Genomic DNA, 67,133 nt, shown 5'->3' on the forward strand with positions numbered 1-67,133 from the left:
AACATTCACTGCATCAGTAATAAACTAATCAAAGCTTATTTTCTCTTCTCATTTTCCTCAGGTTCTGGTCCCCCTCAGAGTTACCTGCAGCAAAACCAGACACCAGACATCTCAAAGAAAAGCCACTGCCAAATGATTGTGTTCTTTATGGGCTTAAACAGAAATAGCGTGGAAGAGAAATGCCACGTCCCTTTTGAAATTGATTACTTCTGTAGCAAAGCAGGAAAAGCAGAAAATCACTGTTTAAATAAAGGTTTATTACCTCAACTGTTCCTACAAATACTTGTAATTTTCCAGAAGGTATTAAATATTTTTATATGTGAGAAAATTACCTAGGGAAAAAACACTTTTACTAATATTTCCTCTGTAAGGTCAGGGAGAGGGAAAGGGAAATACTGCACTGTAAAATTGCAGTATTCCTAAATGTGCTGAACTTTCTCTAATACACACCTAAACACACAAAAAGGTAGTTTGATAAAACTGGTATTTTCCCTTACAGTTATTATTTCAACAAATCCAGTTTCTAGGCAGAAACACTCATTTACCCTGACCATCCCAATTCCTTTAGCCTTCATCATAGATAGGCTGGAGCACCAGCTGATTTTAAGGGAATATTGTGAGTGGATGTTTTGAGATCCATTGCAAGCACTACACCAGTGTTTTATTAGTGAAACTTCCACACAGAATTTGAACTTCGTTGCTCTGATCTTTTCCTTTCCATCTCCAAATATTCTTGCTTTTTCTCAATTCTTCTTTTACATTTGTGCTATGATTGTTTTTAGTGTATAAATCTTTGTTTTAGGTCTCTGAAACTCTTCTTTCTGTGGATTTCAGAGGGAAAATCACCGGAGAAAGAAGGGCAGGAGAGGCAGGGAAGGGAATTTTCTACCTGTGGATCAGGGAAGCCATTAGGCAGCTCTCTGCTCTAGGCTTTGACTAAATCATAGCCAACATCATGGTTTTAGCTCACTTGCAGCCAAACTTTCTCAGTTCCTTTAACTTGTTTCCTTCCGCAGCCTGCAAGAAAACTCTCCAAACAGGCATTAAAAACCAGTCTTGTTTATATTTTAATGGACGAGGAAATTTTCCAATTATCTCAGCTTTTTCCCAACCCCACTGGGGCCAGAATTTGGCAGCATTATGATATGGGGGAAAGGAATAGTGATGTTTTGCATCAGGTGTCAGCAGTGTTGTGTTCTCAGTGAGCAATGGGGACATTGGACACGCACACCACTGGCCTGAAGTGGTTCTTAGGAAACAGTGTGAGAAGTCAAAACTAAATCTTCATTTCTATGTATTTTTCATCCATTGTTTTAAATAATTATTTAGAGCCAGTGCTTCGTTGAAAGAACAAAATATGGGCAATGCCAGATTGGAAAGGGGAAAAAGCAGCACGGGATCTGAAAGAAATCCGTGACACTCTTGGAATGCAGCAAGGGTAATTTCTTAATCCAGGTGATAGTGCAAAAAGAGAGGAAGCATTACTACACCTGTTGCTTACCAGCATAGATAAAATAAATGTTGGGGGCTTTGTTTATATTTAATTATGTTTATATGTTTATATATTTATTTAGTTACATTTATGTTTTTAAATGGTAGAGATGTCAATATTGGCGTGACAACACCCTCGTGGGTTTCACAAGTCTGAGGTATATGGGCCAGGCAAAGAGTCAGAACATTGAATTTTAGAAGAGCAAACTTGCAGTTATTTAAGGAATCAGTGGATGGGACCCCCTGGACAACTTCCTTCAGGGATAAAGGAGCTGTACAGAGCTGTCCACTCTTTAAGAACCTATTTCTGCAAGCAAAGAACACTCAATTCTTCTTTTGGAGCACCTGTCAGAACTGTGCAAGTTAAACACCTAGGGAGGCTGGTGTGACAGTAGCTTCAGATTGAATCACCACGTCGTTGCAATGCATTGCAATAAATTGGACTGGGAACATTAAATATTCATTTGGTTGTCTGCTAAAAAGCATGAAAAAGTATGTTTACCCTTTGTAAAGATGAAGAAAGAGACCCTTAGGAAGTACATGTACGTAGTTGTTGGTAACTACAGTCCACTGGGGTTTGGATAAGGTCCTGTGTCATGTTTTCAGTGATGTCTGAACATTATATTGATACTTGAATGGTTCAGAAGCTGCCACAGCCACCAAGAGCATCATCCTAATACCTGTGACTAAATCACACAGGAAAACATAACAGCACAGAAGTCAACAATAAGTTACAAGACTGCTTTTATTAAGATACCAAAATTCCTATAAATAGACTCAGATGCAAATAGCAGTTTCTACTGAGCATGCAAGGTATCAAATACAAGCAACTGGTTCACATTTAATCCTGAGGAGTAGTGCTCAGCTTTTGTAAATGGCACAGCTCCACCAAAATAAACAGGCAGATCTCTCATCCTGTCACCTCCAAGAAGTTCAGGATTGTAAGTACTAAAAACTAGAAAAATATTTATAGTAAAATAGCTGATCCTGTCACTGAGTGCAGAAGGCAAACACAGGTCACATTTGACAGCAAGCTGAGCAAGAGTTAAGAGACTCCCACATAACAAGAACTAATGGTTTTGTTGTTGCCCAAAGAAGTTGTGGACTCCCCACCCCTGGAAGAGTCCAAGGCCAGGCTGGATGAGGCTCTGAGCAACCTGGGATAGTGGAAGGTGTCCCATGGGATGGTCTTTAAGGCCCCTTCCAACCCAAACCATTCTATGATTCCACGTTCATCAGACTAAGACTGAGAAGATAATTTACAGTTTCACCACTTACAACTAAATGGATTTTTGGTTTTTTAGATCGGGATCTGGTAACTCTTATTTCCACAAGGAAAAGGCAAGTCAGTGTCTTACTCCTTACAGAGTCCCTTGAGTCTAAAGCAGAATGCAAATGATTACTCTGAAATTTATTGATGTATTTAAAAGGTATATATAAAAGCTCTAAAATCAATCACTACAACCTTTTGCAAAATGTGAAAGTCTTTTACCCAGTAATCTTACTACCTAATAGAAATTGGACTAGGAAGATAGAAAAGCCACTTTCTTGTGCTATTCTGTACCAAAAAATCAGCACTTAATGCTATGCCCACTAGAAACATTCATGGCTTCAAGCTAAGGACCAATTCCCACTAAGAGTTAGTTATAATGGTGTCCACTGAGCTTAAGGAGGAATTAGTTTGTCTATAAATTACTGAGTTAGATGTGACCCAGGCACAGCAGATTATCACTGTGTAGGAGGAGTGAGTGCAGCAAACAGAACCAAGGGGTGCTGGGACAGGTTACTGACTCCTCTTCACCCCCCATCTTCCAACACACTCGCTGAGGTGGAGATTTGGGGCAGCAGGGAAGAGCAGCCCAGGAAAGAGCCCTGCAGGAGATGCTGACTGCATGGAAGAGATTTTTGCTCCAGTTTATCCAGCTGAACAGACTGTGGTTGTACCCAATGGACCATGTAAACTGAGCCTGTGCTGCTGCACTGGTGGTCTTGCAGCCAGGAAAAACCCAGGTCAAATTTATAACTCTATGTTTGCAATTGGAGAGCTCTCTCTTAGGTGGGCAGCACTGTGTGGCCTGACTGCACAATCATTAGGGTCTAATTAAGCAGAATACACAGGTACCAATTGATTTATCTGGAAAAACATGAGCTGCCAGCAACAAAAATAGTTTCTTTTTTCTTTTCTTTCTCTTCCACTGAGTCCTTGTCAATTACAGAATGAATAAAATTTAAAAACTCATGCTGAAGGACACCCTGAGTAGGTTAAGCCCCAGATCCACAGTGGCTTTTCCTTACTTGGTGGCAAATCCAATGCTTGTTTCCCATCTTCTGTATACTTAAGGCGTTGCACAATTAGGTCTTCAACGCTGTTGCAGCTCAAAGTTTCAACCTCACCCTAAGTAAATAGTGAGTTACAAACTGAAAAAGAGATCTTTATAGGGGTTTGCTGATTTACTTTCTCTAATATCTATGGAAACATGCAGCTTGTCAATATTAATGGCACAAGTGATGCTAACATGGGCACATAGTGATGTGTCACAGTGAGAAGACAGATCTTGGAACTTGAAGAGAGAACCAGAGGTCTTTGTTTTCTTCCCTTCTATTTTATCCATGGACAAACTACCAAAATTCACTTCAACCTGGAGCTGTTGTCACAAAGAGTTCTTAGGACACCAGGGAAGAACCAGATTGCTAAGAAAAAAGAAGTGGAGGGGGGGAAAGGGGGTATAGGAACCTTTTATATATGACATTAATTTGGAAAAGTCAGTGTTGTGTAGAGCAAGGAGAGCCAAATGTTGAGTGAAGACAAACTTGCAGTTCTCCATGTGATGAGACATGATCCCCACTAGGAAAAAAAATAAAAATCAAATTAATCAGGATTGAGACAGGTGATCAACTACCTTCCAAAGACAGTAAATACAGAGGAAAGAAGAGCTGAGCAGCTCCAGCTCCTAAAAGGAGCCGTTAGCTGAGACTCCAACATGATGTATAAGCGTTATGAGCCTGCTAATTCCTTTATGCTACAATCTCTTTGCACAACTCCAGAATTCCCATTACTATGAGGTATTACTCAGGAGAGCAGAATGATGAATGCAGGAGGAGCCATTCTTGCCTCTGGGGAGAGACTCAGAGGTTTCATGTGTAGGTTTTAATTTAATGAACCTCGATATGCCCTTTATGCTGGGTTTTGGCTCCATGGTGGGATTTGTATCCCTGATGGAACTACAGCTGCTGGAGCTGTACCAAGGAGTCCCAGGTACCTTCCCTTGGGACTCCTGACCCATCCAGCCCTTAGGAAGCCACCAGAGCATCACCCTCACCTGTAGCCATCTCCCAGGAGCTGCCCAGAGATGGATAATAGGGTGGTCTGTGGGATGAAAGACAGGGAAATACAGCTAAATGTGACTATTCAAGATTTACAAGCAGGAAGCTGGGACAGCATTCCCTGCCCTTTCCCTGTGGTGTATATAAAACATTACTGTGCTCGGTGAATTGAAATGAAATATCTGCAAATGCCATCGTGATGAATCCAGGGCATTGTCCTGTGTGAGGCCAGCACCAGGGAAGGGTCACTGACTAACTAATTCTGGCAATAATGGCAAATAAGCCCGGGAGCAGAGTCCGACCCACAGCAAACATCCTTGAGCTGTGAAGTAGCGTTAGGTGTTGTTTTTCAGCCTGCCAGCTTTCTCACTTCTCTCTCCTCCTCTTAAAGACACAAGCATGCAAATGATGGTGAGCTGCCAGAGCACACTAATTTTACAGAAAAAGTGCTGAATCCTGTGGTATCCTGGAAAAGTGTTGAATTCCCAGGTTTCAGAGGCAGAAATGTGGCAGTGGTTAAGTCTCCTCAGAGCCGTCTTTTCAGACTCTCTGCAGGCACACGTAAGCACTGCTTATGCATCATCAATATTTCAAGCTCTCTATATTTAACATCCCACTACTTTCTCAAAAAAATCTCAAAAAATAATAATTAAATCCCAGCTTTTGCAGAAAGGGATAACTTCTGAAGAAAATTTATAAAGAGAGTGGTAAAGTTTCTCTCCTTTATTATACTAATCACTGGTTTAAACCCAAAAATTATATGGGTTTTTTTTTGTGGAAATGCTTATTGGTGTTTTCTAAAGTGATGTGCCATTTACTCAGACTGAGATCAAAGCCATGAAGGAAGATGAAGGACACAGTGCTGTCTTCCTCCTCTTACAGTCTGCAGTATTTGAAAACAGGGAAGAACAGCAGGAATTTCTTTCTTACTTATATGGCCTTTACCCACAGCAAAAAGGACAGCAGGTTCAAACACTCTCAAAATAAGGATGATCATCTACAAGTATTTCACCATCTCAGGAAGAGATAAACAGGTAAGAAATGTAACTGATCATAGTTCAGTACTTACATGTGGTAATCTGTGAATCACTAATCATAGAACACTTGGTAGCTGAAGTTGTCAGACTTGATCCTGAAGTTGTATCTTCCCATCTTTCGCTGGTACTGGAAAATGAGAAGGGTCACAACTCCCAGCACAAAACCAAACACAGCAAGGGCTATGAGGACAATGTACCAAATTCCCATTCCAGCCTTCTTCTCTCTCTTCATACCAGATGCTAAAAAAAATAATAATTAAAAAAAAAAAATTAAAAAAATCAAGAAGTGAAAGAAAAAAGCTTTGAAATTCCTAAATCTTTTACTGGGGAGAGAAACAGTTGCCTACAAATTGGCCAACATGCCAGTACAGAACTGTGCTACAGAAGTGTATCAGCCTTCTGGGGAGGGTGATTCTCTTGGAAAGGGTGTGAGAACAGTCCATGTTCTCTTTTTGCATACAAGTGTAGAGTCCTTGCAGACATGAGTGTGATCTTCAGCTAAAATAAGAATTAAAGAATCAGTGCTGGTGACTTTTTGAAATGCTGCCTTACCTTCAGAAGGACTTTAGAGGTGAAGCATTCTCCTACCTTAGTCCTGCCTCCATCCATCTATGATCATACAAATGACTGCATTTGCTTTTATCATATATGTAACTGCTCTTCAAACACAGAGTATTGGGGGAAGGATTCTCTCTGTGTGCTGGGTCTCTAAGCTCCCAGCTGAGCCAGCAGAGGTGTGTCTGGGGTGGTCACTGGAGTCACCCTGGCTTGGTCACCACGGGTTCCACTCTGCACCTGAGCAGTTATTTAGAGCCAACTGCGCAGCCCAAAGCTGTCTGCAGTGTCTGCACGAGTCTGGCAGACAGGGCACAGGACCTGCAGGAGACCTGTGCTCTGCTGGAATAGCACCCAGACTCCGAGGGGGAGGAAAGAACAAACACCAAGTGCCCCAGTGTGGGCAAGAGTCAAGTCCCACGTTGCCAACTGCCTCCCAAGGCACCACAGACCACAGGCAGAAAGTGTTCTCCTGGTTCACTTTTAGCCACTTCCATATGTTTGTCCAAATCTGCAAGCAGAAACCCCTCTCCCTTTTTCATTGTGCCTCTCTTCATGTTTGTGCAAGTTCTTGTAATTCCTTCTTGCAAAGGCTCGATGCACCTACAAAAACATGCATTTGTTTGCTTACATTTTCAGGACAGCACTTGTTTTGCCATGCACTTGTGTGGTGCCTGAGGTACACAGAAAACAAATACCACTGTACACATGCCTACAATTAGGAACAAGATTTGTGGCCAAAGGGCACTGCTAGCAACCACAGAGGTCAGTAAGAGCAGTGTCCAAGCTACACAACACCCAGGGCATCATTCTAAGACAGGGCAAAGCAGTGCTGTGTAATATATTTAGTCTTATTTCTGAATTTCAGCATAAAACAAAGGAATAAAGCAGAACATGCACAGTGGAAATGGCAGCCTGCAGCCAGACACAGACAGAGCAGGCCCTCCTGAGGATGTGGAACAGTGGCTTTTGCTGTAACATGTGACCAGGTGTTGGCAGAGCAGGTAAAGCTTTTTCATGTTTCACTGCAGCAGTTACACCTGTTTTACCTGACATCATAATTCACGTTGTCTCCTTCAGCACAGAGATGTAGATCACTTAAAATGTGGTGTGAGTATCCAAATTGGACACAGGACACAGCAGCCAGTAGTGCTACCTTTGCCTAGAAATCAACATAGTACAACCCAAATAAAGCTCCCCTCACCAGAGGCCCTTTAGGCAAATGGCCATTTTTCAAAATTAGAAATGCATCAGGATCTCCAGCAAAAATGGGAGTGAGAGCTACTTGTTGTAAGAGCTAAACAAAGAAAGCTGCATTAATTACTTTTTTTTTTTAATAACTAATTCAGAAATGAGCACTGAGGGCCTATTTGAACAGACCGTGTAATGGAAGAAAAATACATTCTTTTAAGTCAGAGTCAGTTCCTAGGTCCAAAAGAACATTATGAACTGTCTACTCATGGTAGCCACATGTTAAGACTCTGATATTGGTGAGCCAAAACACTCTCAGTGAGTGTTTTATGTTAATAAGTTATAAATGTAAAGCTGGAGGGGACCAAATGACTGAAAACATGAGAGACCCCAGGTGCCCTGGAAAGCATCACTCAGATTAAATGCAGAAAAGGCAGGTGCATAACAAATTAGACCGTGCTTGTCCATAGTGCTGCTGTTTGCCCTCAATTAACCTGTGCTGCACCAAATTAACCAAAGGTGCTGTGCATCAGCTGGGCTCTGCCACTTCCCCTCACCGTGGTAATGAAGTCAATACCAGGGAGCCAAAGGAAACACAACAATGAAATCTTTTACATCCTCCGATCTGGGACTTCAGAGCCCAAAATAATCGCAGGCTAACAGCAGTGTAAACACTTGGAAAACCGATTGCAATCTGAAAGATCGATGCTGCTTTCACACTTCACAATTGAAATAATTGTTTCATTTTGTGGTTGTTGCACTTGCTACCCTGTGCAAACAGCTACACAAAGGCACTTAATCTTCCCTTCTACATTCCCTTGACAGCCTGACAGTCCCTGCTCCGAGGAGGGCACGTGCTTCTCCACGCTGCCACATGGCTCCAGCAGGAATGCCTGCTCCCAAGGAATAGAGAGGGGCAGAAAAACCTTGTGTATCACAGGCCTTCAGGTTCCTTTGCCAGTACAAAATAATCTTGGCATGATAGTTATGCTGTGCCCCCCTTTTGAGGCATCTGTTCGCAACTCACCAGCTGATTTACACAGGGGTCCCCAGGATGTTCTGTGCAGGGCGATGGTTTCTCCAGCCTTCAGGAGTCGAGCCCTTGCATGGCATCTCTGCAATGATCAATTCAAACTCCAAAAAGTCATGTGGCTTACTAATTAAAAATACAAAGCCTTCTGATGAGCTTGCGAAAGCCCAGTGCTACTCTCACCATCGGGCTTTTGTTTCTTAATGTTATGCTCTGTTAAACTGAAATTAGCATCAAAAGGAAGTCCAAAAGAAATGGCATCAGGGAAAAATCAGTATAAAATCTGTAATTAGTCACACTGGAACACACTGCTGTGAACAGACATTTCGCACAGACAACCTTTTCATTAACTTTCTGTTTATTTTAGAGAAATCTTATGAGAGAATAAATTTATCACTAATGCCAGGGTTTTGTAAGCACTTTTGCTTGGATGTTTCTCCTGCCCATGGCAGGCACAGCAGATACTGCAACCAGCACCAGCAAAAGCAGCAGCAGCTTTCAGACCCTGACGAGCCACATGTCATTCTGAAGCTACCCACAACTTCAGTGACATGGGAACAACTAATCTGGGAACTGCAAGTCTGGAGTCCCTGTCCTGTGGGATGTTGGGGGTCAGCTGCTTTAGCTCTGTGTGAACAGCACTTGCACATGCATTTTTTGCACACTTCCTTTTTTTGTTTGCTACCTTATCATTTTAAGTTGCAGCCTAAAGGTCTCTGATGGGAACCAAAACCTACTGGCATTATTCAAAAGATACTTTTGAATAATGGATACTGGAAGGGCAAAAAATCCCCAGAGAAACTGCAGCATCATACCACGATCAGCAAAACCAGTGGGTGTCTTACCAGCTTGTGTACTCAAGAATGTCTCACCAGTGTTACCAGTCTGGCACTGGAAAACCTCTACAATCCACTGCCAGCAACAGTGCCTGGGTCAGCCCCCAGAAAAATACCCGTGGGGTTATTTATGACTTTGGCCTGCCCTCAAATAGCTTTCCCAGGTAGGTGGGTCTGTTAGAGAACACATTTATGGAGTTGCTCCCTGATGACAATGATTTTTTGGTTCCACATGGCCATGGAGCAGCCACGTTCCACCAAACATCTGCATGGTGGTGGCACATCCCTCCTCTTCCCATTCAAAGTCATGTTTCTTACTCATTTCTTACAACTCTTCAACTTGTCTATTTTTTTAGCTCTAAACTTTAGAGCACCTTACTCTCTTCCACAGAGAAAACAAAGAATAAATAGACTAAGAGGAAATAATACAAGATGTAAGTCTCAGTTTTGTGGGTAAAGAGCTGCATGAACTAAACCTGCCCTGAATGAAGTCAGTCTTCCCCAGAGTAACAGATAAGAAGGTCAGATGCCAGACTCAGGGCACTTTCCCAGCCATTTTTACATTATTTACAAATATCCTCCGTTCTTGCTCATCTTCCTTGATCTTTGCATCTTCTGCAGCTCCTCTCCCCTTCTTTGGAAAGCCATTGCTCACCCTGTGTAGACGTGCCTGGTGCTTGTCTTTCCCTCATCACAGTTTAACCTCAATCTAAGACACTGAATTCACTGACTTTTCATAGGGGTAAATTTTACATAGGAGAAAGAACAATGCATCATATATATTTATATTCATACTCAGCTGCAAAAACTGGAGCCATCTTACCATTGTCAGTCATGTTTCCTGTCCCTACTTTTTTTGTTTTTTTTTTTTTTTTAATCTGGAGGAAGCCTTATACTTTGAGAAAGGAAACAAGCATCTTCTGGTAGCCTTTTTTAATCTTTTAGGAAGAGATCATTTGCTTTATAATTGGTTTGAACTGTGTAATTTAGAGCTAGAGGAAAGTGTTAAACAATGGGGGAACACCAAACTGCTAATGAAAACATCCTTGATAGAAAAAGAGCCAGGAAGGTTGGCAGAGGAAGAGGAGAATTCTCAAGTGTCTGCTAGTAAGAAAAAAAAGCCACCAGTAAAACATATTTTTTCTTACTTCTATGTTAGCAACACATTTTTAGATAAAGTTGTGTATCACTTACTTGGAAGAGAAAATAAACAAAGCAATGCTTTGTAGCACAGACAATTAAAAACTGCAGTTCTTATCAGGACATGGCTTGGTTTATTGCTTTAAAAAGTACTCAGGCTTTAAAAAGCCATAGTAAACTCTATTAAAGTCACAGCCCTAGAAACTTAAAGACACTGAGCTTCCTTTCCTGGCACCTAAACTCTCAGCTGAAGAAGCAAATCTGCAAAGGGAAAAAATAAAAGACAGAAAAATGTATAAATTTACTCAGACATTCTTCTGACACCGCTACTCTGGGAGTTCCTATTTTATGACACATCCATCTCAGCTGATACTTTTCCAACCAGCCTAATTTCATGGCTTTTTAGTCATCCCTTTGTGCAGAGGTGAAAGGTCCAGTTCTCGGGTTCCCCAGCTCTGTGCAAGCTCCATGCTTTTATCTAGGAGGATGAGGAACGGGAAGAAAGACTGACACTTCCATATGGCTGTAGTGTTTCCCCACTCCTCTCTGCTCTCAGCAGAGAACAAAGGAAACCTCAAGAGTTGTTTTAAACCCTGTTTGGAAACATTACTCCTTCCATTGCTTTGCAGGACTCCATATGGCACTGAGAAAAATATATTTTGGGGGGAAAAACGGTGTGTTAGAGCAAAACACTTACAGTCCTGCAGGCGCTTCCTGGTGTCTCCATACAAATACGAATCCTGCAGTGTAAGTAAACCACAGAATTGTTGACAAAGGAAAAGATTTTCATCTTAAATTGTGCTTTGCTCGAATTCCCATTTTCCAGCAGTGTGGTATAAGTATTGGGGATGGGACAGCTGAAAAGGGAGACAAAAAACACACAGAGCAGTTAAGGCTAGAGAAGGCAGGTTGTGGTTATAGCACAGAACTTGGGTTTCAAGGCTTTCCTTCCTCTAGGAAGTCAGAGCCAGACCCTCCATGAAGCAGTTCTGGCAGTGCAGTGGTGATAAGGGGCTGTCTGCTGCTTTATTCTCACAGTAACCAAGTAGAGATTTGAGAAGTGGTTGGAGAGTTGGAGAAGAAGGGAAAGAGTAACAGAAAGAAGGATTTAAACTTGGCTTCACCAAACACAAATTGAAAGAACATAATATTAAAAGAAATAGGTTTTTTTATTGAGCAAAAGGATTATCCTATATTTTAAGGTGGCAGGTGAGCCCAAGGAATATGACATTGGGGTGAGATCAGAGATCAAGACAGGAACAAACCTCCTCTTTCACCAGAGGCTGTGAAATATCATGTGTGAGGAATCAAATAACCTATTTCTTCATTGACAAGAGGCACATAAGCTCTTGGTAAAGCTGAAACCAGAGGAATCTCTGAACCACAGAGAAGGAGATGAAGCACCCACTTTTCAAATGCTCTTTCACTACTGACTGCCAAAATCACCTTCAAGTGTTTTCCTCAGGTCAGAAGCACAATTCCCTGATAAAACTGTAGGGAAGACAACAAAACTCAAGAAACTTCCACATGGCCCTTCGAAATCCCTTTTCATATCTACCTTTCTTGCTCAAAGAAGGTGTAACCAGGCCAAATGCAAAGGGACCGTGCATGTGAATGATGAGAACACACGCAAAAGGCATTTAAAATACAACATGTACCACTGACATTGCTGTACCTGTTGCTGATAAAAACAAATGACAGGGGATCCACTGAATTATTGGTTGGAGTGGCCCAGCAGTCAGTGAGAACCACCTTGAGCTTGCTGTCTGCCCTCTGCATCCCCACTTCGATCAGCACGTCCTCACTGGCAGAGACGCTGAAATTTTGGGGGATTGGGGAGTTTCCAATAAACAACTGCATTTCTGTTCTGAAGTGTCCTGATCCGTGCAAATCCTCAAAGATGGTGTAAAGTCTGAAAAATCAATGATCCTTCTTTAAAGACCAACAATTTGACTGTAAGTTTCAGCAAGTCATAAATCAGTGCCTGTGACTCCACACATTTAAATAGCGAAGGGTTATCTGCAGTCCAGGGTGTCAGGACACTGTTCAAAAGGAAAGGTGAAAATGCATCGAGTTTTCAGCTGGGAAGGTAGAGAGCATGGAAACACAAGTGGGAAAACCCAAAGGGTAGAATGTCTCAGCAATTCAGATAGGGCAGAGAGAAATGCCTGAGCGGAGCAGAAGGGGAACAAGACTATGACCTCTCTGAAAGCTCAAAATAAGGACAGTAAAAGCTTTGTGCAGAAGAGAAGAGCCAAAAAAATGAGACAGGGCAAATCTGAAGAAAAAGTGAAAGGCATGAGAAAATTATAGAGCTCCAAGAGAAGTGGCCTGACAAAGACTTTGCTGAGGAATAGAAAGGAAAATACAATCTCTGGACAGGGCTAGGAAACAGAAACTGGGTTTGGTGCCAAGAGTTGAAGCACGATGATAGGCAAGAGAGGAGGTGCACTTGTATGAAGGGAGAACACTCCCCACGAGAGCCAAGTTTGTGGTGTCACATTTTTCTATGAGCACGGCTTTGATTTTCTGTGAAGTGTGGCTCTGATTCCATCTTACTTGAAGATGGGGCTTTCCACAAGAAAAAAGTATTTGCATGATGTATCTTCTGGTTTTTCAAGTTGACCAAATAAGGATTTGTGGGGGGTTAAAAATTGCCATTCTCAGAAGCCACACAGCAGTCTGCAGGCCCCCATCAGTGAAAAGATACATGATATGTTCCAAAAGCAGGAAAATGCTGTTATTTCTACAAGGGATTGCCCAGGAAGGCAAAGAGGAGTCAGGAATTCTGACTCCTGAACCAGCAGTTCCCAAAGCTTTATTTTCACCTGTGGTTTAGCCAGGTAAAGGCCAAGCTTGTTGGAACTCCTGGCACATTAGTTGGAGTAGGAGAGAAGCACATAGCAGGGATCTCCTGAGCACAGCACTCTCAGGATGGCAGACTGATCCAAGAACTGTCACTGGATACAGCTACAGTCCCTGGGAGTTTTCCCAATGCAGCAGCATTTCAAACAGAGAGAGTTGTTCCTCACCCTTCTGCAGTGTACCCAGAGGAAGTCAAGACATCATTCTGGAACACACAGTGAATGGGACTGGCAATGTTCAAGTGGTGGGTTATTCCCTGAGCAGAAACCTCATTCCGAAGGGTGGTTTTCACTACTGTAGTAGTCATGTTCTGCAGCACAGAAAGGAGAAAGCACAGCTTGTGAACATCAGTGTTTCCAGGGAGGTAGCAGAGCTTTCCATCTTCAGGTGCTTGGGTGTTCCCCACTCTCCTGATGGCAAAAATCAAACAGATTAAACCTCCAGTATCTTTCTTGCTGCACAGGGAGACAATGAAAATCCACCAGTCTTTCCCCTTTTCCTTTTTACCATATCACAGAATCATACAATCACAGAACAGCTTTGGCTGGAAGGGACTTTAAAAATCATTAAGTTCCAAACCCCCTGCCACGGGCAGGGACACATTCCACTAGACCAGGTTGCTCAGAGCCCCATCTAACTGGGTCTTGAACACTTCCAGGAATGGGGCAATGATCATTGCTTAGCAATGGTCATTGCTCCAGAAGTGAATTTCTGTACCTAGGCATGATCTGAGCATAGCCAGTGGTTTGGGGTCCGAAGGGAGCTAGCACTCTTTGTCCCCACACCTGGTAGCAACTGAAGTATTTGTCAGCATGAGACGATGAAATTGCTTTTAAGAAAAGACAGCTGCAAAGGGAACCCAGAAGAGGCATGGTAAGTGTCTCTCAGTTTGGAAAGGCCCTTGAGTTTTGCTGCCTGACCTCAAAGAGTCCCCTTCTCATTCGTGCTTCTCATCACACACTGAGAGGTAATTTTCCATCACAGGAAGGAGATTTCTTTCTCCAAAGGAATTTCAGCAACTAATAGACTGTACACCCAACTAAGGGTCTGCCACTGCCTCTCCCCTCCTGAAAGAGAAAAAAAAGTGTTCCAGAGCTTGTTGGCATTCCCTTGATCAGAGGACTTACGGTCTCAACTTGGGTGCCACAGTCGCTCCAGCCTGCCTGCAGCACAATGTGGGTGCCATTGCTGGTGCTCACATTGCAGCCAGGCTCCCCCAGGAACAGGGAACTCTCTGGGATAGACTCCTGCTGCAAGAATCTCTTCTGGATGGTGAGGACGATCCTCTCAATTTCACAAAACACACTCACTGCCTCTTTAATGGAAACCTCCTGGGCGGGTTTGACAAGGGGGACTGGAGATGCTCGAGGAGAAACATCAAGAGTTGCCATGGGATCCATGGTGAGAGGAGGCAGCACTGTGCTGGAGAACATGGTGTCCTCCAGAGCTTCATGCTCAGCAGGAGAGAAGTCCAGTGAAGCAGGGGAGGAAACACGAGTTGAGGTTTGCAAAGATGTCACAGGCAGAACTGTGCTGCTCACAGGTTTCTCATCCGTCACTGTTGCCTTCTGGCTGACGGGAAATGCTGAAGAGTGCCAAAAATAAAGGAACTGTTGTGATTTACAAGTTCAGATTGGTCTCATCAGGCAAAAGCAAACTCTTAGGAGGAAACTCACGGTTACTGGCAGGAAACTAGCTTCTTTGGTTCTTTTAACCTGCTCTACTTACTGCCAAAGCTGGGGCTTTTTTAAAAAAGGAGCCCAAGAGACATATAAAGTGCCCATCAGTAAAGCTGAAGTGCTTTATTTCCTGGGCAGCTGCAATAATTAATGTGTAACATATGTACATACAGCTTTTGGAAGATCAGTACTTGCACAATACCCCCCACTGGAAGTTGCTCAACAAGTGCTTGTATGGTTTTGCCTGGAGTTGTAGTAAACTGCCCAGTTCTGGCTGGGGGCATAGAAAGGAGTTTGATAAAAAACCTGGCCTCGTTTGTGACCAGTTACTACCCAAAAGATGGGACCTTGAGTGCTTTGGAAAACCCATTTTGGGAGAAGTGTGGGACAAACCTCCTGTGGCAGCCCCATATTGCACAAGTGTCTCCTCAGACTGATGAACAAATGCAGCAATCAGTAATGGTTCCAGGAAGAAAAAGTGGGCGAAGAGGGAAGCACAGGTTCAGATCAATGTGTGTGTCCAACACCCAACATCCAGCACAGGTCTGGGGTAATTCCCTGGTTACACCCTGAGTATTCACCCATTACTGACTGAGAGAGAATCAAGATAATAAACTCCATTTTCAGGGAAGCATGAACAACGTGTCTCATCGCTCAAAACTTCCCTTAAATAATTTTAGTGGCTTAAACATAAAAATACCATCTCTTTCCCAAACAATATATAAAATCTGTACACATACATAAATCCTTCTGGAACTGCCCAGCTTCTAGAAATGCCCCAAATGAAAAAGTTGCTGATTTGCACAATAGAGGAAAGAAAATAAAGTTGGAGCTCCTGCAGAGCTGGATTTCCCAGAAACTTGCTATCACATTAATATCTTAGTTAAACAAAACTGAACAAAGGCTGGTGTCAATTGACAAATCGCTGTGGCTTCAGTAAAAACGTTCTTTATCGCCGTGGTTACAAAACCAAATATAAATTACTGAAGAAGCCTAAGAGAATTTAGGAGATTAAAGACCCATCATACATCAGCTAACAAATGGCCTGAGGAAAGAGAGAAGCCAGAGGAATCAGCTCATACAAAAAGGTAGTTTGTAATACCAGCATTTCCTCCCTGCTGCCATACAGAGGTCAAGCCACCTATCAAGTACTTTCTGTTACCTTCTCTATTACCTCCTCTGTCCCCTCTGCCTCTGCTAATGAAAATCAGCAATAATCTTGGCAATCCTGTCTATTTTTTGAGGCAAATATGAGAAACAGAACTGTTAATAGAACCTTACAGCATTAAATATTAATATAGTACATTCTCATCCTGAAGTGATCAACAACCCAAGGGGATGCTTCTAACCCCAGGGGCCTCCTCAGTTTTTCCCCATTTCACACTCCTGAGGAGATGCTGAGTAAATGCCCAGCATGAGCGAAGTAGAAAGCTTGTGTGACTGGTCCAGGTTGCAGTCTAGTTGCTGTCTTAATTTTTACCTGGCCAAAATTTTCATTTTTGAGAGGAGAAACATGCTTTTACTTCTCTTTCTCTTTCCAAAGTCTAAAAACCAGAGCAAACCTTACCATAGGCAGGACTCAGAAAGCAGCACCAACCACTGCTCTATGGGGACCTGTCCTTGCAACAAGCCCTTTATTTTAGCCCAGGTTTGAAGGAGGCAAGCACTCTACAAAGCACTACCACAAGATAGTTGTGATCCTACTAATTCCCACGATAGGTAATTTCCAGATTTACAGCTGTGAGTGTAGCAGGCAAAAAGAAATATAGAGCAGAGCATAAACATGTTTCTGAAGTAATTTTGCATGAGATTCTTACTGACAGCTTATAACAACATTCTTTGGAACAACTGGGTCGTGTCAGGGATTTGGTAATTTTTTTGGAGGTGACTTGTGAAACAGAATTCAGCAGAAATCTCTTAGTCAGGAGACTAATGTTTCTTGTTACTTACCTCAATTACATACAAAAGGAAAGAAGTTGTAAAATCAGCCATCATGCTGGGCTTGGCAAAGAGTGGGCTTTCACCTGAAGACCCACAGGTGTGTGAGGGAAACAACTACTCCCACTGCAGAAGAATTTACATGTTCATTTACTTCTTGGGATTTCTGTCTCATGGAAAAATTATCAGTGCAAAGCACAGGATAATGTGTTCTTGAAGGATTTTAAACAGTGCTAGTTACAGCTGTGTTCAGGGACCCATTTCCACTGGTAGCTTATAAACCCCTCAAGTCATGACCACTTTTTCTAACATCTGATGCCATTATGATTTTTTGCCTTTTCTTTTATACCCCTGTTGTACCTTTTTTACAACTTCTGTATTCTCAGTGCTTTTTGCCTACATTCTTGGACTTGTTTGTCAAGCTTAGGAGAGTAAACATTTTAGAAGCTTCGTAGTTAGGGATCAGTGTGCCTCAGAGCCCAAGGTCCTCTCCAGAACACATTCTGTAAACCAAGAGAGAACCATCCAGGGGAAGGTTCCTTGGGGAGGGGGGCTCATTTGAGCCTCTCATTGGGGAATCTTTGATAGATCTGCTAACTAGTAACACCTATAATGTTATACCTGATCTATTGTGTGTGTGCACTGCAGTGTGCGTTGGAGTGCATTCAACCTGGACATGTGCACCTAAGGATCCTTAAAATAAATACAAAGATAAAATCCCTTTTTCCCTCCTAACCGTGTTTGATTCTTGATTTTAAGACCAGGAAAAGGCATCACATCCCCTTACCTTTTTCTCTCTAAAACTGATTCTGGATATAGGCAAAAAGACCAGTTGGTTTTATCCTTTTGGATCAGTGGTACCTCACTTCCTACATCACCTATGGGTGTTCTCTGAAAAACTTATTGGATGGATAAGCAGGAGCAATATAAGGAGAGAGAAAGGCTTTTCATCCATGTGTTTTACAGATGCTTTCACCTCAGAAGATACAGATTAATAATAGCCTTTGTCATCTGTCTAGTTCTGAAGAGCTACTGGGGCACAAGCTGCTCCTTACTGTGCATGGAGAGGCTGCTCCTGTCGATGGTGAAATAGGAGCTGTGTTCCAAGGCCTCACGAAAAGTGGTGATGACATGGTGGACATCCACATCTTCTGCAACCAGCAGATTGAAGCTTACCACTGTTGTCCCATTAGTAACACCCGTTACCAGCACTTTAATCAGACCAGCATCCATCTGCTGAAGCACCTCAAGGGGCAGAGATTTATGCACCTGGAATAAAAACAAAATGTATGTGGAGGTGGGCAGATGGAGCAATTACATTTCAGGCTGTGTACACTGCCCAGAAATGAGTGTTGTGCTTCCTTCTCTGGAGGGAAGCAGCAGAAAATTGACCTTTCGGTTTGTAACATTTTCATTCCAGAGCAGCTGAAGGATGTGGTGCATATTTAAGCATGAATATTAAACAAGCCAAGTGATTAAGCTATCTCATCTGTCATTTGGCACAAGACCTTGCCTCTGCTAACAGAAAGGGAGGGAGGAGGCTGCAGGGACGCTCCCATGTTCAGCCTCTCACAACGCCTCTGGGGAGAGGAGCAATCCGGTACAAGGAATTGCTGGTGGAAGTAAAGATTCTCCTGACACTCCACACTGCCTCAGAGGGCTCTCTCAGCCCAGAAGTGTTACGACTTAGAGCAGGTAACCTTCAAGCCTTGCTTTAAAGCTGATTTCTCACCAGAGCCAAGCAAAACCCACCTCTTTTTAAATGCCCAGACCAGGGTATTAAGGGGGCAGATGGGGGCTACACTGTGGCCACCTCCAACCACATCTTCCTCTGCATGATTCCTGCAGGAAATCTCTGGAGCAGCAGGGCTGGATTTCAGCCATGAGTTTAAGGCCAAGTTTATTTCAGTGGTAATGCTCGGGGATGCCAGCAGTGATTCCCACCAGGAAGAGCCCAGGGAAGAGGCAAGCACTGGGAGGCATCAGGAGAAGCATCCTTGTTTGCCTTGCACCCCCACACAGAGCCTGGTGCATTTAGTGCTGGATTCTCACAGCTTCTGCACCCCTTGTGCCCTGCCTGCTGTGCCCTACCCAGCCCTGACTTCCCTGCTGTCTGATACCCAGCCCTGAGGTGGTGCCAGGATTTGCAGGTGTCCTGCAGCCCTTTCCTGAGCCCTTTCCTGAGTCACCAGAGCTGATGTGTTTCTCGTGCTGGGTGCCAAGGTAACATGGCACAGAGCAAACCCCACGTGTGCCCCTGGAAAGGGCTCCCATGGGCCTGCAAGTCCCACACAGCAAAGCTTGGAGTGCCCCACGGAGCACGCAGGCAGAGCTGGGAGGATGGAGACAGCTGACTCCTGTCTAAAAACCTGGGCAGAATGTAGGTTGGCCTTGTCAGACCCAAAATCTCCCATTTCACTAAGACAGGGCCTCTTGGGCTCCTTTGACTCTTTCTTTCTGCTGTTTCACAAGCAGGTACTGGAATTTGGAGGTCAGACCTAAGTTTTCAGCTTTCATAGTTTTTGTCTGAAATTCTCAACATTACACACAGACAGCTGTGACATCCTCTTAGCCCACCCTGATTTCATCCTCTTTCACTGTCTATCCTGAAATTCATTTCATCAGTTCTTTTTTTTCACAGAATCACAGAATCACTTAGGCTGGAAAAGACCTCTGAGATCATCGAGTCAAACCTTTGGCCAATGCCCACCTTGTCCCCAGCCCAGGGCACTGAGTGCCACATCCAGGCCTTCCGTGGACACCTCCAGGGATGGGCACTCCAAACCTCCCTGGGCAGCTCTTTCCAAGGCCTGACCACCCTTTCCATGGAGAAATTCCTGCTGCTGTCCACCCTGAGCCTCCCTTGGCCCAGCCTGAGGCCGTTCCCTCTCCTCCTGTCCCTGTTCCCTGGGAGCAGAGCCCGGCCCCCAGCTGGCTACAGTGTTTGTTTGTTTGGTTTGTTTCTGTCCTTATTCCTATTTTTCCTCCCAAAGCAGGACTCGGAGCTTGAAAAGCGTCGGGGCACATTCACAGTATTTGTATTTAGCCACTAGGTGACACTACAAAACCCTTTAGCCAAGAGACTCCAGGATTTCCCAACAGGTACCACACCCTGGGTTGTCAAAATAATGCTTGATGAAGCAGGCCTAGAAAAAAAAGGGGGGAAACTGAACTTTTGGACAGAAATATGCAATATATAATACCCTTGAGTATGGGTTTTTCTTACAAGAGAAATTATCTTCAGGTCTGTCATTGTACCTGCAATTTCTGTAGCACACAAAGGAAACCTAAGCAGGGAATGCACTGATAGTCTGGTAACTGGGAATAAGTCAGTAAAAGGTAAATTAATTTGAACAGAAAACTGCATGAAGCCTGTTTTTTCACTCAGAGATTAAAAATCCCTCCCCACTGTCTGTGGTTTGGCTGCACCTTCAGGAAGAAGGAACCAGAGCAGACATCTGCCCAGCCACCATCACCAGCAGCTTCCAGGATGTGGATGTGGGCAAACTCAAACTAAAATAAAAGGGTGAAATTACATTGGAATAGTGAAACTTCCTTAATCCCTGTACCAACACTCATCCCATATTCAGATGGCTTTAACTGCAATCATTTTAGGTGCATTCAGCTACACAAACATAGGCTTTGTGCCTTCCAAATGAGGTGGTCACTTTCATAAGGCATTATCATTTATTAGTTTCACACCTCTTGTCACTCAGCTAAGTTTAAGACACCCAAATTCAAAACAAGCTTTCCACTTGGGAATTTATTGCACCTCAGTGAATGTGTTTTCAACTCAAACCTTTTGCTTTCCCGACTGATTTTCTTGAGGACAAGCCATGGTACTCTTTTTGGGGTGTTGTAAAACACAAGCTGAATGAATCCCAGGACTTAAATATTCTTTTACCTTTAGCCATGTTGTTTTTTAAGTTGCATTACAAGGAAGGTGGTGGAACTAACCTGGACAATGACAGTGCAAGTTGTAACATCAAGTTTTTACCTCCTTCTCATCTACTCATTATTTAAAGGATGATGTTTCCATTTGCTGTGCTGCCAATTTAACCACATGGCACTTAAGTGCTGGGGCTAAAGAACATTATACACATTAGGATTTATAAATCCTCTGAATTGTAGATGGTGAGTCCAAAGTTTAAAAAAAATCTCTGCCAAACTGTATTTAACTGGAACCTGAGAGTGCTTTTAAAGCTCATAAAACTTTCCTCATTTACTTTAAAAGACCCATTTCTGGTCCTCATAACCTGAAAAGAAAATATACAGATTTTTCTGGTCTCCTGAATTTTCTTTGGCATCTAGAAATGCAATATTTGTAATATTATTTACAGCAGCTATGCAATTATAGCCCATATACAGTGGCTCAGAGGTGGAAGGAATCAACACTAACACATCTCTCCAGCTGATCCACAAAACCAGAGTGCTGGGAAAAGGAGTTAGTTCCTTATAATCACAAGCAATCACTTTCTGCCTGAAAACTTGAGACCCAGGTAAAACTGACAAAAAACTTCGTTTTGTTCCTTTACGCAACCATTTTACAATTTTTCCTAACTACATTAGTACTCCTGATTTTCTGGACTAAGATACCTGACTGAACGAAGAAAATACATTAATTTCAGTCCATTTCAATACTGTGCTGTTCTGAAACAGCCTCGGGCAGAGCCTGGTGCTGAATGAGAGCGAGGTCAATGGAGAATTGCTCCCTTTTCACTTTGCTAATCACGTCACTCTCGTTTTGTCACAGTTTTTCTGATGTGACAGCTTGGGGCCAAAACAGCTCCAGGAAAGCTGTGCTCTCCTAACACACCCAGAAAGGTGCAAACCAGTCAGGACCAGTGGGAAACTGATGTCCAAGAAGGATAAATGGATCACCCTCTTCCCTCTCTGCAGCTGTCTGTGACCCCAGGCTGGGCTGGCCTGTGCCCTGTGCCCCTGTGCCAGCTGTATTCCAGTGGCACATCGTGGCTCTGTCCCCAGTAAGTCTGGGGAGGCTTCTGCAGGATTTGAAAATCCATAAAATTGCCAGTGATGGATTTATCACCACACTTATCAAGGCCTCTGAAAACACAGACAGTGAAGGGGAGATAAGGAAGGCAATAAAGCAGCCCAGCATAACCAGAAGTTTTCCAGGCATGGGTGTGTTTGAGGGAGCACCAGAAGGAGCAAACTTCTGATAAATTCACTACAATATTAGATTCTGTCAAAGGCAATGCCCGAGAATCCTGAGAGGGTTAAAGGCACAGCAGATATTATGTTGTGCTTTGATATCCTGCGCTCTAGTTAGAAGTGAGGGCAGAGGTGACTTTTCAAGAAACCACTCCCTTTCCAGATATGGGGCTACAAAATCCAGGATGATTACAAGAACTCCCAGCCTGGAGGTACTGCTGCAAAAGATAACAACAATCATTCAGCTAATTAGTATAGTGCTGTTCAGGGCAAGGGTATCAGAGCACTCTGTGAGTTCCATTAACTTTCCACCACACCCCTGGAGGAGATCAATAATTCAATATAACCAGGCATGAGAAGCAGAGGACATGGAGGCGCCAGAGAATCCCAAAATCCTGATCTCCCTCTAAAGATTCACACTCATCTCAGGCAGTCAGGGGAAGCCAGACCCTACAGGTGTGTCAAGTGACACACGAGTTATCCAGGCTTTGGGGGAAAAGACCATACACGGGGTTTTACTGAGACAGGTAACAGGTCACGTCCTCCTTCCCCACTTACTTCATCAACAAAGAGCTGTGCAAAGGTCTGATATTCCTCACTGCTTGTATTGCTAAAGCCTGGAAAGTATTCCATGTTTGTTATCCAAACTGTGCCACTAAGCTTCTGGAAGGCTGCAAAGTAAGAAAAAAGACAATTTAAATACGTGTTTTATGGACTGTAGTGCATGGACAGGTGTGTGACAGTGTCTAGCATTCCTGGCCACACGCATCAACTCATAGCAGCAGAAGGCCAGCCCTCTGAAATGTAGCCAAAACCCTAAAAGTCTAAAAAGAAGACATCCAGCATCTTAGTTTGCCCTGTCAGAGCCCCAGATGATTCTCAAGAAAGGCACTGACCTCCTGTAGGTCTTATATCTGCCAGCTCTGCCTTGGATGCTCTGGGATGTCTGAAATGCTGCTCTATTTGGGCACTGGAATTGCTCTCCCAGGCTCAGCTGGTTGTCCCACCAGTCCCTCCAGAGGGAAACCACTGCAGCATCAAGTCCTCCTTGCAGCCTCAGAGGAAGGCTGGGTGGCTGCCTGAGCTTAGACATCCACACCTTGGACAGCTGTGGTGGGACAAGATGAATCCCAACTGGGTGTACACATCCCCATTAATTCACATCTGCTGAATGGCATTAAGGCAGACTCAAACATTTTAGTTTCTTTCCTGATTTCTCTGTGTTTCCCAATATCTCTGGGTTTGGCATTGTTACTGTGGACACTGGAGGTGATCAGAGATGAGAGAAAGGGCTTCTCAAGGCATGGGTTGTACCCCTGGCATCCATTTAGTGATGACTGCTATCACCCAACACTGTGACCATTGCCAACAAATTGCCTTCACTCTGCCCCCAGCTCCTAACAAATCATCACTCCTGGCACAGCAAGACCTAATGTTTCAATGGTTTATATAAATATAGGATAGTCTTCACCCAAAACTTCCAAGAACTCTGCCATCTGGCTAAGGATTCAGTTTAAAATTGTGAATCAAGTTACCAGTCTTTACTTTGTGGTGTAGCAACCTGCTTTCCTCCCTGCACACACCTGAGTGCATCTCCACAGGATACCAGGCACCAGGTTCCAGCTCTGACACTGTCAGACTCCTATACTCAGTTTTCATCTCCCATTTTAGCTGCTTTCCTTGAAGCAGCAGGAATTATAAAGCTCTGCATAAACTCTGTGGATGACTTCACATCAGAGTTCTACTCACACTGGAAAAATAATCATTTGAACTGGGACAGATACTGGAGAAAAAGAAATAATAATCAGGTAAAGCTTTGCAGAGGAGGGGAGAAATGCCTGCTTGAAGCAAGCCACTGAAGGAGGGTTCCTTTATCCCAGCATAATTCTGATCCCAAAGGAGCCCTCACCACCACCAGTCAGATCAAAGGATTTGGGCAGGGTTTTTTGCCATCGCTTGTCCTGTCACATGAACACAGGTATTTAGGGGATAAAACACATCTCAGGTGAGAGGGGAAAATGTTCTGAACAATTCTCAAATAATAATAAAACCCCTGGTATTTAAAAGACCAGACTATGAAAAATTGCCTGAGGTTGAGCCTCCAGGTCAGAGATGATGCCACAAGGAGGAGCTGCATATGAAACTTCACCAAATGTGGGCATTTGCCCTCTGAATTTGCTGCCCTGGGCTAGTGAGATGCCACTCTGGTGGCTCTTGCTCTTATTCCTTAGGCATAATCCCTTCACAAGCTTCTTTCCCAGCAAAAGCTCTTGGATAAATATTTGACTCATAAGGAATATAAAACAAGTTTTTATAAACGGAACTTTTTTTTGTGTAGAATCCTTCCGTTTGTTTTCCAGCTGGGAGAAAACAACCTTTATGGGGGTTTTTTGTCAGTTACGATTAGCAAATTTTATACTTAGAACAAACAAACAAACAAACAAACAAACCCCAAACTCACTTTGTTTTCATTTAAAAAAAACCAAACACATTTTTTTTAGGAGGAGACAAGACAGGAGCTGAACAGGGCATTGGCACAGTTGCCCAAGGCAGGGCAGGGTGGCAGGAGGGGAGCAGGGCTGGGGGAGGAGAGAGGCTGGAGAAGCAGCAGAACTGGCCTTACAGGGCTGAAAAAGGCATTTTCCAGGGAGAAAGGAATGAAGGAGAACCAGAAGTGGGGCTGGATGAGTGGAGACCACCAGGAACACGAGATCACAGGGGAGGGGGAGAGAAAAGAGCAGAGTGAAGTGTGACTTGGGATCAGAGAGATGTGGAGGGCATGAGAGACACAACAAAGACAAGCAGAATCAGAACTGATAGAGCCAAACTGAATAGTGACACACTACAGAAAAAAAATACATTTAGTGATGGGCAGAGACAGCAGCTGTCCTATCCCAAACAAAACCATAATTTTAAGACCAAATCTGATTCTTTGAAATATGATTCAGCTCCAATCAACAGAAAAATCCCCTCATTAGCTGCAACACATCTGCCCAAACCCAAACAGATGAAACCTTTGCCAGCCTGGTTGCTCTCAATTACAGCTCCTGAAACTGTGTCTCACAGGTTTCCAGGCAGCTCCTGCCTCACAGGGGATTTGTGAAGGACTCTGACTAATCATCCTCTGCTGAGAGGAATGGGAAGGCAGGTCCTTTTCCTCCCCAGCTGCCTAAGTTAACTCCATAGACAGCTGCTGCTGCAGTGCCCTGGTGCCAGAGGCTGCAGGAAAAACCAGGATGTGTGGCAAAAGGATGAGCAGCAAATGTTGCCGTGAGCCACTCGCAGTGCACTCTTTGATGTGCTTCCTCCTCTTTGAGCTGAAGAAATGTAACATCAATAAAAGCAACTGCTAAATTGCCAGGAAGAGGAATCGTTTTCACAAGCTGATTTAGAAAAGAGAGAGTGCCAATTCCTGCAGAAAATATCATTGATATAGAAAAAATTGCAGACAACAAGAAAATTATTTTGACATTGAAAAAATAGTTTTAGATGCCTTTTCCCCAACTCTGGGCGAGGCTTCGCTTCTCCCCCAGCTGAATTCCCACATGTGCAGATCCCGTGGGATGTGTACTCACTGTGGTCCGGGCTGGGGGCTGCAGAGGTGCCAGGCAAAGCAGGTGACCCCAGGGCTCCAGTGTGCTCCTCAGACCAAGAGCTCTTCTCTCTCCCCACCTCTCCATCTGCTCTGAGAGTGGCGTTGAGGGTGGGAATGTTCCCTGTGCCCGGCAGAGCTGTGTCAGGGCCACCTCCCGTGTGAGTCCTGGTGGCAGCAGAGGCTGTTTGATTTGGAGACAGCCAAACTGAACTGAGTTGCTCTTGCCTGGCCGTGCCCATGGGCACATTTGGGAGAGCAGCCTTGGCCACGGAGCTTTGCTGTGATGGACTTGTGGCTTCTGTGCCCATGGCCAGTGCCCCGCTGGGTGTGACTCCCGTGGCCGTGGGGCTGCTGTCCCTGCTGAAACCCATCTGTGGGGCCAGACCTTTTTCCCAAGGGGTTGGAGGGGCACTGGTGGGACTGTGGGATGCTTGTTTGTCACCCAGGGGCAGCACAGCAGGGAGGAGTGTGACGGTGCTTGACTCCGGGTCTGCAGCAGCCACTGTCCCGGTGGTGGCAGTGGGAGCAGGGCCTGCAGGGCTTCCTTCTTCAAGAGTAAAGTCTGTGCTGTTTCTTATTTCAGGAGCCATGGTTTCAGTGAGAGGATCCACAATCTCACCTGCAACACAGTAAACACTCCTTGAAATGGGACCTCAAACTGGGTGAGGAGGCACCAGGGCCTGTCCTGAAAATGGCCCCAAGGCCACTCAAGCACCCATGGCAGCATTACAAAAACAGGTGCTGGATGTTCATGAACGCATTGCAGAATTTGTGATTTTTATGGGGTTGAATCTGATTTTTATGGGCTTGTGCTGACACAAAGAAGCAGAGTTGATTCCTGGGTCTCCTGGGTCTGGTTGGCAAGGCCGTGGATCAACTCAACAGGAGGAAATTAGCCACAGACATAGCAAAGAGGGAAAAGTACTCCTTGAAGTTATCAGGCTTATCAAGGAGGATCTCAGGGAGATTTCATCTGAAAATATAATATATATATATAAAATAAATAAATAAATAAATAAATAAGTAAAGTTACAGATCAGTCATATATAATTCCTCAGGCACAGACTGCAAAGGTGCAATTATATGAACAGATGCAATAAAAGCAGATGTGAAAACCCACAACTTATTCCAATGTTTCATGGCAAAGAAAAACTACACGCCAGCCTTTTTCTCACCCTCACAGTTTCTTCCAGGTTGGGATGGATTGGTATCCATGGTTGTCTTGCATCTGCACAGGTAGGAGCCCATCAAATTGATACACTCTGCAAACACAGAGCAGTCATTCTCAGCTTGGGAAGCACATTCATCCCAGTCTGTGGGGCCAAAACAAGAACGTGGGTCAGAGAGCCTCCCTGCTGGCTGCATTAAGCTAGAAATAATCATTAAGTAGTCCTTTTTAAATGTATTTATGTGGTCTTCGTTTTTCATCATTTACCTGTCAGCCAAGTTCTGAGTGATGCAGAACACTATGTTTTGTTATTCTCTTGTTCTTGTACTCTGAAAAGTATTTTCTCTGAGTAAAGACTTTTTAAATAATTGTTTTTAGAAGTAAACACATTTAAAGTGAAAAAATGCTCGAGGTTTGTACTACAATTTTATCAAAAGCACTCACTATACCAAGCTCTGTGTACAGCACCTCCAGATGTATCAGGTAATTAATAGATCTGTTACCACTAGCTACCAGCAGATACAACGTTAAATAGAGACTTAATCCAAATAATCTTCTGCTTCAAATAAAAAGTAAATGCTAGTAACTCCCACGGGAAGCACTCTTCTGTTCTTAACAGAGGAAGTGCTAAGGGCAAAATCTCTTTTTATACAATTTTTCTTCTCAAAAGTTGTACTGTAAAACTGTGAGCCTCTTTCTGGTAGTATCAGAAAAGACATCCTGATTCATCAATGCATGAAGATGCTCTAAGAGTGTTCCTTATGTTTGATTTCAGCTGCTCTGAATCAGTTAGAGATGCTTTTTCACACAGTTGTAGACCTATTTTATTGCTGAGTCTCTTCTCCTTTGAGGAATTTATATCTGGAGTCTTGTGTTGCCATTCACACCCTGTTCCAGAAAAGTTGCAAAGGCTGAGTTAGTCCTTTGAACAGGAACAATGCCAGTGAATCCCAGGTGAGCCCTCCCTGTGTGACTCCCTCGTGCACTCACCTTCGCTGCCTCAGAGCCCTGAGAGAGGGAGAGCAGCAAATGAGGCTAAAAACCGTGTCTTGGGACAAATCATTCTGATCAGAGCCTAGAAAATTGTTCTGAATAACAAATTAACATTAAGTCCTCGTCCTGCAAACCTGCAGATTAATGAGGATGGTTATTTCTCTGAAACAAAGGAGTGCCCCATTCCCTGTGTATGCACATACATGCACTCATCTTGCTGCTTGCTTTTCCTGCCTTCCAGCTAGTATTTCAATTCTTTTTACTTTTTTTGTCGTTGGGTAATTGCTGTGTCCATGACAGTTTCCATTAGACAATTTCATGTGCCTGTGGCCAGCAGCTGCCATACTACATTCCAGCCTAAGCCACTTAGAGGGAATGCAGAAGGGTGCGGGATCGACTGAACACCAGAGATGAAATCTCGTGAATTCCTTACTGCGCTATGAAGTAATTGTGACTCTTGCTGGCTTCCAACACCATCTGAGAGATGCTAATTGCCAAATCATTTACATTCACTGCCTCCATTGTCTCTGAGGGTTTCCTTTCTCCTCACTTAGCACGGCTTTTTAAGCAAATTCCTTCACCTCTGATGGCCACGTTCAATCATGCATCGGGTCAAAACATTGGTGCTGACTGGTGCATCACTTGTGCAGTCCACACACACACACACACTGCACTTTTTTCCTCTCTAAACCATCACATCTCAGCCAAGATGTGTTTTGGATTCTCTTTCCGCGCTCTTGGCACCTCTCTGGCCTTTCACCTTTGGCACTTCTCTACACACACACCTCAACCAACAGTCTTAGTCCAAAAATTTTTTAAAAAGCCACCTTTGCGTACATTCTGATTACATATTATACCCGTAAGGGGTATGTGCAAAGGGTAAAAATCTGTGAAATTCCCTCTCAAATGATGTTGCAGATGCTAAAGATTTGTCTGATTTCATGGGGGACATTCATGGAGGAGAAACCCAAAGAAATCCCTCTGGATTCAGGGAGTACTGGAGCTGAAAACAGTTGTTGGCTAAGGGATTATTAGTGGTACGCGATGCCTCTCCAGGAATTGGCTCCTGGCTGGTACTGAGGACGTGACATTGTGCTAGAAGGATCTTGGGCCTGACTCAGCATACATCCCTTTCTCTTCTCTTACCATGCCCCACGCAACAGATTTTATTGTTTCTCTTCATCATGGCAGTCAACTTAATAATTTATGAATCTTCGAAGAGATCTGGTCCACTCCCTTCTGTTGTGCTGTCCCTTCTGACTTCTCATCCCTGCTTTTGACAGATAAATGGACTGTCACTAAACCAAGCACAAAGCCTAGTGGTGGCCAGGCTGCAGGGAGGATCCAGGGGACAGGATCTGGGTGGGTTTATTGCCAAAGGTCATGTCCTGAGCCTCTCCGGGGTCAGGAAGCAAAACACCCCATTATACAAGTCCTTCCTTCGTGTGTTTCACTCCTTATTTTCCACTTAGGAAACTCACGTTGAAGAAACTCTTCTTTGGTTAGACCTAAGAAATAAACCCCTTTTTGTGGTGGTCTATTTACCCACTGCTTTTCTTATTCCACATCGTTCCTCCCCTTCCCCTTGTCCCTAGCCCTGGCCACTCCCTCGGGTTCTCCCTGTTGGTTCCTGTAAGCCAGCTCTGCCCATGTACTGCCCCTGGGCCCCTGAGAAAACCCCTCTGCTGCCCGACCACGAGGCCTCTCTTGGGCACTCTGGTTCTGGGAACCAGCCAACAACAGGAAACAATAAAGGTTCCCGATGGAGAGACCCTTCTCGCCTCCTCTGCCATCACCGTGTTGCAGAGCCCAGCTAGCCAGAGCAGGAGCTCAGGGAATCCAAAAGGACTACAGGAGGGCAGAATATCTGCTCTGCCCTAAGCAGCCCAGCTGTGCTCTCTGGGAAAGCTGCAGCTTGCTAAACCAAACCTAGCACTGCAACACCTTTTCTCAGCCCCTAAGGAGGAGTGGAGGTGTTGGCTGTGCTCCTGGATAACTGTGGAAGCCACTTGGTTTTCTGCAGCTAAAGTGACAGTCCAGAGCTATTGCCTTCTTCCTCCTCAGCCTTTTGGTCCCAGGATCAATAACATTTATAAAGTATTTTGGCACACATCAGCATCTTGCAGTTCAGTCTCTGTTGCCATTGTGATATTTGTAGGCTTCGAGTGCAATTTGTCTCCTGGTTTTTTCCTGTCCTGTTCTCCTTAACCTCCGTATGCTCTGCAACTCCAAAGGGAGTTTTTCCTGCTCACAGTAACTAAGCTTTTAAAGGCTTAATACACAGAGAGAGAAGAATAACCCATTCTGTTGGCTTAGGCAACTTTCTGAACTCTGCTGTCTCTGCCAGCTGGGAAACCTGAGGACAGAACTCAGTCCTTTGAAGATAAAAGTGTTGATTACTGAAGATCAAACAAAGGCCTGGTTTAATGTAAATTCCATGCATGTTTCTTCAGTCCTATTCACAGTAAGGACATTTGGGAATTTCTCTGGCTGGGTTTCTAGAGTGAAGATGTTAGATTTCTTTTCTTAAACCCTGGCCCAAATACAGTCCCCCAGTCTTGGAGCACAACACTGTCTAGAGGGTGTGTGTATCTAAAGGCTACAAATATTCCACAGTAATCCTGTCTGCCATTCAGCACCAGAAGATATGGCAAACTTCCAGCCAGGGACAGAGAGGAGAGGGAGGAAAATGAATAGGGAAGCCAAGGGCTCCACTTGGGTTAAACACAGTGAGGGGAAGCAGTGCCTGCAGGTACCTGGGGACAGCCAGTGTCCCTTTGGCTGGCCCTTCTGGGCTTATGGACAGAACCCCTGGAAGAATTCTCGCACCATGGTTTTCTCTTCAACTAACCACATCCTTTGTTTCTCTATTTTGTGAAGAATACTGGTGATACTGCACGTGATCAAAACACAAGCCTTGCTTTCTTCTTTGAAAAAATAATAATAAAGATTACCTTCTACTGCAGTGTTTTGCTCATCCACCACAAGCACAGAGCCATTGTGCAGGTAGGAAAGCACTGGGGCAAACGTGGAGGCATCCACTGGAAACTCAGGATCCTGCACGGTGATCCTGAGCCTCACAATGATGCTTCCTGCTGCCAGGGATTCAATCTTCATTTTCAGCTTCCCAGATTTGTACAAGGCAGAAATATTGGGTGGAAATGAATTTTCAAGCTGAACAAAGGGAGAGAAGCATTGAGAATGAGGAAGCCAACAGGTACCTCTTTAAATATTTATATAAACACAACATAGAAGATGCTGTAAAAAGAAAAGTTTCAAAGTGTTTGAGAAGTCTTATTTTTCAGAGATTACTGTGGCACAAAGTAATATGAGTCTCCTTGGTGCAACCCTGCTGAGAAGGACTTGGGGGTGCTGGTGGATGAGAGGCTGGACATGCCCTGGCTGTATGTGCTGGGACCCAGAAAACCCCCCTGTGCTGGGCTTCACCAAAATCAGCCTGGGCAGCAGGAAAGGGGGGATTGTGCCCCTGTGCCCCACTCAGGTGAGACTCCACCTGCAGAGCTGCCCCAGCCCTGGGGCCCAGCACAGGAAGGATGTGGAGCTGCTGGAGAGAGGCCAGAGGAGGCACCAAGATCAGAACAGCTCTGTTGTCAGGAAAGGCTGAGAGAATTGGGATTGTTCAGCCTGAAAAACAGAAGGCTCTGGGGAGACTTAGTTGTGACCTTCCAGTACCTGAGGAGAACTTACTGGAAAAATGAGGCAAGACTATTTACAAGGGCCTGGAGTGACAGGACAAAGGGGAATGACTTCAAACTGACAGAGAGTAGGGTTAGATTAGATATCAGGAAAAACTTCTTTACTGCGAGGGTGGTGAGGCCCTGGCACAGGTTGCCCAGAGAAGCTGTGGATCCCTGGAAGTGTTCAAGGCCAGGTTTAACAGGGTTCTGAACAACCTGGTCTGGTGGAAGGTGTCCCTGCCCATAGCAGAGGTTTGGAACTAGATGATCCTCAAGGTCTCTCCCAACCCAAACCATTCTGTGACTATATGATTCTATGACACCTTTGAAAACTGTATCCATCTGAGCACTGGTCCCACAAACCAAGTTCCAAATTTTGGCTCAAGGGAGCAGAATTCCCCCTGGACCTGTTTGCTTGCAACAGAGCTGAACTGTTCTGGTAAGTGCATGCAGCAGAGCCTTGATGTTATCCCTATATGTCACATACACGTTTTATTTACAAGTGTGGGCATGGCTTTAGTTCCCAGGGAGCATTTGAAGCTCCCCAGTTCAAGTTCAGCCTGCAGCTGAGTCCAAAACCAAAGAAATCTCAGGATGAGAGACCAGAAAAATGGAGGTGGGTAACTTAAAAAAAAAAGTGTTTGAGACAGCCCAGCTTCAAGGCAGTATCACACTTTCATCATGGTTAATTACCAAACCAGTGAGCAGACACTTCAGCTGAACAAATGGCATTACTCTGAAAGTTAAAGCTGGCACACTGCTGTCAATATTTGAGCTGTGCAGGAGCTGGCAGTTTTACCTTACATGTCTAGAAGGCAGCTCCTTGCTTGAGCCTTTTGTTCCTGCATACACCTCAGAGCATGCCTTGGAGCACGAATCGCAGAGCCATAATTCAGCACAGCTTTGTTCCTATTCAGTCAGAGCTTGCTCAAAAAGATTCCTACAAACAAGCTGTTTAACTGGTCCAGGCTCATATCAGGGTAGGAAGGCAAGAAAATGAGGAGAGAAGAAGTGAGAAGGGGATGTTGTGCTCCCCAACACCCAAGGAGGCAGCAGCAACACAGATGGGTGATGCTCCTTTTTCTTCCCAACCCGATGAAGCCCATCAGGTCTGCATTAATCTCAGAGAAGACTCACTCACCAAAATCCTCCTACACAACAAAAGTGAACACTTTGCAACTATGGGAAATAAAACCACGTCGGGAGGTTCAACTTGCAATTTCTTTTGGGCAAATGCCTCTTCTCTGCTGCCCTTGAATGTAAAGCTCCATTATTGTTTTGGGGTTTTCTGTTGCATTTAAATTCACACATGATTATGAGTCACCCTTTGCTTTGGGGAAGCCTTGTTTTGGATGGAGATCCCCCCAATTCCACTGTATGGGCCCTGTTCTGTGCAACAAAACTATAGGAGATTGCTCCAGCTTTTTTTTTTTTTTTTTTTTTTTTTTTTTTTTTTTTTTTTTTGGGAAGCTGAGAGCTGGTATTAGACTTCATGACTCAAGTTTTGTTTCTGGCTGATTACACCTGACTGTGGACAGTGGCAACATGTGTGCAGGCAAGGAATGGGGCTGGAGAAGAAAGCCTGGTCCAGACACTTTTCCTAAAAGAAGAAAGAGCTTTGAGAGAAGTAAGACATTTATTGAGAAGACTGTGCTGAAATGAGTGCCAGGAATGCCATTTCAATAATCCATTAAAAAGCCTCAAGTTAATTTACTGGTAGTTTATTGCCAAATTAAAGATCCAAGGAAAGGAGCCTCTGTTGCATGCCTGCATTTATAATTCCTTCACTCTTCTGTAGGGGAAAATTCTCACTGGCTTCATTGCTAACAAGGCCAAGGGCTTGATCTGTCTAGTCAGTTGAATTTTGTTTTAATTATAAAGAAAGGTCACAGGAAACAGTATGATGATTTTGAGGGAATATTTCATCCAGGCATGAAGCCCTCTGTTTGATTAAATCAATTGTAAATTGAAAAAAAATCTGCATCACCCAGAGATATTTTCATTTTACCTCTGTAAGCAACAGTCTTGAAAAGTCCTCATATGCTGAGCTGCTGGAATTATGGAAATCATCAGTGAAGTTGTAGTTGAGAATCCTCATAGTAACAGCAAATATCTTGGCCTCTGTAGACACAACATTAAAACACACTGACAAAGTAGGAAAGGATTCAGTTAAAACTGATGTAGCCAGAACAAATGTCTGACGATGGAAGAAGGGAGGACAAGATTGAGAGATCGGTATTAAATCAAAAAAATAAAGCCAATAGGGTCCTACAAGCTTCTGATACATTGAGAACATGCACTTTTGTCAAGCCTAAAGAGATATTTAGGTGCCTAATTGCAACTGCATGAGAACTGGGTGTACACATACCTTTATGTGTGGGTTTACACATACCTGGGCCTGGCCCTACGCAGCTCCTGCCTTGAAGTTACACTCAGGGTTGAATTGCCTGTGGGCTCATCTCTGGCCCACCAGTCACAATTTTTATTTATTTTCCTGATCTTGGTAGTGGGGATAGTAAATACATTCTTAAACTGAAAATACAACAAAAAGCAGTGCATGCCCCTTGTCTGTGTGGTGAGCCCTGACAGATAATGTACAGAGCACAGGAGCCAAAACCAAGAGCCAAGGAATCTCTAACTGCTTTGTCCTGTATAAACACCCCGAGGCTGTTACTCCTTGGACTGATCCTTGGAAAACTTTTCTTTTTTTCAAGGGCTCCAACTTCATACTCTGAAGTTCAGCCCTCTGTTTTCATAACCACTAGACCTCCTACTTTCCCTCCACAAAAGGAGTAATTCCCTTCTGACCCAAACTGGAGTCATCCCTCATCTGATCAAAGGGAAGGCTCTTAGGGATAAACATGAACAGCAGCATTCTCACTGTGGTCAGGAATAAATAGTTCACTGCTTGCTTTTTGAAAAAAATGGGGAGAGATTTATTTCTTTATTTGCACAGAGGCTTAGGAAATCATTTAAGACTAGGGGAAAAGCAAAATTATGTTTGATCAACACACTAGGGCCTCAGGAAGCTACCATCACCAGTTAATTGAACCGAACAGGGCAGGTAGTCTGCAGCTTTCTTACTCAGCCCTTGTAATTCCCTTTAATCCTCTATTCAGCAGAATCTGCCCTTCCTCTGGGCACTCTTGTTAGCTCAGCTGAGCCCTTGACAAACTGGTTGCCTGCATTTCCCACTGGCCACAGCCATCAACCAGGAAAAAATGAGGCCTGTTGAGAGATAGGTGGCAGCAGAAAGCAGTGCCAGGCACCAAAGAAATAAATTTTAAAAAAATAATTATAGCTTAGCCTGATATCTGTAATAGTCTAATCAGCTCCAGCACTGCTTTATCAACTAAGGCCAAAGTTCTGCTGCCTGATATTCTGGGTTGGATAAATGCTGGAGTAGATGAGATAAAAAGTGCTGAAGAAGGTGAGAAATGTTCAGTGAGGAGCACAGGATCATTGCTGAACTGTGAGTGGGGATGGAGGGAGAAGGGAGGAGAGAAAATGTATATATATTTTAAAATTTTTTTTAAGTGTTTCTTTACCTGTTTTAACATTTTGACGGGAGATGATGGTTTTTCCACAGGCTTCATAACTGATCTCTACTGAATACATCACACCTGCTTCCAGGTGAGACACATGCATTTGCATTTCCTTTGTCTTCAGGGTTTGCACAGTCTCATTGCCCTTGAGCACCCGGACTTGGAAAGTGTGGTTCAGAGTGGAACTGACAAGCCAGGACATTTCAAAGCTGTTGCTGGTAACGCTGAGGATTCGATGGTTTGTAACTGCAGAGGGATCTGCTGCAGTCCCAGGAAGAGTTGGCATAGAAAAAGCAACATTTCTCCTGTAAACTGTGCTATTCTGAATCCACTACACACAAGCACTTTGACAGTCAATAGGGTAAGGTCCTCTTTATGTCAGGACAGAATCTTCCCCTCTCACATTACCAGGTCCCCTCATGACTGATTTAGAGCTTAATCTTTTTATTTCCTTCTAGTATATGCATTTCCACTGAATCACAGAGTCCTAGAATGGTTTGGGTTGGAAGGGACCTGAAAGCCCATCCAGTTCCACCTTCCACTAGACAGGCTGCTCAGAGCCTCATCCAACCTGGCCTTGAACACTTCCTAGGATGAGGCAGCCACAATTCCTCTGGACAACCAAATCTCCTCCAAATCTCCAGTCACACAAATAACCAACCAGTGAGCTACAGGTGCAAGCAACAGGAATAAGCTGGGAAGAGTGACTCTGTGTACTCTACATGTGTTGACACCTGCTTTGCCTCCTGTCACTTTAATCATCAAAATGCACCTGTTCAGGCAAAGGTTGCCTGGATTTATCCTGGAAAACCCACACAGACCCCAACTAACAGAGGCTGGGGGCAGAGTGGCTTGCAGAACTTCACCTCTTATTCCACTCCAGTCCAGTGCAATCATTGTCATGTCAATGGGAAAAGACAGGGCCCTTCAGAGATGATTCCTCTCCTGGGAGGAGGAGGTGTCTAAACTGGGTAGGGTGAGTTGCCCTGCAGCAGAGCCAGTCTGTCTGGTGAGAGAGAGAGAGAGCCCAGCCTAGACACTTCTGCTGGAGAGAGCTGGGGCCAGCCAACATGAGCATCACACCCCGTGCTAAGCCAGAGACCAGGGCATGCTGCTGCCACAGCTCCAATTCTTTCATGCTGACGGTTAGACTAAGAAAAAAAGGTTGTTTTCATAAATTGCTTCAATAGAACACAGTTATTTCCGGCACTCTGAGCCAAGTAGCTGCCAAATGCCTCAAAAGCCACTCCCCCCTGCACTAGAGGGGCCTCAGTTTAATTCCTCTGGCTTCAGCTTTGATCAGAAGTTGTGGATGAAGATCAAGAATATCCAGTCTGTCTCTCTGAACTCTCAAAGAACCACTTAAAGCTATTTCCTCCCACAAGAAGAACGGGGTGTTGTTAAAAGGATTGTGGTAACTCTTGCCTGAAAGGGCTGGATCATCCGTAGAAGCACAAATCTAGTGAGGTTTGTTCCCATCACAAATCAAGAAAACATTCATTAAAATCCAAGGTTACTTACAGCACCCAGCATTTGTAGATTGGTTGGTTATGGACAAGAGATTTGATTTCCTTACCGAAGGAGAGCTACTGCCAGTGTTAACAGCATTTACTGCTGAACTTGGACTAAATGCTGCAATGCCTAGGGGAAAATTATATTATCAAAGAGTTAGAGTATTTCTAAGAAAGCAAATCCAAAATAATACCATTCATGTTTTCCACATGAAGAGCAGCAATAGAAGTAATATAAATAGAAAATAAAAGTATTATCACATCACAAAAGCATGAAGTAATACATTACCTTAATTTTTGAGATTAAGGGATTGTAAAATTGTTTTCTAACTAAAGCATCGAATCTGCAAGCAGTTATTAATCTCATTAGCTTAAAGCCTATTAGCAGGCCCATTGATGTCTGTGGGCTGTAAGTATATTTTGCTGAACTGGTACCACAAGGAATTATTTCAGCCAGTGCCAAACTCCAGCTGCTTGCAGCAGAGGGCTCAGCAGCAGTGCAGCAGCTTGGGGTGGGACCATACCACCACTGAGTCTGGGCTGCAGTCAAAACAGGAAAAAAGAAAATAGTAGAAATAATGCCATTAATTGTTTCTCAGGAGGCTGGGGAGGTGCACTGACAACAAGTGACTTGCTCTGAGAAGCAGTCAGGGTCTGGAGTTAACAGGTTTTGGCAGGTGAGTGAGGACAGCTGAGGGTGAAATAGATGAAACAGCAAACTGTGAAATTAATACCCTGCTCTTCAATCAGAAATAGGTAACAGGTTTATGTGGCATTTTCTCCCAACAGGAGGAGAAGGGGCACTCGTGTTCCAGAAATCCCAGCAGGTGCCTCCTGTGAAGGAGCACAAAGTCCTGCAGGAACATCCTCAGTATTTCCCAAGGTGAGACCTCCATTTCTTACCTTCCTTTCTTGAGCTCAGCTGGTGAGGGGTGACCCCGGCATGTTCATGCTGAGGGTGGCAGCTGTAATGACCCTCCAGGTTTACACAGCTGCTTTTCTCAGGGCAAGCATTGAATTCAGCATAGGAGCATTCATTGACATCTAGGAAGAACAGCACACCTTGCACAGATATTGAGAGCAGCATCAAGATTGATCACACGTCTGACTGATGTGTGTAGATCAGGCTCTGGGTACGATAAATTCAGTGTAAATCTGCACTAGTGCTGTTAAAGCCATTCTGGATGTTATCACCCTATCAGTTTTTACCCCAATTCTTTGGAATTGAAGGACAGTTAGGGGCAGCTCCTGCTTGCACCTGTAGGATGCCATCCAAACCTGAGATGTCAGCACAGGAGGAAGGAGAACTACCCAGTGATTTCACTGAAAGCTGGACTGAGTAAACACAGAATAAGAAGAGTTGAAAATGGTGCTTATGAAGCACTGCAGAAGTGAAAATGTTCAGATAAATACAGAGCAATAAGTAAATTGACAGAATTTAAAATTAATCTATTGAAATGTAGTATGTAGTAGTATGCTATAGTAATTAACAAACTATAAATATGACTTGTTTCATGCAAGCTACTGGAAGTAACATGGCAACAGAGTCCATCTGCTTCCCAAGAAAACAGATTTTTTTAAGAGCCTGTTTAATACAACTAATGATTGTGCTACAAATATGCACCTATTTGCTTTTTCACCTGAAAAACTATGTTATTGGGAGAAAATAATTTCAATTGAGGGTTCAGGAGCATTCCCTTCCAAACTACTCACTCCAAAATAATCATCAACTCTCCATCTGCTAACAGAAAGGTCAGGGCCGTGTTTGCAAAGTTTGCAAGGTCCTCTATGCTATCTTTGAAAGCAAATTAATGGTCATGTAAATGAGATCCCAACCGAAGAGGGATGAAAACCCCTAAAATATGACAGAATTACAATCAAGGACCTTGCACTTCAGCGTCAATCACTTCATACACGCGCTTCACCATGGCCTTCAGGGAGGAGGAAACCTCTGCCAGAGGAGCTGGATGGTGCATTCCAAGGAGAACCTGGGAGGCCACTGTCCCAGCGTAGGTTTCCCCACAATTACTCTGGATGTGGTGCACAGAGGTGTTCAGGTGCTGCAGTGCACCAGTAATCTGCAAAACAGGGCAGCAAACACTGGAGCACCTTGTTCCTTTCCCAGCACATGAATTATGGAATGGTTATTATCATAATCTGAGTGTAGAAAGAAATTCAGACACCATGGCAAGTGGTAACAGTTAGGCCTGTATTTATGCAAGGTGAATTCTTCTTATTACCCCATTTCACAACAGATTTATGTTACAGACATGCCAAGCTAAGGTGGGGTGTGGAGCTGAACTCAAAATGCTTTGGCAGAAGGACTGAATAGAAAGAAAAAGAGGAAAAGCAATAGACTCAGGATGAGGGGTGGGATTCAGAGCCACAGAGAGACGACAGAGAGACCAAACCATCCCAGCTGAGAGTCAGGAATGAGAGAAGGGACCAGCTGGGCTGAGCATCAGGAGTCAGTGGAACAGACAGCAGGACACTCTGAGAAGAAGCTTATTGAACAGCTCCACCTCAATTCCCCATTTCTTGAGTGCTTGTCTTTCACATAGCTTGTTTTATTCCAAGATATAAAAGCCTTGGTGGATCCTTGTCCTCTACTCCCTACTACACAGCAACAGGACCAGGCTTTCTTGCTTTTTTAGGATATGAGAAGGGGAAATCAAATAGGAGGAAGAATTACACCCATGCTTTTGTTAACATTTCTATTCTCCTGCCCATCAGTGCCAGCACATCATGGCAGATAGGTTTGTCTCTGGAAAACTTTAACTGGGAATTCCATATCAGAAAACATCATGCTTTGAAGGTCTTGAAGTCTGGTCCCAGTCTGTCATAGTCCCAAAACTGAACTGAGACAGAACTGGAGCAAGCACCACCTAAGCAGGAAAAACCCCTTTATTTCAGCATGTCTTTAAATTGCCCTGATAAGAGACCTGAAAAATTTGCTAAAGAAGCTGATAAATTCATTATACTTGAGCTGCTTAAGGACGCAGCTGGCATTCAGTAATCAGAAATACAGAAATAATCAGAAATAGGGCCAAAAAAAAATCAATGTGGCAGAACAAAGGGGGAGCAAAGAGTGGCCCCTGAGTAACAGAATCATGGGCACAACGAGGGAAGCGTTTGTGTTTGTACATACCACGGAGTGCAAAAGGCGGGAATGATTCAGAAGGTGGGAATCCACCCGGATTAATTCATTAAAATCCATTTTCACAAGCACTGTCACGTTGTACCAGAACGTCCTCCCTGCAGTGTAGGAAATAAAACAGCCAAGTCATCTGAGGGCTGGTGCTGCAGAAGGCGACAGAGCTTTAGGGAGTCTCTGAGGAAACAAAGCAAGATTTAACTTGGCAAATGTGAAGGGCCCACGAACAGCCACCAGCTAGGGCCTCGTTTGCCATATGCCACAGGCAGAGGAGCCAGCCAAGGGGAGGGAGCCAGTGAAGGTTTGCTGGACCCACAGCACCCACACACCACTCAGTGCTCACGGGTGCAAGCGCTGAAGCTGAATATCCTGGAATTCAACCAAGGCAGATTCCCGTATTTGTTTTAGGAAGAGCTATGGTAACAGTTTTCCTGCCCACTCCCACCCTCAGAAGGGAAAATTAAGGATATTTGTATTAGAAGCAGTGTTGAATTTATCAGTAACATACCCTCTGGCATGGGATCCACACAGCCTGCTCCTTTGGAAGAACTGCAGCATTTTTTCAGCCCTGGACATTCAGTATCGAACGTGCAAGGAAAATCAGATGTTTCCATATCCTTCACTGGACAAATACCAGGTCTTGAGGAGAATACACTGGATCTATTGAGTGCTAAGTAACAAAAACATTTCTGAGAACAAAAATACAGAAAGTTGTTTCCACAAAATTGTGATATTTAATTTATAGCAAACACCTCCTCCTCATTTTAGAAGCACGTCTGTTCCGAGGTTTTAATGGGGAGAAAACAGCAGCCTAAAATATCATTATTTCATTCCAAGGGTGTAAATATTCTCAGATTTTTCTCTTGTCCATGATGTTTCTGTTACAGAAATTTTGAATTTATAACTTTCCATTAATAATTATGGATGGATGGGTGGACAGTTACGTTTCTAAATGTGGAGACACTGAAGCACTGTGAAACAGAAAATGTGCCTGATGTCAGCTGTGACTAATCCAAATAATACATAATGATAAAGGAAACAGGTACTGTCTAAGATAGAAATTGGGAACTTTCATTTAACATTTTGTGACACAAATTTAACATTAGTTGCAGTAATTCTGTTCCAGCTGGCCACTCCAGGAGGTTGGTAGCCCATGCCAGAGAGCCTTGCAGAGAGGGCAGCTAAGGCAGGAGGTTGCTGCTTCCCAAGCCAAGGGCAGACAGTGGTCCTGGGTCAGTGCCAGCACGAAATCTCTTCTGTGGAAAGAGAAAATATTTCCAAGCCCTACAAACTCATTTCTTTACCCACACTCTCAAACACAGCTCCAAGTAATGCTCAGCTCTGGTCTTTCTAATCAACCTGAAAGAATTCTCTTTTCCATTCATTTTGCACCTACAGGGTTTTGATCCTTTACTGGGCAATTAAAGTCAGCCAGGAGAGAAAGGAACCTGATTGTTGCAATAGAAACCGTTGTGGTGCAGGAAAACCACGTTTGACGTCATAAAGCCCATAGCAAGTGAAAGGTTCACTGCAAACTATAAATCTATCATGAACAGTCAGGTCTGTGGCTTTCCAATTTCTGTTATCCCAAGGCTCTGAATGAGAGTAAATGTGAGGTTTCTGAGAAGCAGAGGGGATAGTGAATCTAGCGCTTTTGGCCTCAGCAAAGTAACCTTCTTAATGAGGGAAATTATCTTGACTAATCAAGATTTAAACTAAATCTACATTACTTGCTGCCACATGCACATTCCAGGTCCTCCTCTCTCTGGGGCTGGCACTACAGGTGGTTCCCCCAAACAGGTCCTTCTCCTAGAAATATCCCTCCTGATTTTAAAAGCCCCATTAAGGTGTGATACAGCCTCGGTTGCCCTTAGCTGAGTCTCACACGCATTCCCAGTCTCCTGTGATTGCTCCTTCTCAGCCTCCTGGGCAGGGAGCTAAGCAGCCTCTCACACTGGAGCCTGCACAAACACAAGCACCAAGGGATTGCCCTGTGTTAGGAAATTCCCTGTTCACCAGTGCTCCTTACTGCTCAAACCATGTGGATCTTGGCAAGCTGGACCCAGGCGTGTAAATTCCTCCAGCTCTGAGACTCAGGTGCAGTTCAAGCAGGTCTGAGGTTCAAAGCAGCTTTTTTTCCCACCTGGGTCTCTTTTTTTGGTGTGTTTAACTGCAGTGTAAATGGTTTAATGAGTCACATGCAATCTCAGAAAACACTATTGAATCCTGGCTGGGTGCCACAGCAGATATTTATCTGAAATCAAAAGGTCATCCTTTTCGGATCAGCGGAAGCGGAGATGGATTCACTTCACATTTCTGCCTAATTGTACCAGATGCACTTTGGAAATCCAATTTATGCCCTCCTCTTCAATCATGCTGGGGACAGTCACCTACCAAGCAAGCACTGAGGAGCAAGCCAGCCAACTCCTCTGTCATTTGGATGAAGTACAGGCTTTTCTCCTCCGTTATTTACATAAATGTATGGAAGCAGAACTGCAGCTTAGCAACCAAAGGTCACTTGCCAGCCTGCCCACTGGAGAGCTGCTGGATCTGCTGTGACTGCAGGACGGGCCATCTCCCAGGAGAGTGATGCTGAGGGACAACATTAACTCAGCCATAACCCCTTCCCTCTCCCTCCTTCCATCTGGAAGGGATGGTTTCATCCAGAAGGTGTGGCAGAGCCAGGGACCAGCACCCTGCATTTGTCTCAGGTATCAGAAGGGGGAGGCAAATCTATGAAATTATAGAGAAAGCTCCTGGGAAAGTCTGTTCCAAAGGCAGGCTGGCAGTTTTCATCATACAACCCTGGTTTTGGGGTCTTTGAGCATTGGTAGGCTTTGCTTGCTCAGATGGACATTTTCCATCCTGATTGCCTCTCCAGGGGCTAACAGAGTTTTATGTTGGTCCAGCATCTGACAAATACTTAGCACCCTTCTTGGATGGGACTTTTGCCTTGGAGGGGAGAAGGCTGAGGGGGATGTGATCAAGGTTTACAAAATCCCAAAGGCAAGGTGAAGGCAGAGCCAGTTTTCACCAAAGAATAAAATGGGTGAAAGAACTCACTTCTTTACCCAAATGGGAGGGAACTTCTGCAATTTGTCAGCACAGGGCGTGTGGAGGCAGACAGCTTCAGTGGGCTCAGAAAGGGACAAGGCAATTCCCAGAAGGGATTCCCATCAGCAGACACCACTGGGAACAGGCAGGGACACTGACAATCCCATTTCTGCAGCTGCTGGGGGCACACAAGGGACCCAAACTGCAGGGCAACCAGAGCCACCGGCTTCTGGGTGAAGTCCCATAGGACATTCTGGCACCTTTCCCACGCCAGGCTGAAGCTGCAGTGCTGCCCATATGTGACACCACTGTCCCCTGGCTTTCAGGACAGCTGTGCCCCAGCTCCTGCTGCTCTGGTTACAGTCAGCATGGGAACATCTGTGTGCCAGCTCTGAAAGGTCCCAGCACTGCTGAGGAGCTGCTTGGGCACCTACAATGAACATTTTTTTACTTTGCAGACATTTTTCTGAAAACCTTAGGAAGCTGTGCACACAAAGCACACTCCGATTAAAGCGTGACCTTAACAATGCAAATCAAGTGCTCTCAAAAAACTCCACAATTAAAGTTGTCTTGGGCCTTCTTATTTCAAGGTATTTTTGTACATGTGTGCTTAAAGACGAGCCTTCATCACGTGCTGATGCACTCTTTCCCTCCCCAGCTGGGGATCAGGCAGGGTTAGATGGCAGATAAGGAGCTCTCTGGTTTCATCTTATGCTGGAAAGTGGGCAGCAAGCCAGTCACAGGAGAAGTAACCATACCATCCATTCAAGCAGCTGGAAGCAAGCCTGGAGAATTGGATCCTATCTCTACCTAAAAGACAAGATGCAGGGAGAAGTTTTGTATGGTGAAACAACCTTTCAGAGCTGTGGGTTTCACAGCTCCACAAGCTTGACCTGCAGCCCTGTGCCCCAACCACACATGTTAAAAGTAGCACTAAGCACCATGAAAATCAGAATAAATTTATGAAAAAATTAAAGCTGCACCCAAGGTGTCTGAAAGTGGGTCTGAAACCAACACAGAATGGTTTGATCTCAGTTTCTCTGCAGCACAGGTGCCCATCTGTGAAAGACAGAGAAGCTCCCTCGCTTCCCACAGGCTTCATGAAGACAAATTGCTGCCTGTGAATTCCCCAGGATTCACCTTAAGAGGTGATAAATAGTTCTCTACTCAGTGAGAGGCTGAGCAGAGCACTGAATGTGGAGGTCAGGATGGCACACTCTGAGGAGCTCCTTAGAGGGACTCCATCATCCCTGGGCACAGGGAAATGTGGTCCTTGGGGCACTGCAAAGCTGGATGAGATAATTAAAAGAACTCACTAATCTGCAAGCACGGGCACAAAGAGAGAAAACGAAGGCTGTTTTGTTTAATTCTACCTTTAGAATTAATTCCAGCACTTCCTAACTTTTAGATACTTAACTTTCCAGCTGTTATTTCAAAATGTCAAAGTCATTTGTGTATGTATCTGTAACACTATCCCAATGGATAGACACACAACTAGTGAGAAATACCACAGCAACTTGACCAATGATCTGGACATTTTTTTCCCCAACAGTAAAGAAATAATAAAAGCAGGGCCTGCCATATCCCAGGCAGGGGAAAATGTTTCCTTCTAGGAAGAGAAGGTGAACAGTGGCCAGGAGCAGGTTGCTGTGAAAGGTCGTGGAGACCTTTCCACTCCTGGCAGGATGGAGAGCACGTCAGCATGGATAACACCAAGAAGAAAATAACAGTAGTTCAACAGCGTGCTGTGCAGCAATTTCTGCAGTTCCAGTTTCTCTTCTCATCATTTATTTAAGACTGTGTCTAGACAGTGCATTACCATTCACAGAATTTATGACTAATGCCCTGAAAAGCAAAGATACCGGAATAATGTAAACACGGAAATCACCTAGAAGCCATACAAATCCTTAAATGGTTTAAAATATTCCCAAATTAACTTTGACAGGAAAAAGTGTCAGGGTGACCACAGTATTTCATGGACAAACTTGCCCAGTGTATCAACAACATGGCAAGGGCAGGGTGGAAATTCTGCAGTAAGAGATTTACAGATTTGTTCCTGTTAGATGAAACAGAATCATCAACAGCTCTCAAGCCTAAAATATCCCTAGAGATGCTTTTAAGAGACATAGATTATACTGGGAGAAAAATATTTCAAGCATTAACAGGATGCTTTTTTTTTTCCTCACAAGAAGATGGTCTTGATTTTCAGAGGTTCAGAAACACCTGAATTTCTTGTGCAAACAGTGACAACCACGGTGACTCTTTCACATTTAGCTGGCACAGCTCTTTCCTTGTACTACAGCATTAAAAAGCCTTTTTCTCTGGTTACCTCAGTCTTGCCATTTGATGCTTACAGGCACACATGTATGCACATGCCTGTATATCCAAAAGACTTCACTGAAGTAACTTTTCAACCATAATTAGACATACTGGAGACTTTCCCCAGCGTGAAACTGATGCTTGGAAAATACAGATGATCAACAGCAGGTCCTTTGCCTGTCTGATAAATCTGCTTGGACACACAGTAACCTGCAGCTCAAATTCTGCTTTGCTGAGACTCCACAACAGCCACGGAGCCAAACAGTGGCAGGATACAGTAAATTAAAAATAATGCTTTAATTTCTCTTCTCTAGCAAATCATTTTAGGAACAAGTAAAACACATCGACCACTTCTGTGTTTGCTTCCTTCTGTTAAAATCCTGCTAGACACAATATTCTACCTGTGACTGTGGAGAAAATGCCTGGGGAAAAAAAAAAGTTTGGAAGTTCTTTTTCCAATGCTCTGAAGCAAGTTAAATGTGGGATGAACACATTGCTCTTGACAGATCCCATGACAGGACATATAGCTCATCCCCCCTCATGCCACATTATGATTCGGTGCAGGAGCAGGTTTGGGGACATTCCCACAGATCTGAGTCACCCAAGTCTTATGACCCAAAACAAGGGCTAGGGCTGCAACAGGACCTTTCCTTTCAATCTGGTGTTCCTGTGTGTGATTGTGGAAATGCCCAGGGCCCTACTGTAGAGTGGAAATAGAGAAAATGCAATGTCATACGAAAATAGGAGACAAAACTATGTCCTGCAGAACTTTTCTGGATGACAGAACAGTTCAACAGTTTAGATAATTCAAGATGCCTGTTCAGCTTAAGAGCATCTAAATTTATCCATTAGAGAAAGAAAGTTCCTTTTCCCCAAGGAATCCCCTCCATCTACATCTCAAGTTCTGATAAAATTGGGAATTTCTGGTTGACAACTGGTAACCCTGATGTGGGAAGGGGAAAAAGTTCCCATCTTGAGACAAAGGTGATTAAGTCTTCCTGAGCAGTCTCATTAAGACTCAGATGTTAGATCAGATCCACCAAAAAGTTCACCAGTTTTCAGACCTCCCACATAGTCCCAGGTAACCACAGAAGCCCTAAGAAAATGGGTCCTAGTGCAGTTTTGGTTGGAAAGCATCTGGTACCAAGTTGCCCTGAGGTGATAGGTTGTTTTAAATTTGAACCAAAACTGGGTTTGTAATCTGGGAACAAACCCTGCTCCACATCAAAGGAGATGTTATACCAAGTGCATCCTGAATTAGCTTTGAGGAGAAAGCTCCTGGTGTAAATGCAGGCAGGCTCAGAGCAGACACTGCACCAGGCAGTGAATTATTGCTCTTGGCCAGGGATATTGGCCTGAACTCAGACAGGTAATGAGCCCTTGGAGGGGTAACAAGCAGGTGCCTTCCTCAGGCTCCCCTGGAAGTTTAGTGAATTTGTGACTAGGGGTGGCAAAGAGCAAGAATGAGGAGCTTTAATCTGCTATGTCTACTCCTTGCCACGCTGGACAAAGTTTACTGTACATTTTTGCAGACTCATTTACTTCAGTGAATAGGAACCTGTGGCCTAGGACTGAATTAAGCCTTTACACATCTCAGCTGAAGTGAATCTTCTTCCCTAAGAAGCATTTATTTCCTCTCTTAATCTGACTAAAACTTACCTAGAGAGCAGTAGAGTCCAACTTATTCATATCCTTCACAGCAATCTGTGAGAGTGATGGTTTCAGGGACTTGGACCATGTGAAACTGTGTTCTGTAGTGTGTCCGGGGACACACCATCCACGGGATCCACCCTCCACAGGATGTGTTCTTCTCATAGGACTCCTGGTAGGTAACCATTTTAAACACACTTTTGGTCAGGGTGTAGTTGCACAGATGGTACCCAAGCAAAGAGAGCCCTTTTTCTAGGGGAGAGAAACAGGAAAGAAAGGCATCAGCATTAATTTGTCACCCCGGAGCAGAAGTTCCCTGCAGTATCCAGTTAAAAACAGTGTTATGAGAAAGCAGTGACAGAACCAACACAGATGAATGATTTCCAGGAAGGCTGATGTTGGGAAGAGCATCACTTCAAAAAACAAACACAAGAAAGAATTGGTGGTGACTGCTTGTCATAGGCATCACTTTGGTCATGAAAGGATGCAGATTGGCAGAAAATTCAGAGAGTTCTTGGTGCCTTCAGGTTCGAGGTGGAAAAAGGGCAATTTAACTCAAGTTAATATTAAGGACATTTACATATGTTAATTTAAATTAACAGTAGAGCACAATAGGCCCTTCCAGGGCAGAGTCATCCCAGTACTTTAAATGCCCGCTCCAGCCTCCTGCTGCCAAAGCCTTCATCACTCCCCCCTGTTATGAAGGGAACAAAGGGCGAGGAACTCATGGGCAGATGAGTCACAGTAGATGTCTGGAATAAGACATCCTTCAGACATCACCCTAGGCTAAAACTGGGTACTCATACATCAGTGGGAAGCACTTCCACGTATTGACACAAAAGGTGTTCCTGGAGATCCTGTGCTGCCTCTCTGCGTTTGCAGCAGGCCTTGTTGATCAGGCCACTGGAAACCTGCAGTGCATCATTGACTTCGAGTATAAACAAAGTCAGTGATAAGGCCATTAACGACATCATTTCACACAGGTCTGGGGAAGAGACTCAGCTTCCAGTGTTCTGAAACCATTTCTGATGAGGAGTGAACTCGTTACATGCTGTACTTAAAACTGAAATACTTCAGCAGGGATAGGGAAAAAAACCCCAACAGCAAACAACAGAAAGAAAGCCCAACAACAGCAACAAAAGCAGATGGAGTTTAAGAATTAGCAGTAAGCAACCTACAGTCATGTCACAGACATCAGGCTGGCTCCCTAATGAGATGTTATAGGAGCCAGAGGGGCTGAGTCACCCTGTGTCCCATTTGGGAAACAGATCGGATGGAATTAAAATGCCTGTATCATCCTCTAGCCAAAGCAGAAGAAACTTTAATAAATATGAATTAGCTGCAGAGATTCAAATATAGCAGGACTGTTTTTTTCTGAGAGCTCTGAGGGCACCAGGGTCAGCCAACAGACAGACTGAAGCTAACACAATGTACACAACAGGCATACAATTAAAACATTTACAGCTTATCTTATTTGTACAACTTATCTCCTGCCTGAAAAGATGAAACATGTTAAAAACAATTCAAGAAGACAAACCAGAATTGTTAGGCTTTCAGGAATCCTGTGCTTTTATCACATTTAGCTTTCCAGCTAAACAAAAGACATTTGTGCAATTTGAGCAGGACTAGGAAAAGAACTTTGGACTGGACAATCCATTTGTAGCACAAATGGGTCTAGACATCATGTCTAGTCCATGTTTTCTTCTGGGGACAGTCCAGAAGAAAACATGGACTAGACATGATGTCTAGATACGGCCCCTGGAAGCCCAGCCCTGCCCTGCCTCACTCATCTGTGCATCCTCCTGCAGCAAAAGGCAGAGCTGATGCCGGGTTGTGCTCCAGGGAGTGCATGTGAGAGCCAGAGACCTCCCAGCAGGCTCCAGGGACTCTGTGCTGCTGCTGGGAGCAGGTCAGCAGGAAAATACTGAGTGAAGGTATAGCTGGAAGCCCCACTCCCTGCCTGTTCCTCCTGCCCAGCCTCCAGCAGGACACCTCTGTGTCCGGTCCCTGAAGCTCTGGGAGAGTGGCTGAAAGGTCTTCACATCCCTGAAAGGCACCAGGGCTGCTCTTTGTGCCTAAGTAGGGAGTGGAAGGAGGTGGTCAAGAGGGGCAGGAAGTCATCCAGCCTGTCTCAAAGCCTGGCTCAAAGCCTGGCTCCAGCCCAGACCCTGCCTGAGCCAGGAAAGGATCCCAAAGGCTGGGATGGAGTACTGCCCAGGACCCAGCTGTGGCTGTGCAGGAGGAGATAGAAGAAGTGAGCCAGAGAAAGCAAGGTGGTCTCTCCCTCTGGCTAACTTTAGGGTAACTCTCTGGGAGAAGGGGAAAGGAAAACAAACATGGGTTCTGGAGCAGAAATCAGAGATCAGGGGGTGCTTTTTATTCAATGCATTTGATCCATTAACACCTCACATGAGGCACAAGTGCCTGAGAAGAAACAGGCAGCTGTCATTGCATTTTGGAAAGCATTCCCTTGCCATGTGTTAAGAGTGATCCAAGAATACCTTTCTCTGCAAATGCTTCTAGGCATGTAGGTGTGTGGGGGGGAAAATCTTGCTTCAGCTTTTTTATTTGGCTTTTTTTTTTTAATTAGTTTGTAACCTGAATGGCAGAGTGGAACAGAAGCAATACCTAAATAATTTTGGTTACAGCCTTTCCCTGGAGAAAGTGCACAAACATCTGTTGTGACCAGGGAAGGAGGGAGGAGCAGGACAAATTTTATTCTATGAAAATGAGAAAGAGAAACTCATGTGTTAAGGAACCAGACTGTGATAGTATAAATTAGAGGAGAGTAGGGCAGGTAAGAAGCAAGAGCTCAGCCTTGTTCCTCATCCCTATGACCCCTCCTTTTCTCCAGAGCTCACGTAAAGCCTGGCAAGAGCAAAGCAGGGACTGGAAGGGAAAAACTGAGTAAGGAGAGCACTGAGGATTTGTGTTGTCCGTGCAGAGCTGAGGCCACAGCGAGGATGTAGCACTGGAAAGTTAAAAATTCCAGTGTCAGCTGAGCTGGCTTAGTCTCTACAGCAATGTGCAACATAAATACAGGTATGAAACTGAGAATAAGATGGTGTAGAATTAGACGCAGTTTATAATTGGAAGCGACAGCTGTCAGAGCAGATATGAAGTCATATTTCATACTTAAACATTAATAGTAGGTATATATATATGTACACGCACTAGGTGTAGAATGAGGCTGCCAAAGCCTAAAGAGAAGCTTTCAGATAAGGTTAGAGTGGTACAAAAAGATGCCCTCAGTGGAAGAAGCTGGACTGAAGGTGGCAGGGAAAGGTGCAGCACCACCAACCTTTGCCCCATCCATCACTTCTGTACCGTTCAAAACAAGCTTTGACACTCACAGAGTTCAATTATTTTGCTGACAGCAGTTTGCTGCTGAGCAATGTGGCTTGGATCAATTTGGGCTCTTTAGCAAATTGGCTTTCTGTTCTCTTTACTCCCATCTATGGGATTATGGCACAATCAAATGGAATTAAAACGCACTGGCTGTTGTTTTCAGTGACTCAAAGCTGAAGTCAGTGGCACAGCAGAAGGCAGTCACCTGCTGTTAGTATGGATATGTTACACCTATCATTTCTGGATTTTACAATTTTTTCCCAGAGACCACCAGCTTTCAGCACCATCAGGGAAAATATCTTTTTTTTTTTTTTTTAACGTTAAGCAAGAGCATAAACAATTAAAGCAAAACCCTTTATTAACAGAAACCAATACTGAGAGGAAAGCCTGGGAGCAAAGGCTGCACAAGAGCAGGCTCCTTAGAACTCAAGGTTAAACCCAGGTCAGAACTGAGAGCATGATCAAAAAACAGCAGTAAAAAATGCTTCACAGCATTTACGCCACAGACAGAGCTGCAGTTCTGGAAACTTCACCCCTCAAGTGATACAGGAACCACTGGGATCTGCAAAATCTTTTCTCACTGGAGAGCAGCAAGACCAAAAGATAAGCCCCTTTCTTATCTTGACATAACCTTAAACGTAGTCTGTTGGAACAGATTCTTGGAGGGCAGATTCAAGTTTACTTTTGAAAAACATGAAAAAAAAAAAATGGATCACGGGCTCGATTTTTCTCCAAATTCCAAATTTTAAAGTCAACACTATTTACTTTAAATGGCACTAGGATGGGGGTTCTGTTGGCCCTAATCATTACAAGCCTCTTTTCACCTGTGGCTTTGACAGAATAACAGAAAAGCCTGCAAGGTTCTAAGAAATATGGTTTATATTTAACTGAGACTCACAAAACCACTTAGGTAAAGAAAAGCAACAAAGAGCAGCCAAAATCACAGTATTTTCTCATCTACATAAATCAAAGCAGAAATGAAGAGTAAATTAGGAGTTCATTTAGCAGTTACAATTGGGTTAGGGTTTTTCAAAATTACAGCCCACACCACAGATGATATTTAAGTATGTCTTCTACAGCCTCACTTTATGCACCTCTAGGAATTTGCCAGGCACATTACTACATCATTTCCTCCTAAAGCTTATTTTAAAGACAACTTTCATTAAAAATTTGCACAATACTGAAGACAAAGCAGAAATTCTCCTTGTTTATTTCTGGCACAAAGGAAAAGACAAGGATTTTGCCCGAGGATGAAAGGCTGGAGACAAAGGTTGCGTTTTTGCTTGGTTAGATTTTCTCTGTTTAATTATCAACAGAGGATCCTTAAATGGTCGCTGGGACATTGCCAGTTCTCCAGAGAGGGCCACCTTGGCTGGTTTATTTCAAAGAAATATCTACCCCACATCCAAACTAAGCTGTTCTCTGGCCAGTTTTGCTTCACTCACCTGTAATTTCATCTCCCCTTCCCTGTCGTGCAGCAGCCCAGAGGATGAGAACAGAAACAAGAGTGATCCTGGCCATTGCAGGGCCCATCCTGGATCAGTCTTTCTTATCCCTTTGTTTCCAAGGTGGTAGAGCTTGGTTGTCCCTACAGGTAGGCTTTTGGATCGGGGAAAAGGGTGCTCTGGGTTTGTTACCTTTTGCAGGGAGGTGATAACTGCTGGCAACAGAAACAAAGAGGCTCTGCTGGGAATTTTTCTGGTTCTCTCTCCTTCGTGTTTCCTCTGGGGAATCTGCCTCTTCTGCCTGTTCAGCTTGGCTCCCCTGGCCTGATTTTGAGAGGAAGGCATTTTAAAGCTGCTGGTTTAGTCCCTGTTTATCCTCCAGAGCACTCACACCTTAAACTCAACACCTCAGAGCCAGATTTATGCACCTCAGATATCAGCTATAAGCATCCTGAATTCAGTTCCTGTCCACACATCAGGTGGTACTTTGAAGGTCTTTAATTCTGTACCTTGAAAGCAAACTAAGAGTAAAAGCCAATATCTATGCCAGTGTTCATTCCTGAGTTTAAACTGTTTGTCCAGTAGCTTTCATTGTGCCCCTCATTTCACTGCAATTTCAGCATCTCCTAAGCCAGAGCAATGCCAGGCAATCAAGAACCTTGTTAAGCAGGGTGTGAATCAGGTCTGAGAAACCAAAAATCCTTTTATTTTATTGCCTAAATAATGAAGGCACATTCCCAAGATAGATGTGCCTCCAGCTTTCCAACACACGACAATAACTTCAGTGCAATGTCACTTGGCTCACGCAAAGACAAGGAGTGAACACGGGATGATATTTTCTGAGGAGCTGACACTAAAGGATGGAAAATCACAGGTACAGCTCTTGGAGCTGAGGCAATATGTTCAGAGAAGCACTTAAATACGTATCACAGTGTTGTAGACAATTCCATGTGGATGAAAGGGATCTGGAACCACAGACCCTCTCATTTGTGGGTGTTCAGATAGGAGAGCTGGGGCCTTTTGTAGCATTGAGGCACTTCTGAGCTGTTCTTCCGGCTTGGAAAATCAAGTATCAAGCTCATCAAGGGGAAAAGAAAATTAAAAGGAAGAAAAACAAAGGAAAAATAAAGCTTGCCCGGGAAAAAAAAAAAAAAACCAACCAAAATCAGTTGTAGAATGCTTCAATAAAAATTAAAAAAAAGAAAAAAAAGAAAAAAAAGAAAAAAAAGAAAAAAAAGAACTGATTTGGAAAAATTTCTGCTCCAAGGAGAATGTGCTTCTTAGCACCAGGATGTATCCACAGATGCACCACCTACATCTCCTGTCAGGGAGGCAACAATGAGCCCCTGGCTGCAGGCTGGGCAGAGGATGCCATCTGACTTAAAAACCCCACTAATAAATAAATAATCAAAGAAGATTACTTAAGTCAGTGAAATTCAATGTTTAAATAGAAATATTTCTCTTTATGATCTGTATTTTTTTTTTTTTTTGAACAATCTAAATTTTCTGGGAAAAATATCTTGGTTGAAATTTTTTGGCTAGAACTGACAAAAACCAGATCTTTAGCACTTAAAAATTATTTGGTCCCTCCTATAAAGAAGTGTATGTCTTGTCCAATTTCAAATATAGGTAATGCCAGACTGGCATGTGAATTGGATTGCATCTGAGTTGAAACTGCATTGCAGTAGTGAATTAAATGGCTCCTAAATACAGAATGTGCAAAATCCCCTTTTTCAAATAAAAAATTGAGAAAAGTCAGTGAATGGTTAATCCAAACAAGAAATGGATACAGAAATCATGTGTATTTCAGGATTTATCTCGCAACTTGCAAATTCCATGAGGTTCTGCATGCAAGTCCATGATTTATATCTGCATTATTTCTTCAGTTACAATCAGTTAGGCTCACAGCAATTTACTTTTTAGCAATGCAGACACTGGAAAAGACCACTCAGGCAATTAAGGATGCATCCTGTGTCCTGTCCAGCCCTTTCCACATCTTCCAGCCACATTCTTGTCCTGTGTTAAGTGCAGCAAGTTGAATATGATGTGCTGCATCCCCTGCAGCAGTGTTTGATCTCTGTACTACCGTGATGAGTTGCACTTGCTCAGCACAAGCCAACGCAGAGTCTCCTGCAGGGAAACTACAGATTCACCGATATTTTGGATAACTGACCATCTGTACATGCATGGATGACTGCATATAACTACCTTTTTAGTAACCATCATTGTATTTCACAGATAAATTTTTGGTGTTTTCTCCCCTGTTCCTTTCAAGTAGGTGTTGTCTGTTTCCCAGGGAACAAAGGACAGAAAAAGAAGAAACTGCCTCAAGCTGCTCCAGGGAGGTTCAGGTTGGACATCAGGAAGAATTTATTCACTGAAAGAGTTGTCAAGCATTGGAAGGGGCTGCCCAGGGAGGTTTGGAGTCTCCATCCCTGGAGGTGTCCCAGGAAGGGCTGGAGGTGGCACTCAGTGCTCTGGGCTGGGGACAAGGTGGGCACTGGGCACAGCTGGGACTTGATGGGCTGAGAGGGCTTTTCCAGCCTAAATGACTCTGTGATTCTATCTCAGGACTCCAGCAGAAGATTCGCCCACTCTCTCTTTGGTGGTGAGGAAGGACAGTGGAGAGAGGAACGGAGAAGGAGAAGATATTCTGTGGAATAAAAGCCCTGTGTGGTGCTGCTAGTGAGCTGGGCTCCAGCCTGGAAGGAGCTCATCCCAGTCCTCCTGGCACAGTCATCTGGAGCTGATCACTTCTCCTGGCTCTGTTGTTTATACTTTCTGCAGTTATGTTTCTAATGTCTAAACTGATCTAAAGTTTGCAATTTATACAAGGAAGGGCTGTGCCAATAAAAGCCACATCAAAATCCATTTGTGGATAATGTTACAGGATCAAGAAGCAGATTATTAGAGATGGGATTTGACTCTCCTAGACTGTACTATCAGTAATTGAAATATTGTGGCTGACAGCAGGTTTCCTCATCATACTTTTTGGGCATTTATTGGTTTAGACAGATTCACTTCTGATTTAATTAGTCACTTAGAAGATCTTGATCTTCTCTAGGCAAGGGGTTTGACACAGAAAGGTCATTGCTGGAACATTTCTTTCTTGCTTTGTATTATTTTGTCTATAAAGCAATCATTATTTCAGATGCAGAAAATGGTCATGACATTTCAAGACAGACTGATCTGCACGAGGGGAACAGGACCATGGGCTCATTGGGAATATACATTTGAGGAATATATCATTGGGAATACAACAAAAACTGCTCTGTGCTTCAGAAGCCAGCACATCTTCCTGTAGATGAATAGGATCTAAAGCTTGAGAACTATTAAATCATTTAACCTAGAGTCATGGAATCATAGAGTGGCTTTGGCTGCAAGGAACCTTAAGGATCATCCAGTTCCAACCCCCTGCAATAGGCAGGGACACCTCCCACTACACCAGGTTTCTCCAAGCCTCATCCAACCTGGCCTTGAACACTTCCAGGGGTGTGGCATCCAAAATTTCTCTGGGCTACCCTCAGAGTAAAGAATTTCTTCCATATATCTAATTTAAACCTGCCCTCCTTCAGTTTAAAATCACTGCCCCTTTTCCCCTCACTATTGGCCATACAAAAAAATGTCCTTCCTTTTTATAAGCCCCCTTTTGTCACTGAAAAGTGCTCTAAGTTCTCCCCAAAGCCTTCTTTTCTCCAGGATGAACAACCCTGGCTCTCTCAGACTGTCTTCATGGCAGAGGTGTTCCAGCCTTCTGATCATCTTCATGGCCTCCTCTGGATATACCCTGAAATGTTCACAACCTTCTTATGTTGTTGAGCTGGATGCAGCATTCCAGGTGGGGTCTCACGAAGGCAGAGAGAAGAGGCAGAACCACCTCCCTTGACCTTCTGACCACTCAAAAACCTCTTAAAATCAGCTGTCAGTAAATAGCCAGAGACCTCACCCAGGCTCCTACAGTTTCAGCCTGATTACAGCCTGTCAGTCTGAGAAAGTCCAGGCTGTGGCCACAGCAGACTGTGGGAATGAATGGCGGTGCCACCAGTCCTGAAGATCTCACTGCGGGAATGAACAAATCCAGGACAGGAAGGCAAAGGCAAAACCATGCTGCCGATGAAGGTGACAAGAAGTTGAGAGGAGACCTGATTTCCACCTGATTTCTGCCCCATGACTGCATTTTGTGGTGCCCAGTGAATTTTGTCTCACCATCAGGGCAGTCTTAAAAACTGCTCCTGCTGTGGCATTTCAGATATTTAGCAATGTTTGAGCTCAAGCCAGTCTTTCCCTTAGTGGGGCAGTGCTAAGGTTTCTTCCCTCTTCTACACTAAACTTCCCAAAAACTGCAGAAACTTGTCTTTGAGCCTGCAGCTGATCTGTCAAAACTGGCTTAAATCAATCATCAAGGCAATAATGTTCTAGAAGAGTGGAACAAGCTGACTTAGCCAGAAATAACCTTTTAGCAGCCAAATACTAAAAAGCAATCATTCCTGCCATCAGGAGACAAACTTTTTCCTGCTTCTGAAAATGAGTACATATAATGGACACCTTAATGCCTATTCCCTACAGAGAAAAGAACTTCTCAGGACCTATTCAACTCTCAGAGTTAAAATGCTTGTCTGTGATTCCAGGGACTTGAATTCCCTGCCACTGCCACAGAACTCTTGTGCTGTGAGTCACACAGGTCAAATTTGCCACTGCAAGGGAGCCATGGGGACGGGAAGGAGCAGAAATCCCAGTATTTCAGACCTTGTAAAAGTCACAGCTACAATACTATAAATGTGCTTTCGTTTACGTTACCTGAAGAGAAAGTAGAAGAGAAAAAGCACAGTTTTGCCAGCGTATTTTAGGTCTATGTTAGGATGGACACAGCTAAACTGGCAATTTCTTGAAGGGGTCATTGTTTCCCTGAGCTTCAGGCATCCAAAGAGTGGAAGAGTAGCACTTGTGGTTTTCACTGTTGCATTTGAGAGAAGAAAGCATTAAAATGAAGGGACACACACAAATGACAGTAACAAAAAATCACTGAAGCCCTAGGAGCTCATTAGCTGAACTGTGCAGGCAGAACGGTCCCTGACAGTACCCAGTGATTTGTTCTGTCTCACCAACAAACCGTTCCTCAGGAAAATCTTTGGGTTTTGTTGTTTTTTTCTTTTTCCCTGAACGCGCACAAACTGTTTCAAAGTGACTCATGAGGAAAAAGTTCTTATTGGTAACAGGAGGAAAAAATATGAGTCAGGCAGAGGTCACGCCGAACCTCTGCCTGGCCCTGCTCCTCCAAGAGGAGGTTGTGCAATCTCAGCATGGGGAAGCTCTTGTTCCCTCCAGCACTTTGAGGGCAGGGTCCCATCCCCAGCACGAGCTGGGCACCAGATGAGACTTGATCACACCTCATCCATGATTTAGCAGTGCTGCAGGGGAGTAAATCCCATCTGAGATATTTTGTGGCTTGCTTCTTGTTTTTAGCTCCAAAACCAGGCGTTTTTGAGGGAAAGCAGCCTGGGAGGTGGGAATTGCCTTTTGCTATGGAGGTTTATTGGGAGAAGAGTCAGAGGGTCTCCTGCTCGGCATCCCAGCATGGGTTACAAGGGCCAGTGCACCTGAAGGTCCCATTCAGGGCAGAGGTCTGGCCTCTGCCAGCAGCTGCTGATGGGACTGGGCCCCTCCTCGCTCTGCCTCACTGGCTGAGCCATCAGATCCCTGCAGCAAAGGTTTGGGAATGGGCACTGACACCAATCCCACTTCCTTGCTCACCCAATGCCACTGGGCTCAAGAACAGCAAACACCAGCGACCAGCCCAAAGATTTGGCCCTGCTTCACTGGCTTGTGCCCTTGCTGCTGCCTGTAACTCGTTTTTGACTGAAGGCACCTGCTGCTCCTCTTGGAAGAAGGATGACTTCACCTTTTTTATCCCTCCACATCCCATCTGACATACAGCTGAGACACGGATGGGAAGGACAGAGGACTGTGCATGCAACTGGAAATTCCACTTGTGCATCTGTCTCCTGCACACAGATGCAAAACGTGTCTCTGTTCAGCAGATTTGAAGCACAGAATAAACCAACCAAAACACACAATCTGCTTTTTGCTGTTGGTCAACAGAAGATTTAACCCTCACTGCCAGCTAAGAGTTACAGAGACACAGATCCAAGTACATGTTTCTGGTGATTTTCCTAAGGCGTTTCAGAGGCAAATCTTTAGTCCAAACCCCAGGACTTGTTTCACAATTTGTGTCAGAGCTTCTATTGATGCATTAAATTTAAATGTTTACAGGAAGCTTGTCACTTTGAAGGACCTAAAGGCACATTGTTGTGTGTGCTCCTGAGCCAGCTCAACTAAAAGCAGAGCAGCTCAAGGAGGAGGAGGAGCCTTTCAAAGCAGAAACACTGGATTTAGGGAACCTAAGATCAAGGTATGGGATGGCATCCTGCTCCTACTGTGTGAATACTGAGTAAGGAATTCAGTCAGATTTGCAAAAATCCAGCACATTTTAAGCTGGTTAGAAGATACAAACATTTAAATAGATTTGCTTAGGAGAAGGAACAAAGTAAATTGTTTGGGGGAGGTGTATTGTTTCTTTTTTCCTCCCTGTTAATACCTGTAATTGTGACTAACCCAGAACAAATACTGGATTACTCAGTACAAAGGAGGTGGGGAGCTTCTTAAGTGGGCAGAAAAGCACCAGATGACTGAAACAACGAATTATTAAAACCAATATGAAATGAAAGTTTGAGGTACAAGGAAACTTCATCTGCAAGAAAAAGAATAAATGTTTTAATCTAGCTGCCAAAATGTAACAGCCAGAAGAGTTATGAACCCATACCTGTGTTTCTGAGGGGATTCTGAACAAACAGAAAATTCACTGGTGGTTTCACTCACTGTACACAGTGAGGAAGTGCTTTTATTTTTTCTTCTCTTTTTTTTTTTTTAAAGAAGATCCTGGCCGGCTGTCAAGTAGAACTGTTGCTTTGAAATTTAATTTTGGGGGTTTTTTTAGATTGACATTAAATCATCCATGAGATTAAAATCAAAGCGTCTCTGGGCTTTCCATGGCCTTGCTCATACCTTTTCCCTAAATAAAGACTGCAGACTCCTTGTAAGAACCCCTGTACCAGGTGTCTGTCAGGAACAAGCCAAGTCTGAACAAAAATCCAGCCTTGCCCAGAAGGCAGTGCCGGGCTGATCCGCCCTCGGAATTGCTCAGCACAGGAGGCTCCTGCTGCTGCTCTGACTCTGCATTTGGACACGTGGGCATTTGCCATGGTTTCGCCCACAAGTCACTCTGAAGCATCTGTTGAGCTGAAGCTGCTGCTGAAACAGAGGAGGGCAGAGCTCCAGCTTGCACAGGGTTCCCCAGCAGGGTTTATTCCATCAGCACCTGGGAATTAAGCAATGGAAGAGTGGAAGTCCAATATTAACCCACAGGTCTCTCATAAGGGTGGCACCTTCAGGACTGCATCCTCGGAGCAGGAGTTTCACACCACTCTGGGGAAGAGCCTCTGTCTCCCAGGAGCTTCTCAGCACTGAAATTTCCACTTCTGATGCCAGGAAAACTCCTGCTCTTTCCACACCCTCTCCAATGTGCAGCCCCTGCCTCAGTTAGACAGCACTGTTGGATTTTCCAGGTACTCAGGAAAAGAAAATCATTTGTACCTCCTAAAGGCATCAGGTGCTGACACAAACATCGCCAGCTTCTTTTCAATACCAGAGTGCTGAAAGGAGAAGCAGAAATGTAAATGCTTTGGAATAAAGATTACATATTGCATCACTGGCTTGGTAACCCATAGCAGAAATCATCAATCACCTTCTTTGCAAAGCTAATCAGGAAGAAGAAGAGATGCCTGGCAAAGAAGTTCCTTGTTTGGAGCTCAAAGAGACTTCACTCCAGTTTTGGGCGTTCTCAGGTGAAGAGAAATATGTGGTCATGCACTGTAAAACAGCAGGAAAATAATTTTGGTGATTTTTCTCCCCACAAAAACCCCAACTAAAGTTATCTCTCTCTATTTAACCAAAAGAAAAAAAAAAATCTCACAACAGAACTTATTTTGCCAGATATTGAGAGCTGATATTTAAAGCTCACAAGGAGATGATTTTCAAAATGTTTATTGGCTTGAGAAAGCAGTGGGTTATTTACTGAATCTGTTCTGCACCCTTAATTAGCACAAATGCCAGTAGGGGAACTTCCTGTGTGCTTTCCTTTCTGTGTGCTGACCTTCTGCATGAGAAAAAATCCCTAGTGAAAATAGATTTTAATTCCCTCCTTGAAATCAAACATTTGGCTTTGGTTAAGGAGGCACACAGCCCTGTCCTTCATGATATTTGGACTGCAAGAGCTCTGGGGCAGGGAGGATTTTCTTTGTCATTCGCTGCTGAAAATGACAGGAATTTCAGTTTATGGACACAATAATGCTAATGCTGCCACTGAAGGATAATGAGAACATGACTGTTGTTGTGATTAACATTCATTTATCACTAAAATGCCAAGTATGAATATCAGCACACATATTTCATCACTCTCCTTCTTTGCAACTAGTTTCTATCATATTCTAAAAACTACTCAGTATTGTCCTATGTGAGAGACAGAGCTCACAAATTGATCTAAGGCCTCAAATTCTTACGGAAAGGTGGGAGCCAAGGGTGTGTCAGCCTTCTCCAAAAGGCAGCACTGCTGATTTAATTACCTGAGTCAGTGAAATCAGCTTAATGAGAGATAAGAGAACATGTGTGCATGCCTTAAAAAGAGGGAGGCAAATGAAATAAGTTTGCATCTACCACATTTTTGTTTGGTTCACTGTTCTTCTCAGAGATCTGATGGGATGGATGGACTGGGACCCACTGGCAAAGTCACAAAAGGCTTTAGGGCAGTCTACAAAACTTCCATGCCTTTCCTGCAATTTATTTCTTAAATAAGAATGCAAAAGCTTAGCTGATGATGAGGATAAATGAACACTTTGCCTAAATGCCCCTGTTTCTAACCAAAAGGAAAAACACTGAAGGGCAACATCATTCCCTGCTTGCAAAAGATCTGCTTTTGATAGACCTTGTCCTTCCAGAAGCAAAAGGGACAAAAATACTTAAGACAACTTTAGGGACTGGAAAAGTTCACAGGATGAGCCCTGAGGGCTTATAAACAGCAGCAGATGGGTAGAACCTTAATCATCAGTCTGGGAAAATCATCCTGATGTCAGTGCCGGTATTTGATGCTTCCTCAGGATGTGGTGAAGATGTTTCCTTACCAGCAAGGTGGAAACTTCACATTGTGGTAGGACACAGAAAAGTATCCTCATGGTAACAAGGATATTTTATGGATAACAAGGGTCCAGTAAGAAAGGATTTATCATATGATCCACAACTAAAGCAACATTTCCATGTCAAAAATGGCACGGCTGAGGCAGTTTTGCACTCTGTAGAGCTGCAGCAAGTGCCAGGAAACAGCCAAAAACTCAGCAAATTACCTGGAGTTTAATGCGGAACAAAGGATGATGTACACTTGAAAAAATCTGTGTAATTCTCAGATCCTTGAGGCAGAAGGATTAGTCAGAACATTTTTGCTTGTCAGATGCTGCTGAAACACCCACCAAGGCAGACATGATCAAGAGTAGGCAAAGTCAAATTCCACTAATACTTGTATTCCCTTTCCTTCTGCTGCACCAACAACAAAAGTGGGAAGCCCAGCTTCATTTTTTTAAAAGCAAACATCCACATTTTGAAGAATCATGTGCCTACATTATGCAACTACCTAGTCCCTAACAAAATGGGCTGGTTTTCTATCTAGGGCTGTCTAAAAATAAATTTGAGAGGACTGTTTTCCCAAAAGGGCAAGGGTTATGCACATAACTCAGTGTCCACTTGGAAAATCTCTTCCGCATTCCCACGAGCAGCACTAATGATTATCTCAACAGAAAAGGTTTTTTCATCTCATTTACTTTTAGGACCTCTTCTGCCTTTCCCCTTTTCACATTTCTATCCATCTGAATATTAATGTTTTGCTCAGGTTTGTTCCTTTAGATGTCTCTGCCATAATACACATTTATTTTTATATACATGCATGTCTATACGTGTATACACGTACACACAAACACGTGTGCTTTGTATATATAAACAAATACATATAGGCACAAAAAAACCCACGTGTAAGTGGATAAACACATCCATGCAAAGATACAACCCTTGCAAGAGGAATAGTGTTTGATTCAGCACTGTTAATATTCAAATTTAATATGATGGAACTGTATCAGCCTGTTGAAGCTTTCTTGGTCTTTCAACCACGATTATTACACTCTTTAAGCATCACATTTTTTACTGAAACAAATGTGATAAGGATGAAAAAGAAACAAAGAAATAGAAACAGTGGGTTGTAACCGTGTGCAATCCATGAGGAGGGAAATGCTCCCTGCACGGTTTGGGTGCTTGAGCTGGATGTTGTAAACACCCTGTAGAAGCTTTTATCTATCAGTTTACTTTAAGCCTCTATCCTTAACAAGTCTTTACATGTGCATCATAAAGGCAAGTCCCATAGCACCTTATTAAGCTGTTTATTCTTTCCAGCCCTCTGCATTCAAGCTAAATCACATTACGCAATTAGCTGCTATGAAAACAAGTGGAACTTATTCTGTTTTCCTGTGTTGAAGGAGCAGTTCAAAATCTGTCCTCTTCAAAAAGTATTTGACAGATTGAGTTAGGATCAGTTTGATGTCTGAATTATTTTTCCTGTACCGTGAAAAGAAGCTGCTGCTGAGGCTTTGCTTAAAACCACCAAGATGCTGCAAAAAAATCTGTGACTCGAACAGTGGATTTTGATGACTTAGACAACTTCATCACCTTTCCCACAAGAAGAAAAGAATTAATTATTTTTAAGATGTGGGAGTGACAGGGTGGTCTTGACATGCCACAAAGTTCAACTGGTTGCATATTAATTTTTTTTTTCTTTTGAGAAGTCTTGCCTCTAAATTTCAGCATTCAAGTGATTCAATCGTTAGAAACTTCTGCTGGCAAGCAAAGGGCAGCACATCTCTGCTTGTGCTACATGACATTCATCTGTATGGGAAGAGGAAAGAGACAGTTACCATGTAAACAAAAGAAAAACAAGAACAAAATCTCTCTGGCTCTGTTGAGCTCATCACCAGCCAAGCCTAATTTTGATCAGCTCTCCCTTCATCAGCAGGATCCTCTCCAATGGAACTGACCGTAAAAGGAAATTTGGGGGTTACAGTCATCACAGGGATTGACCAAATGTTAAAATACCAATGGAGAGAAGAAACTCAGAGTTATTTCAAACTGTTGATTTTAGCAGGCATTTGCTTTCTAAATGTGTAATAGGTGACTGTCACCAGAATAGCTCTGGATGATTTATTTCACGACCTTCTTCGTGGAGTCAGTTCATACAAGCCTCTTCCCAGTGTTAATGTATTGCCCCAAAAATGCAGGCTGGGCCTATCCCAGGTCATAAGAAAAGATTATCCCAGCCCAAGAAACCATGGAGCTTTCTGTCCCCCTCTTAGCAGTATATTCCAAGAGAGAAAAAACCAAAAACAAATATTCAATTTATCTTTTTTGTTGCTGGGGCTTAATTCAGTCACAAAAATATCCCAGTCCTACAAGTGATAGCAAATACTGTTGTTTGGGGGGGATACAGCAGCTTACTTGCCTGAAGGATATTATGAAATTTGAGTCTTCAGATTCTTCTATCAAGCACAGGACATCATGGGTGAATAACATTCCCTTTAAACCATACCAAACATACTGTATGGTTAATAAAATGTCATCTAGAATTACATAAGAAAATTCCTCAGTCCTCCATGAAACAAATGGGTAAAGATTTTTGCTTGCCATGTGAAGACAGGATTATTAAAAACAGAGTACATAAAAATCAACTAAAATTTAAATTATGCTGTAATAAGGTGTTTAGCGTAAGTTCAAGCTAAATCCCACTGAAAATAATACGGCTGAATTGAAAAAACACAAGTCTCTGCATAAATATTTCTGGAAGTACAGAAGGAGGAATGGAAACTTGGTCATAAATTTGCCAAGATGAATAGAAGGTGTCATTAATGTTTGCTCTCTCTGTATGAGCCATGGGTCCTTCCTCTCGGGGGAATCACAGTGGAAAACTGTAAACAAATTTTTCTGCACAGCATCATAAAATAAACTCCCAGCTCTGTATTCAGTGCCAGAGACATTGCCAGGCAACAGAAAATTATTGCTCTATCTTGAGAGAATGCCCTGAATTTATTATTTTTAGGTCATCTGTTAGTGACACAATGCAAAGTTTCACCCAGGTTTTATTCCAGTGAGCCCAATCTTGAAGCTAAACAGATGTCCAGAAATTTGAGCAGTTTAAGACACTCCAATCTCTTTAGTTCACCAAACTCTGTAGCTATTGAGTGACAACAATCAGTAGGCAGCTTAGCAGGAATTAAGAGTGGGCTGTGCCTGCTCAACATTACCCTAAAATATTACCTGAGCATTACCTGAAGGGCTGCTCCATTTGGAGATTCAAGGAGATCTGAGGGGGGAAATTCCCTGCTGAAATTTTCCTACAGGCTCTGGACACACCACCACACCTGGGGAACATGCTGGGCACATGCAGCAGCTGTAGGAACCCAGCCTTGGTGACAGGGAAGCCACCACATCCCTCGGCAAATTTTTCCAGTGCTCAATAATCCTCATGGTTAAAATAACCCTCCTTTTCCTTCTGTCTTGAATTTATAGCTCCTAGTCCTGGAAACTATAACATTAATTACCTTTTTTTGCTTAAAATATTTTGAGAGCAAATGCTCATTCTTTCCTAAGTTTTAATTGGAAAGGAGATGATTTTGAAAGTGTTCAAGTCTTTCAGGCGAGCAGAAAAGGCACAGCTCTACCAGAAGGTAGAAATTTAGTGCAGGGTTAATGAGGACTATTTACATGCAGAGGTGTATTACATGATTGTAATTAATCATCCTCTTTAACTTCAGGATTTTAAAATCACAAACAGAAAGTTTCTCTGTGAGCAGTAATGACAAATTGCTTCCTTTCAACTGTGAATGCACACACTGCCTTTGAACACAAATCTAGGAACAATTAGGCCCCATGCATGGCACTTCTAAATATTAAACACTCTTCTTAGTATTTTATTTTGTTCACCACTGGGTAAAAGCATGTCTCCAGCCAGATTTTTCAGTTTAGGTGGCCAGTGATAATCTGTTAAAATGTGGTTAACTCCAGCACTTGCAGTGGCCTCTCCACACCCAGCAGCTGCACCCTACTGACATGTGGAGGTGCAATTAGGTTGAGCCCAGTTCTTAATCACTGTACACAGAAGCAAGTGCTGTCCTGTGCTGGCAAACACTCAGGTGGGGGCTGTTCTGGGTGTCTGCAGGCACTTTGGTAGGAAAAGGTGGGAAGAAAAGCAACCATATCACCCTCTGTGTGCTGGGACCTGCTGCTAAAAATGAGAATCAGTAACTGCTGATGTAGTACCTGAAATACTCAGTAAATGTGCTGGTCCAGGGCATCTCCTGACACCCTTGGCCTGCGAGGATTTTTGTAGGCACCTGGCTGTACCTTAAAACAGCATGAAGAGTTCACTTGTGGCTAAAGAAAACAAGACACCTCTCAGCAGGAGAGTGAGTGAAATCCAGCTCGCTCCCTGAAAAGCTGCTCTGCAGCAAAGACAGGAGGAAAGAAAACACCTGGGAGTGGGGAAGGTGAGGAGGGGGAATCAGGGAAAGCAGAGAAGAGAAAGCAGTGAGGAAGAGAAGAATCACAGAAACACAGAATGATTTGGATGGGAAGGGACCTTAAAGGTCATCTAATTCCAACATCCCCTGCCATGGAAGGGAGGAATGAAGGGAGGGATCAAATCTGTACGTTGTTAGAAATAGCACTGACAATTCTATACAGACTGTAATGACTCTGAAAGACCCAATTAAGGCAATGGAAATGCAGAACCAGTAATGCAGAGATGAATCATCTGACCTAAAATAGAGGGAATGATGAAACATATAAGGGAACAAAGTGTGTCATTTTAACTTTTACAGCAAAATAATTCCAGACATAATCTCTCAAAAAATATTTGGCAAACAGAAACTATAAGGCAGTGTTGGTTATTGCAGCTCTATGCAGGTACAGTGGAGAATTTATCTCTTACAAGCTAAAATGGACAGGTCTGCCCTTCTGCAGCTCTCAGACACAAAAACCAGGCAACACCCAAAGTAGCACACATGCCAGCCCGTCTCCAAGAGTGACACTGCCAGTTAAAGATATAAAATAAATCAAAAATCAGTTTATCATCTTTTTAAAACAAGATGTCAAATATGTCATGAATTACAGATCCCACTCTCACTTTCTGTCTCCCAGGTCAGTGTAGTCCTAATAAACAAAATGAAACCAGAGCAGCTCTCAGGTCTGCAGCAGTTGGGAGGCAATGGGGGAGAAGTTTCCAGTGAAGAGATTTCACATATTCACAGAACTATTACAATCCTAATTTAAATGAAAAAATCTCCTGCTTAAAGGGGGAAAACCCCATATCCAGGCAGCTGAGCAGCGTGTTGGATGGGAGAGGAGACAATTTCTGTTCTACATCACACATTTCTGTAGATTCCTGGGAAAAAATATCCTTCAGTAACTGGAGAGTCCTTTGACAAGACTGCAGGGGTCAGATTCCTCAGATACTCTAGATTAGCCTGGAAAATGCTAATCTCTCCTGTGAGTGTGTCAGGTTCCAGCTGCAATTCCCCTCTATGCCATCCTTGCAGCATGACACCCTCTGCCTTTTCCCACTTCATCGTCCACATGCAAAGGGAAATTTGTATTTTCACCACGTCCTCTCCAACAGGGAACTTCCCTTTTGTATTTAAAGACAACTTTACTAAAACCTTGTGCTACTTGGAAATAGGAGGAGACCTCAAGAGGAGAAAGAACAGCCACATAAACTGAAATGCCACGGCTGGGTCCTTCTATGCCACTTGGAGGCTCTCAGTATTTTCTGTGCTTTAATTAGCCATTAATTGGCCAGATAAGTGCCATAATCTTTTAGCCCAGCACCAAAATACATCTGCATAACCTTGAAGGCGATTTCAACCCAAGGCCCAATGTCAACATAATGTTTTTCTCATCCTGAGTCATCAGCTCCCATACCTAGTGAAACGTGCAGTACAGACAATAATGCTTCAGACACACAAACATCACAAAGTACAAAAATAAAAAGCTTAAAGCCAGATTTGTCTGCATATCTTTAGCCTTTGTGCAATTATTCTGATTAGCTTTCAGTAGATCTCCATATTTCTGCCCATTAAAACCTTTTTTTTTTAAAGGTTGTGGGTTTTTTTTCCCTCAAGAAGGTCCATGACAACACCAAGGGAGATGCTGTAAGTAGTCATCAGACTGTGAAGGGTCTGGCAAACAAAACAGCT

The 67,133-nt window shown here is 43.7% G+C and overlaps 1 protein-coding gene and 1 long non-coding RNA gene across 2 annotated transcripts; one reads left to right on the top strand and one right to left on the bottom strand.

Annotated features, from left to right (window-relative positions):
• Positions 1-2,218: 2,218 nt before the first annotated feature.
• UMODL1 (uromodulin like 1) lies at positions 2,219-51,817 on the bottom strand. The gene is given in 20 exon segments (XM_048293571.1): positions 2,219-4,336; positions 5,885-6,092; positions 8,626-8,713; positions 11,302-11,461; positions 12,280-12,516; positions 13,637-13,779; positions 14,597-15,054; positions 18,142-18,355; positions 22,820-22,932; positions 25,837-26,475; positions 27,032-27,169; positions 30,972-31,191; positions 33,724-33,836; positions 35,264-35,521; positions 37,675-37,815; positions 38,657-38,849; positions 39,920-40,026; positions 40,434-40,595; positions 46,958-47,200; positions 51,742-51,817. Coding segments are annotated over 19 exon segments (3,891 nt in total). The 3' UTR covers positions 2,219-4,336; positions 5,885-5,904.
• Positions 51,818-54,195: 2,378 nt separating this feature from the next.
• LOC125321678 lies at positions 54,196-54,612 on the top strand. Its single transcript, XR_007201642.1, has 2 exons — positions 54,196-54,234; positions 54,313-54,612. It is a non-coding gene; the product is annotated as an uncharacterized LOC125321678 (long non-coding RNA).
• The last annotated feature ends 12,521 nt before the right edge of the window (positions 54,613-67,133 follow it).

Source organism: Corvus hawaiiensis, chromosome 2, assembly GCF_020740725.1.
Source record: "Corvus hawaiiensis isolate bCorHaw1 chromosome 2, bCorHaw1.pri.cur, whole genome shotgun sequence".
Lineage (NCBI taxonomy): Eukaryota > Metazoa > Chordata > Aves > Passeriformes > Corvidae > Corvus > Corvus hawaiiensis.